Source organism: Lissotriton helveticus, chromosome 5_1, assembly GCF_964261635.1.
Source record: "Lissotriton helveticus chromosome 5_1, aLisHel1.1, whole genome shotgun sequence".
Classification (NCBI taxonomy): domain Eukaryota; kingdom Metazoa; phylum Chordata; class Amphibia; order Caudata; family Salamandridae; genus Lissotriton; species Lissotriton helveticus.
In genome coordinates, this window is record NC_136065.1 from 742694152 (window position 1) to 742766240 (window position 72089).

Consider the following 72089-nt stretch of genomic DNA (forward strand, 5'->3'; position numbering starts at 1 on the left):
CTGCATCTTTTGAGGCCAGTACTAAGCCTGAAAAGCATTTCCAACCCCACTTACAAGTGAAACTTGCTAAAATGTGCCTAGCTGCTCTTCACTGAAAAGCTTGTTTCTGCATACATTTTTGGCATACGTTTGCTCCTGCTGGGTCAGCTGAGCAGCAAATTTCTACTTAACCACCTGCTATCATGAGAGACATCAGGGCTGCATCTTTTGAGCCCAGTACTGAGCCTGAAAAGCGTTTCCAACCCCACTTACAAGTGAAACTTGCTAAAATGTGCCTGGCTACTATTCACTGAAAAGCTTGGTTCTGCACACATTTTTAGCATACGTTTGCTCCTGCTGGGTCAGCCGAGCAGCAAATTAATACTTAACCACCTGCTATCATGAGAGACATCAGGGCTGTATCTTTTGAGCCCAGTACTGAGCCTGAAAAGCGTTTCCAACCCCACTTACAAGTGAAACTTGCTAAAATGTGCCTGGCTGCTCTTCACTGAAAAGCTGGTTTCTGCATACATTTTTGGCATACGTTTGCTCCTGCTGGGTCAGCCGAGCAGCACATTTCTACTTAACCACCTGCTATCATGAGACATCAGGGCTGCATCTTTTGAGCCCAGTACTGAGCCTGAAAAGCGTTTCCAACCCCACTTACAAGTGAAACTTGCTAAAATGTGCCTGGCTGCTCTTCACTGAAAAGCTTGGTTCTGCATACATTTTTAGCATATGTTTGCTCCTGCTGGGCCAGCCGAGCAGCGAATTTCTACTTAACCACCTGCTATCATGAGAGACATCAGGGCTGCATCTTTTGAGCCCAGTACTGAGCCTGAAAAGCGTTTCCAACCCCACTTACAAGTGAAACTTGCTAAAATGTGCCTCTCTGCTCTTCACTGAAAAGCTGATTCTGCATACATTTTTGGCATAGGTTTGCTCCTGCTGGGTCAGCCGAGCAGCAAATTTCTACTTAACCACCTGCTATCATGAGAGACATCAGGGCTGCATCTTTTGAGGCCAGTACTGAGCCTGAAAAGCATTTCCAACCCCACTTACAAGTGAAACTTGCTAAAATGTGCCTAGCTGCTCTTCACTGAAAAGCTTGTTTCTGCATACATTTTTGGCATACGTTTGCTCCTGCTGGGTCAGCCGAGCAGCGAATTTCTACTTAACCACCTGCTATCATGAGAGACATCAGGGCTGCATCTTTTGAGCCCAGTACTGAGCCTGAAAAGCGTTTCCAACCCCACTTACAAGTGAAACTTGCTAAAATGTGCCTGGCTGCTCTTCACTGAAAAGCTTGGTTCTGCATACATTTTTAGCATACGTTCTCCTGTTGGGTCAGCCGAGCAGCACATTTCTACTTAACCACCTGCTATCATGAGAGACATCAGGGCTGCATCTTTTGAGCCCAGTACTGAGCCTGAAAAGCATTTCTAACCCCACTTACAAGTGAAACTTGCTAAAATGTGCCTGGCTGCTCTTCACTGAAAAGCTTGGTTCTGCATACATTTTTAGCATACGTTTGCTCCTGCTGGGTCAGCCGAGCAGCGAATTTCTACTTAACCACCTGCTATCATGAGAGACATCAGGGCTGCATCTTTTGAGCCCAGTACTGAGCCTGAAAAGCATTTCCAACCCCACTTACAAGTGAAACTTGCTAAAATATGCCTGGCTGCTCTTCACTGAAAAGCTTGGTTCTGCATACATTTTTAGCATACGTTTGCTCCTGCTGGGTCAGCCGAGCAGCGAATTTCTACTTAACCACCTGCTATCATGAGAGACATCAGGGCTGCATCTTTTGAGCCCAGTACTGAGCCTGAAAAGCGTTTCCAACCCCACTTACAAGTGAAACTTGCTAAAATGTGCCTAGCTGCTCTTCACTGAAAAGCTTGTTTCTGCATACATTTTTGGCATACGTTTGCTCCTGCTGGGTCAGCCGAGCAGCGAATTTCTACTTAACCACCTGCATCATAAGAGACATCAGGGCTGCATCTTTTGAGCCCAGTACTGAGCCTGAAAAGCATTTCCAACCCCACTTACAAGTGAAACTTGCTAAAATGTGCCTGGCTGCTCTTCACTGAAAAGCTTGGTTCTGCATACATTTTTAGCATACGTTTGCTCCTGCTGGGTCAGCCGAGCAGCACATTTCTACTTAACCACCTGCTATCATGAGAGACATCAGGGCTGCATCTTTTGAGCCCAGTACTGAGCCCGAAAAGCATTTCCAACCCCACTTACAAGTGAAACTTGATAAAATGTGCCTCTCTGCTCTTCACTGAAAAGCTTGGTTCTGCATACATTTTTAGCATACGTTTGCTCCTGCTGGGTCAGCCGAGCAGCAAATTTCTACTTATTCACCTGCTATCATGAGAGACATCAGGGCTGCATCTTTTGAGCCCAGTACTGAGCCCGAAAAGCATTTCCAACCCCACTTAAAAGTGAAACTTGCTAAAATATGCCTGGCTGCTCTTCACTGAAAAGCTTGGTTCTGCATACATTTTTAGCATACGTTTGCTCCTGCTGGGTCAGCCGAGCAGCACATTTCTACTTAACCACCTGCTATCATGAGAGACATCAGGGCTGCATCTTTTGAGGCCAGTACTAAGCCTGAAAAGCATTTCCAACCCCACTTACAAGTGAAACTTGCTAAAATGTGCCTAGCTGCTCTTCACTGAAAAGCTTGTTTCTGCATACATTTTTGGCATACGTTTGCTCCTGCTGGGTCAGCTGAGCAGCAAATTTCTACTTAACCACCTGCTATCATGAGAGACATCAGGGCTGCATCTTTTGAGCCCAGTACTGAGCCTGAAAAGCGTTTCCAACCCCACTTACAAGTGAAACTTGCTAAAATGTGCCTGGCTACTATTCACTGAAAAGCTTGGTTCTGCACACATTTTTAGCATACGTTTGCTCCTGCTGGGTCAGCCGAGCAGCAAATTAATACTTAACCACCTGCTATCATGAGAGACATCAGGGCTGTATCTTTTGAGCCCAGTACTGAGCCTGAAAAGCGTTTCCAACCCCACTTACAAGTGAAACTTGCTAAAATGTGCCTGGCTGCTCTTCACTGAAAAGCTGGTTTCTGCATACATTTTTGGCATACGTTTGCTCCTGCTGGGTCAGCCGAGCAGCACATTTCTACTTAACCACCTGCTATCATGAGACATCAGGGCTGCATCTTTTGAGCCCAGTACTGAGCCTGAAAAGCGTTTCCAACCCCACTTACAAGTGAAACTTGCTAAAATGTGCCTGGCTGCTCTTCACTGAAAAGCTTGGTTCTGCATACATTTTTAGCATATGTTTGCTCCTGCTGGGCCAGCCGAGCAGCGAATTTCTACTTAACCACCTGCTATCATGAGAGACATCAGGGCTGCATCTTTTGAGCCCAGTACTGAGCCTGAAAAGCGTTTCCAACCCCACTTACAAGTGAAACTTGCTAAAATGTGCCTCTCTGCTCTTCACTGAAAAGCTGATTCTGCGTACATTTTTGGCATAGGTTTGCTCCTGCTGGGTCAGCCGAGCAGCAAATTTCTACTTAACCACCTGCTATCATGAGAGACATCAGGGCTGCATCTTTTGAGGCCAGTACTGAGCCTGAAAAGCATTTCCAACCCCACTTACAAGTGAAACTTGCTAAAATGTGCCTAGCTGCTCTTCACTGAAAAGCTTGTTTCTGCATACATTTTTGGCATACGTTTGCTCCTGCTGGGTCAGCCGAGCAGCGAATTTCTACTTAACCACCTGCTATCATGAGAGACATCAGGGCTGCATCTTTTGAGCCCAGTACTGAGCCTGAAAAGCGTTTCCAACCCCACTTACAAGTGAAACTTGCTAAAATGTGCCTGGCTGCTCTTCACTGAAAAGGTTGGTTCTGCATACATTTTTAGCATACGTTCTCCTGCTGGGTCAGCCGAGCAGCACATTTCTACTTAACCACCTGCTATCATGAGAGACATCAGGGCTGCATCTTTTGAGCCCAGTACTGAGCCTGAAAAGCATTTCTAACCCCACTTACAAGTGAAACTTGCTAAAATGTGCCTGGCTGCTCTTCACTGAAAAGCTTGGTTCTGCATACATTTTTAGCATACGTTTGCTCCTGCTGGGTCAGCCGAGCAGCGAATTTCTACTTAACCACCTGCTATCATGAGAGACATCAGGGCTGCATCTTTTGAGCCCAGTACTGAGCCTGAAAAGCATTTCCAACCCCACTTACAAGTGAAACTTGCTAAAATATGCCTGGCTGCTCTTCACTGAAAAGCTTGGTTCTGCATACATTTTTAGCATACGTTTGCTCCTGCTGGGTCTGCCGAGCAGCACATTTCTACTTAACCACCTGCTATCATGAGAGACATCAGGGCTGCATCTTTGGAGCCCAGTACTGCGCCTGAAAAGCGTTTCCAACCCCACTTACAGTGAAACTTGCTAAAATGTGCCTGGCTGCTCTTCACTGAAAAGCTTGGTTCTGCATACATTTTTAGCATACGTTTGCTCCTGCTGGGTCAGCCGAGCAGCGAATTTCTACTTAACCACCTGCTATCATGAGAGACATCAGGGCTGCATCTTTTGAGCCCAGTACTGAGCCTGAAAAGCGTTTCCAACCCCACTTACAAGTGAAACTTGCTAAAATGTGCCTAGCTGCTCTTCACTGAAAAGCTTGTTTCTGCATACATTTTTGGCATACGTTTGCTCCTGCTGGGTCAGCCGAGCAGCGAATTTCTACTTAACCACCTGCATCATAAGAGATATCAGGGCTGCATCTTTTGAGCCCAGTACTGAGCCTGAAAAGCATTTCCAACCCCACTTACAAGTGAAACTTGCTAAAATGTGCCTGGCTGCTCTTCACTGAAAAGCTTGGTTCTGCATACATTTTTAGCATACGTTTGCTCCTGCTGGGTCAGCCGAGCAGCACATTTCTACTTAACCACCTGCTATCATGAGAGACATCAGGGCTGCGTCTTTTGAGCCCAGTACTGAGCCCGAAAAGCATTTCCAACCCCACTTAAAAGTGAAACTTGCTAAAATATGCCTGGCTGCTCTTCACTGAAAAGCTTGGTTCTGCATACATTTTTAGCATACGTTTGCTCCTGCTGGGTCAGCCGAGCAGCACATTTCTACTTAACCACCTGCTATCATGAGAGACATCAGGGCTGCATCTTTTGAGGCCAGTACTAAGCCTGAAAAGCATTTCCAACCCCACTTACAAGTGAAACTTGCTAAAATGTGCCTAGCTGCTCTTCACTGAAAAGCTTGTTTCTGCATACATTTTTGGCATACGTTTGCTCCTGCTGGGTCAGCTGAGCAGCAAATTTCTACTTAACCACCTGCTATCATGAGAGACATCAGGGCTGCATCTTTTGAGCCCAGTACTGAGCCTGAAAAGCGTTTCCAACCCCACTTACAAGTGAAACTTGCTAAAATGTGCCTGGCTACTATTTACTGAAAAGCTTGGTTCTGCACACATTTTTAGCATACGTTTGCTCCTGCTGGGTCAGCCGAGCAGCAAATTTCTACTTAACCACCTGCTATCATGAGAGACATCAGGGCTGCATCTTTTGAGCCCAGTACTGAGCCTGAAAAGCGTTTCCAACCCCACTTACAAGTGAAACTTGCTAAAATGTGCCTGGCTGCTCTTCACTGAAAAGCTGGTTTCTGCATACATTTTTGGCAAACGTTTGCTCCTGCTGGGTCAGCCGAGCAGCACATTTCTACTTAACCACCTGCTATCATGAGACATCAGGGCTGCATCTTTTGAGCCCAGTACTGAGCCTGAAAAGCGTTTCCAACCCCACTTACAAGTGAAACTTGCTAAAATGTGCCTGGCTGCTCTTCACTGAAAAGCTTGGTTCTGCATACATTTTTAGCATATGTTTGCTCCTGCTGGGCCAGCCGAGCAGCGAATTTCTACTTAACCACCTGCTATCATGAGAGACATCAGGGCTGCATATTTGAGCCCAGTACTGAGCCTGAAAAGCGTTTCCAACCCCACTTACAAGTGAAACTTGCTAAAATGTGCCTCTCTGCTCTTCACTGAAAAGCTGATTCTGCGTACATTTTTGGCATAGGTTTGCTCCTGCTGGGTCAGCCGAGCAGCAAATTTCTACTTAACCACCTGCTATCATGAGAGACATCAGGGCTGCATCTTTTGAGGCCAGTACTGAGCCTGAAAAGCATTTCCAACCCCACTTACAAGTGAAACTTGCTAAAATGTGCCTAGCTGCTCTTCACTGAAAAGCTTGTTTCTGCATACATTTTTGGCATACGTTTGCTCCTGCTGGGTCAGCCGAGCAGCGAATTTCTACTTAACCACCTGCTATCATGAGAGACATCAGGGCTGCATCTTTTGAGCCCAGTACTGAGCCTGAAAAGCGTTTCCAACCCCACTTACAAGTGAAACTTGCTAAAATGTGCCTGGCTGCTCTTCACTGAAAAGCTTGGTTCTGCATACATTTTTAGCATACGTTCTCCTGCTGGGTCAGCCGAGCAGCACATTTCTACTTAACCACCTGCTATCATGAGAGACATCAGGGCTGCATCTTTTGAGCCCAGTACTGAGCCTGAAAAGCATTTCTAACCCCACTTACAAGTGAAACTTGCTAAAATGTGCCTGGCTGCTCTTCACTGAAAAGCTTGGTTCTGCATACATTTTTAGCATACGTTTGCTCCTGCTGGGTCAGCCGAGCAGCGAATTTCTACTTAACCACCTGCTATCATGAGAGACATCATGGCTGCATCTTTTGAGCCCAGTACTGAGCCTGAAAAGCATTTCCAACCCCACTTACAAGTGAAACTTGCTAAAATATGCCTGGCTGCTCTTCACTGAAAAGCTTGGTTCTGCAAACATTTTTAGCATACGTTTGCTCCTGCTGGGTCTGCCGAGCAGCACATTTCTACTTAACCACCTGCTATCATGAGAGACATCAGGGCTGCATCTTTGGAGCCCAGTACTGCGCCTGAAAAGCGTTTCCAACCCCACTTACAGTGAAACTTGCTAAAATGTGCCTGGCTGCTCTTCACTGAAAAGCTTGGTTCTGCATACATTTTTAGCATACGTTTGCTCCTGCTGGGTCAGCCGAGCAGCGAATTTCTACTTAACCACCTGCTATCATGAGAGACATCAGGGCTGCATCTTTTGAGCCCAGTACTGAGCCTGAAAAGCATTTCCAACCCCACTTACAAGTGAAACTTGCTAAAATGTGCCTAGCTGCTCTTCACTGAAAAGCTTGTTTCTGCATACATTTTTGGCATACGTTTGCTCCTGCTGGGTCAGCCGAGCAGCAAATTTCTACTTATCCACCTGCTATCATGAGAGAGATCAGGGCTGCATCTTTTGAGCCCAGTACTGAGCCTTAAAAGCATTTCCAACCCCACTTACAAGTGAAACTTGCTAAAATGTGCCTGGCTGCTCTTCACTGAAAAGCTTGGTTCTGCACACATTTTTAGCATACGTTTGCTCCTGCTGGGTCAGCCGAGCAGCAAATTTCTACTTAACCACCTGCTATCATGAGAGACATCAGGCTGCATCTTTTGAGCCCAGTACTGAGCCTGAAAAGCGTTTCCAACCCCACTTACAAGTGAAACTTGCTAAAATGTGCCTAGCTGCTCTTCACTGAAAAGCTTGTTTCTGCATACATTTTTGGCCTACGTTTGCTCCTGCTGGGTCAGCCGAGCAGTGAATTTCTACTTAACCACCTGCTATCATGAGAGACATCAGGGCTGCATCTTTTGAGCCCAGTACTGAGCCTGAAAAGCGTTTCCAACCCCACTTACAAGTGAAACTTGCTAAAATGTGCCTGGCTGCTCTTCACTGAAAAGCTTGGTTCTGCATACATTTTTAGCATACGTTTGCTCCTGCTCGGTCTGCCGAGTAGCACATTTCTACTTAACCACCTGCTATCATGAGAGAGATCAGGGCTGCATCTTTTGAGCCCAGTACTGAGCCTGAAAAGCATTTCCAACCCCACTTACAAGTGAAACTTGCTAAAATGTGCCTGGCTGCTCTTCACTGAAAAGCTTGGTTCTGCACACATTTTTAGCATACGTTTGCTCCTGCTGGGTCAGCCGAGCAGCAAATTTCTACTTAACCACCTGCTATCATGAGAGACATCAGGCTGCATCTTTTGAGCCCAGTTCTGAGCCTGAAAAGCGTTTCCAACCCCACTTACAAGTGAAACTTGCTAAAATGTGCCTAGCTGCTCTTCACTGAAAAGCTTGTTTCTGCATACATTTTTGGCATACGTTTGCTCCTGCTGGGTCAGCCGAGCAGCGAATTTCTACTTAACCACCTGCATCATAAGAGACATCAGGGCTGCATCTTTTGAGCCCAGTACTGAGCCTGAAAAGCATTTCCAACCCCACTTACAAGTGAAACTTGCTAAAATGTGCCTAGCTGCTCTTCACTGAAAAGCTTGTTTCTGCATACATTTTTGGCATACGTTTGCTCCTGCTGGGTCAGCCGAGCAGCGAATTTCTACTTAACCACCTGCTATCATGAGAGACATCAGGGCTGCATCTTTTGAGCCCAGTACTGAGCCTGAAAAGCGTTTCCAACCCCACTTACAAGTGAAACTTGCTAAAATGTGCCTGGCTGCTCTTCACTGAAAAGCTTGGTTCTGCACAAATTTTTAGCATACGTTTGCTCCTGCTGGGTCAGCCGAGCAGCAAATTTCTACTTAACCACCTGCTATCATGAGAGACATCAGGCTGCATCTTTTGAGCCCAATACTGAGCCTGAAAAGCGTTTCTAACCCCACTTACAAGTGAAACTTGCTAAAATGTGCCTGGCTGCTCTTCACTGAAAAGCTTGGTTCTGCATACATTTTTAGCATACGTTTGCTCCTGCTGGGTCAGCCGAGCATCAAATTTCTACTTAACCACCTGCTATCATGAGAGACATCAGGGCTGCATCTTTTGAGCCCAGTACTGAGCCTGAAAAGCATTTCTAACCCACTTACAGGTGAAACTTGCTAAAATGTGCCTCTCTGCTCTTCACTGAAAAGCTTGGTTCTGCATACATTTTTAGCATACTTTTGCTCCTGCTGGGTCATCCGAGCAGCACATTTCTACTTACCCACCTGCTATCATGAGAGACATCAGGGCTGCATCTTTTGAGCCCAGTACTGAGCCTGAAAAGCGTTCCCAACCCCACTTACAAGTGAAACTTGCTAAAATGTGCCTCTCTGCTTTTCACTGAAAAGCTGATTCTGCGTACATTTTTGGCATAGGTTTGCTCCTGCTGGGTCAGCTGAGCAGCAAATTTCTACTTAACCGCCTGCTATCATGAGAGACATCAGGGCTGCATCTTTTGAGGCCAGTACTGAGCCTGAAAAGCATTTCCTACCCCACTTACAAGTGAAACTTGCTAAAATGTGCCTAGCTGCTCTTCACTGAAAAGCTTGTTTCTGCATACATTTTTGGCATACGTTTGCTGGTGCTGGGTCAGCCGAGCAGCGAATTTCTACTTAACCGCCTGCTATTGAGGTACTGGGTTTTTAAGAACCGGCACAGAACCGGTAACCCAGCGGTGCCAGGGAATCAACACCCAGAGACCTCGGGTTCTCCTGATCCAGACCTACAGAAACTCGGAGTCTTCTAGGTGAAGTCAAAGATTAGTTTATTGGCTGCAACCAAGGTAACAGGTGTCCTAGAAGTACAATACGGGTATGTTCTCAGGAGACTGCACACTTTCATGAAGTCAGGCTTCTCTTCTTATACACAGTTTTGGGCCTTGGGCAAAACATTCTTGGTTGTAAAGTAAATAGTTAACATATTTTGGTTCAAAGAAAAAGCAGAGTCATGATGGCATGTCCATATTTCACTTCGTGCTGCCGACAACAAATCATTTGGCAAGGCCCAACATTTCATCAGATAACACTGGACCCCTAATAAAAACGGGCACCTCGCCCCCATAAAGTAAGTGAAGCAAAGGAGTGGAAAAAGATGTAAGCGAGATATGGCAGGTGTGCGCGCTGAAATGGTTTTATGGCTGGTTGAGCCTAGATGCTATCTTGCTCGGCCACTGGGAGGGAACTGACCTAACGAGCTTTGCCTGGGGCAAAGGTTCCAACTTGTAGTGAGGTCAGGGAAAAGGTCGATTAAGGAGTACGTGTTCTTGTGGAATCAAATTCAACTGGATTAAGGCCTATGTAAAGGGCAACATATCAATGGGAGCTAAGGGTTCAGAATGTAAATGACGATTTCGAGGTGAAATCGTCACTCGAACACGCCGAAAATACATGTACATGATGTACTCGTCATTCTTGGTCTTTTGATACCAAATTCGTCATATTTCGACGAAGTTTTATTCCTCGAGTCCCAAACTATTATATGAATCCAGATTTTCAGAACCACAAACCCTCCTTTTGCCCTTACATAGGCAATTAATCTATCCTCATGTTAGTCTGAGTCCAGATCTATATTCCTAAAGTCATTGAGATGTTGCTGTAACATCATTCTAGTACTTAGTTCATCTCTGGACACAGGCTTCCTTACACATGATGTGACGCAGAGGCCACATATTGCAGGAGCACACTGTATGCACAGACAGAACAGGAAAAGAATGGCTAAGACCATCCCAATGACCATCAGAATTTTCCATCCCCAGGCAGATATCAGTTCCCAGAACCATCCCATTAACGACCAATCTCCTTTATCCACATGAATGGATTCAGAAATTTTATGTAGTTTGGAGATGGCCCTGTACACGGTTGGAGCATTATCTGGGATGAAAATGCAACAACTAGACTGGATCAATTTGCATACTCCACCTCGGTCCGCAAGTATTACATCCAAAGCGACCCGGTTCTGAAGGGTCATGAGTCGATCCGACTGGAGCTCAGCAGTCAGGTTACTAAGGGCACCAGCAGTTTCAATCACGGTGGATTCAACTACCCTTGTTAATTGCCTTATGTTTCTACTGTTAGCCATGGATCCCCAGAATGGCAGAAAACCCTTTGCACAGTCCCCAAATTCTTGACCTGCAGTGTCTTCTTTACTCAAAACACCTCTAACTACCCTTGTCCGATGGTAATCCGCCATTGCTGTGTAGGTGGGAGGTAATAGGAATGAAACAAAACATGAGCCCGAGAAGTCGGGGGGCAACCATGTATAGGCTCTATCACGGCAGATGAAATAAGTACCCTTAGCAGCTAAAAACGCAGGGGAAGTCTGAGATCCAAAAACATACGTTTCTGTAGAGACACTCTTCCCTAGCTGAGCTCTGGGATTCTTGCCAATACCTTGCAGACACAGGTGACCTTGATGGGGTACGATCCAGATAGGGGACGATCTTTTGGCTTGCTGTTTCTCACTTAGCGTAGTGCCATATCCGGTCACGTTCCAACCTACATATGCAAGTATCTCATCATCCGGAGTATTTTCATAGGAAGTTACTTCCTTGATCATGTCAATTATACCTTTGACTAGGGCGCTAGTCTTGAGGTTGTCTTTTACAGAACGTAGGGGTTGGATTTCTCGTGCGTATATGAACATTGTCCTATATGCCCATACTGAACCATTGTGACTAAATGGCAGGACCAAATAGGGGATTCCTTTATCCGTTGTGTGAGGCATGAGACCACACACCCAACAGTTAGTTGTGTTCATTACAAGTTGGTGTTGGTGTAATAACTGAACGAAGGAGTTATTAATGAATTCTAACCTTCTATTGGATTCGTGGTCAGGCAGAGGGTGGAAAGAATGAGAGGAAACAGTAGGAGGAGGTATGGGGGATGCAGTAGGCGCAAATGTTACATGGAAAGAGAATAAAACATAACTTATCAAAAAGATCATTACGCTTGATAGCATAAAAATACACAATATTATAAAACTTTTCTTTGTCATCGTGTTACATAGTCTCTGCTTAAAGTTCATTTGTTTGGCAGGTCTCTCCACATCAGGAAACTCCATCCTCTCTAAAGTGCTGCCTGCGACGAGGAGGTTGTTTCTGCTAAGGAGTGCTTCTGTCAGTCTAGGGCAACTCCCTTGGACCAACCAGAACCACCGACCTAACGTCGTTGGCTGCACTTTCCGAAGACTTGAACCAATCGCGGCCCTAGCAGCGGAACCCGGATGGCGGTTCGAAAAACAAAAATAAGCAAGTTTCCTAAATGGGAGAGCTGCACAAAAGTATTTGGGAGAAAAAAATAATTTACTAGTCCATAGGTCTTGGTCTCAAAATCATAAAAAGGAATCACTTTTATTAGTCTGTTTTTCTCAGTCGCAAATTGTAGCGTCTTTTTCCTGGTACTGTCTGGTCCTGAAACAGGAGTTCAGGCTCCAAAGAGTTCAATTGTTCTGGTGGTGGCACAGTTTCTTGAAAAATGTTCTCGCTTTCACAATCAGGGTTAGTTTCTTTTACACGGTCATCAGTTGAGAGCTCTGAGTCAGTGACACCCTTCTGGATCCATTGGTCATAGGGCAGAGTGAAGGGTACTTTTTTACAATGGATCCCGTGGACCCAGTTGGCCTTCCCCTCCACCCGGACGGCTGACCTCGTGGACAGAAGGACGAGGTGAGGCCCCGTCCACCTGGGCTGGTCGTTTCTTGTTCTTTGAAAGTTGCGGACGAGGACCCACGAACCGGGGTCAATGGCGTGACCCGGAGTCTCAGAGACCGGAGGCAGGGTGTTGTGGACCTGTTGATGCAAAACAAGCAATTTAGCCGTCAATTCATACAAGTAATCAAGCAAAATAGGGTGTTGCAGCTCGCTGAACTTCGTGGGCCTAGGCACTCCCCATATGTTGGCTGGCCGGCCAAAGACGATTTCGTAGGGGCTGAGTTTCACTCGCGAATGCACAGTCATTCTGGTGGATAGGAGTGCTAAGGGTAGAGCGTCAGGCCATTTAAGACCTGTGCTCGCTTGGATTTTGGCCAATTTAAGTTTTAACGTGCCATTGTAACATTCTACTAATCCAGCTGATTGGGGGTGATTTGCAGCGTGGAACTTCTGCCTAATGCCTAGCCCTTCACACACTCTTTTCATCACACGACCCACAAATTCACTTCCGTTGTCAGACCAGACCATTCTAGGCATTCCGAACCTGGGGAAGTACTCTTTTAAAAGGGCTTTGGCTGTGGACAAGGCAGTATTGTCTTTTAGGGGATAGGCTTCTACCCATCTTGAGAAGGCACAAACAACCACGAGCACGTATTTTAAGTTGTTGCACCTCTCCATGTGTATGAAATCTAGCTGCAAAACCTCGAACGGATACGTAGGAGGTGCAAAATGACCAGCTGGAGTTGGGGTTCCCCTACCGGGATTTTGCTTCAGACATACAATGCAATTCTTGACAACATTCTCTGCACACTTGGGAATCCCTGAATTCTTCCACACTGGGGCCAACAACTCGCAAATCCCTTTCACGCTGATATGAGCCATTCCATGAGCCATTGTAACCACTGCAAGTACATATGCATCGGGTAACAACCATCTCTGATGCTCTGTCAATTCAACCCAACAACCATTTGCATCCATTCTTCCTATACTCTCTCTCCACGTGCTCAACTCTTTCTCTGTGGCCTCAGCTTGGATGGACTTCACACTCTCTAGCGTGTCCTCACATACTCCAACCTCACCAGTCCATCTTTCAGGGCCTGCAACATACATTCGGCTCATCACATTCTTTGCAGTTTCCTTAGCGGTCTCATCAGCAAATGCATTTCCACGACCAACATCATCAGTCACCTTCTTGTGAGCACTACATTTCACAATCGCCATTTGCAGGGGCAAGGTCAGTGATTCAAGAAGCTCATTCACCAACTGACCATGCTGAATCTTAGTTCCATGCGAAGTCAGGAACCCACGTTCTCTCCACAATCGTCCAAAACTGTGAGCCACTCCAAACGCATACTGACTATCAGTGTAGACAGTCACTCTCATTCCTTTAGACAACACACATGCTCTCATAAGTGCGACTAGTTCTGCGGCTTGAGCTGAACCATGTGGTATTCGCGCAGTTTCAATGACTGTGTGTAAAGTTGTGACAGCATATGCTGCAGTCACATTCCCATTTGGGAGCTTAAAGCATGAACCATCTACCCATAATGTACCATCACATTCAGCAAGAGGAGTGTCAAATAAATCCACTCTATCTTTTGTCTCTTCCTCTGTTGTGAGGAAACAATTGTGCTGTTCTAAAGAATCTGATTCCTCTGCAATTGGTAACAGCGTAGCTAGATTCAAGGTACCGCACCTTTTTATATGCACATGGCTCGCTAGCAGCGTCAATTCGTAACTGGACAGTCGAGCACTAGTTAAGTGCTGTGTCTTGGTCCTATTTAACAATGTGTCTACTGCATGCGGGACCATCACGATTAGTGTATTATTCATTACTAGACCAGCAGACTGTCGAATTGAAACAGCTGCTGCTGCTGTGGCCCTTAAACAACTCGGCAATGCTCGTGCTACCGGATCCAAAGCGGATGAAAAATAGGCGCATGGCCGCTGTCTATCTCCGAATAACTGAGTCAGCACAGACAATGCACAGCCCTCCTTCTCGTGGACATACAATGTGAAAGGCTTACTGTATTTGGGAGTACCTAACACAGGGGCCGAACATAATGCTGTGCGTAATTCGAGAAAACTTTTCTGACAGTCTTCAGACCAAGGAATGGGATTGGGTGTATTCTTACACGTTAATGCCACCAAAGGTTTGGCCAATAATGAAAAATTACAGTATGATGTAATGCCCAAGAAAGCACGCACTTCTCTCTGTGTTCTTGGCACACTCAATTTCGCTATTGCCTGAATTCTTTCTGGGGTCAGTTTCCTTCCCTCCTTCGATAAGAGGTGACCTAAGTAGGTCACTTCTTGTCGGCAATATTGAAGCTTGGAAAGTGACACCTTGTGATGCAGATCACACAGATGACGCAATAATGTCAATGTGGCCTTTTTACAAATTTTCTCAGTGTCTGCAGCTATGAGCAAATCGTCCACATACTGTACAAGAGTAGCACCTTCAGGCAAGACAATCGTGTCAAGCTGTGTTTTCAGAGCCTGACTGTATATTGAGGGGCTTTCACAGTAGCCTTGAGGAGCGCGTTTAAAGCGGAAGCTTCGACCTCCTAAACTAAAGGAAAAAATGTCCCTGCTCTCCTCAGCAATTGGGATGCTGAAGAAAGCATTCTTTAGGTCAATTACTGAAAACCACGAAGCAGAAGCTGGAATCATAGTCAATAATGTGGTAATGTCGGGGACAACTGGGAATTGTGGCACAACTATCTTATTTACTTCTCGAAGATCAATCACAAATCTGTACACAGGTGGCTGAGAAGGGTCAGTTCGTTTTAAAACAGGCAGAACAGGACTATTGCAAACATTGCCTCGTGTTTCTTCAATCACATCCTTTTCAATAAATTCGTAAACAATCGCTAGCAAAGCTTTTTTACCCTCATTAGATATTCTGTATTGGGGAATTCGTGGCATTTTGACATTTGACTTCAATGTTACAACATATGGTGGAAATTCTAAAAGACCTACATCATTAGGACCAGTAGCCCAAAGAATACCTGGGAGAAGTGCTAATTCTGCTGGAAGTGTATCTCTCGACAAATACATGGGAGAAACCACTTTCTTACCTAAAGTGAGTTGTACTCCTGAAGGAGAACAATACAAAGTCGCATACAATCTTTTTAGCAAATCTAATCCTAGCAAATTTTCACCACAACCTGTTGTCAGTATGAGGGGTGCTTCGAATTCGCAGGGACCAACAGAAAGAGACAAAGGGTCAGAAATTGGATTCCTAACTGGGGCGCCAGAAAAACCTACAGAAACGTTCATTTCGCCAGACAAAGGTGCGCCAGGGAGTTTGAAGTGCATAATAGAACTCTTTGTAGCACCAGTATCCAACAGAAAAGGTTCTGACACACCTGATGTAATCACCTCAACGTAAGGTCCACTCTGATCTACTGGAACTGAAACAACTCCCTCTCTTTGTCTATGGCTGTCCTAGCAATCATCATTCTCCCACTGCTCATTTTCTGTGTAATATTCATCAACATAGTATTGAGCGGTCCTGTCAGATACGTTATTTTGCTGATCAAACCTGTTCATAGAGTTTTGTGGTGGAAGGGGACGTGTGTCCTGTGGGGCATTTCCACGCCCTCTACCTCTAGGTGCTTGCTGACTGCCACGACCTCTAACACCAGAAACTCCATTTGCACGTTGTGACAGGGCAGGACAATTATACTTGTAATGACCCTCTTGTTTGCAATATAAACACTGGTTGGGACCTACACGGGGTTGAGTGTAATCAAATCTTTGCGAGTTTCTCTGATACTGTTGAGGCTGCTGAAAAGTATTCTGGTAGTGATTCTGGCCATTATTATGTTGATTTCCACCACCATGTGGCGGATAGGCTTGCTGTAGCAAAACCTTAGTTTTCAGTTCTCTAGTTTTCTTTTCTACTTTATCTTTCTCATCTTTGTCTCTATTTTCGTAATATTGGGCGGTAGCCAATATCTGGGTTGAGGATGAGACTCCCAAGAACTTTCTGAATCTTTTAATTTCTTACACAATTCTGGAAGCAGATTGTGCACGAATTTATCAACAAACAATCTCTGACCACCTTCTGTGGTCATATCTTGACCGCTGTGGTCAACAAATGTTTCTTCAAATCTGGTGAAGAAATCTGAAACAGCTTCTTCTTTCTTTTGCTTGCATGCAGACAACTTATCCCAATTTACGCGTATTGCAGGCATTATCGTTTTCATGTAATCTACTATTCTACCAGGGAGTTCTGCTATCAAAGGCTCAGGCTTGGCACCACCAACTTGGCGGGCATCTGTAGCAGTAATATTAGCCCACGTGTCACCTAATTCCTGGTCGTGATCTACATGACGAATTTTACCCCATAAAGGCTGTGGAACAACGTTCCCAAATAACATGTCGATATCGGCTAAATTCATTATACATGACCCAGCAGTTTGTGACAATTCTTTATAGTACCCTGCAGGATTTTTACGCGGATCTGGTAATGTTTGTTTGAGTGCTAAAACTTCAGCTCGCTTCCATGGGACATGTACCCATACACGCTGGAAATGTGGCAGAATAGGTGGGTTAGCGTTTGTGTCACCCTCTCTCCACTGTGGGGGAACTTCTCTCATAGGGTATTGTCGCGCCTTTTTCCTACTGGATGTATTAGATTTAGATGGCGACCCAGAACTGTTTCCCTTACTCCGATATGATAACAACATTTCAACTGCTTTTTCCACATCGGGACCGACAATCATACCCTCTCCAAACTTAAACCGTACACGACACATCTCTTGTGGGATGCATTCTTGATCATTATCTTCTAAATCCTCGCCAAGAAAAACACACATTTGTTCGAAAACATATCTCTGTGTCGCTGCTTCCCATTGATGGAAGACTTCCATGACAGACTGTAAATCATATTTTGCAGTGTCCATGACCCATTTCCGAGCTAAACTATTCATTGAATCTCTCTCTTGATAATCAGGCAGTTGACTTCGCAACTGTCTTCTTCCTATGTTAGGGGTCGTAGCAGGCGACCCGAAAAGAGGTAAAAGAAGATTAGTAACAGTGCTGGCCATTTTCTGCCGAATGGAAGGTGAAACTGAAGGACAAACAGATGAAAAAACGGGGTGAGATAAGGCGGGGGTAGGGATAGCAGAAGAGGTATCAGAGGGGATAGAGGGGGCACTAGGCAAAATTGTAGAGGGAGCATTAGGAGACATAAAAAGTACAGTAGGCAAAACCGTAGAAAACACAGGTGAAACAGAAGTGGTCGGTGGGCCTGGAGGAGGCTGCACCGAAGAAGTAGGAGCCAGCTGAAGAACAGCTGGTGGGTGCTGTTGAAGAGCAGGAGGTGCAGCTTGTGCAACTAAAGGTTGCGGGGGTGCTGTGGCATTCTGCGCATAGGGGGTGGTGAATTTAGCAAATGTGACATTAATGGGTCTTTTTCACGCTGTTTTGCTGCCTCTTGCCGAAGAGACGACAAAACAGGATCAAACTTATCTATTGCCATTTTACGTTGCCTGTGCAACTGCTCATTTATCTGCTCTTCTTCATTATCTTTAAACTGCACAGCAGCTTGCATTACTGAAAGTCCCCCTTCTCTCTTATTTTTCTTAGCTAATTTAATTTCTTTTTGTTTGGCTTCTTTGCGCCATAAGCGGAAAGAGACAAACATCGCCAGCCGGGATTTCTTTTTGAAGAGTTTAACTTCAAGGTTGTCTAAGATTTCAGAATCAAAGCTACCATATTGGGGCCATTTTAAAACACCATCTTTCCTGGTGTATTTAATCCATACTTCGTTGTAGGTGATGGGGCCTACCCCATGTTTTACATACAGTTCGTAAGTCGGAGTTCCAACTGGAGGAACCGGACATGAGTCCTCCAATCGGGAGTCCCTATTATTACCAAGACAAAACAAATTCCCAAGTCTAAGACTAGGCATCCTCGCTCTCTAGTCTAGTTCCAAACTTCAAAGGATTTATCGATTACGATATTTCTCGTGAATACACAAGTCCTTCGGTTATGGTGCTTGCAAGTACCAATACAAAACCTTTTGTATCCCAAAGATACCACAAAGTAAGTCCAACTAAGGACTGGGAGACGCTCCACTTATACTTAACTGAAATATATCGATGACATCACCAGAAGACTCGTCTCAGTGTTTCGCTCTACCAAAAACTTCAAGGGTCCAAATCAGGGCGATAGCCAGGGCAGCAGTCCTTGTAGCCGCCGGGAAGTGGGGAACCTCGCAGCAAAGACCTTCGGACCACGTCGACATGCAGGGGTCGATGAGGTGGTTGGCCGTCCTCCGGAATTTCCACACGAAGCTCCTCACGATCTTCAGGCTGACTGGTACCACTGGAATCGCCCCAAACGTTGGGCGCCAACTGAGGTACTGGGTTTTTAAGAACCGGCACAGAACCGGTAACCAAGCGGTGCCAGGGAATCAACACCCAGAGACCTCGGGTTCTCCTGATCCAGACCTACAGAAACTCGGAGTCTTCTAGGTGAAGTCAAAGATTAGTTTATTGGCTGCAACCAAGGTAACAGGTCTCCTAGAAGTACAATACGGGTATGTTCTCAGGAGACTGCACACTTTCATGAAGTCAGGCTTCTCTTCTTATACACAGTTTTGGGCCTTGGGCAAAACATTCTTGGTTGTAAAGTAAATAGTTAACATATTTTGGTTCAAAGAAAAAGTAGAGTCATGATGGCAAGTCCATATTTCACTTTGTGCTGCCGACAACAAATCATTTGGCAAGGCCCAACATTTCATCAGATAACACTGGACCCCTAATAAAAACGGGCACCTCCCCACCATAAAGTAAGTGAAGCAAAGGAGTGGAAAAAGATGTAAGCGAGATATGGCAGGTGTGCGCGCTGAAATGGTTTTATGGCTGGTTGAGCCTAGATGCTATCTTGCTCGGCCACTGGGAGGGAACTGACCTAACGAGCTTGGCCTGGGGCAATGGTTCCAACTTGTACTGAGGTCAGGGAAAAGTCGATTAAGGAGTACGTGTCCTTGTGGAATCAAATTCAACTGGATTAAGGCCTATGTAAAGGGCAACATATCAATGGGAGCTAAGGGTTCAGAATGTAAATGACGATTTCGAGGTGAAATCGTCACTCGAACACGCCGAAAATACATGCACATGATGTACTCGTCATTCTCGGTCTTTTGATACCAAATTCGTCATATTTCGACGAAAATTTATTTCTTGAGTCCCAAACTATTATATGAATCCAGATTTTCAGAACCACACTATCATGAGAGACATCAGGGCTGCATCTTTTGAGCCCAGTACTGAGCCTGAAAAGCATTTCCAACCCCACTTACAAGTGAAACTTGCTAAAATGTGCCTGGCTGCTCTTCACTGAAAAGCTTGGTTCTGCACACATTTTTAGCATACGTTTGCTCCTGCTGGGTCAGCCGAGTAGCAAATTTCTACTTAACCACCTGCTATCATGAGAGACATCAGGGCTGCATCTTTTGAGCCCAGTACTGAGCCTGAAAAGCGTTTCCAACCCCACTTACAAGTGAAACTTGCTAAAATGTGCCTGGCTGCTCTTCACTGAAAAGCTTGTTTCTGCACACATTTTTAGCATACGTTTGCTCCTGCTGGGTCAGCCGAGCAGCGAATTTCTACTTAACCACCTGCTATCATGAGAGACATCAGGGCTGCATCTTTTGAGCCCAGTAATGAGCCTGAAAAGCATTTCCAACCCCACTTACAAGTGAAACTTGCTAAAATGTGCCTCTCTGCTCTTCACTGAAAAGCTTGGTTCTGCATACATTTTTAGCATAAGTTTGCTCCTGCTGGGTCAGCTGAGCAGCAAATTTCTACTTAACCACCTGCTATCATGAGAGACATCAGGGCTGCATCTTTTGAGCCCAGTACTGAGCCTGAAAAGCATTTCCAACCCCACTTAGAAGTGAAACTTGCTAAAATATGCCTGGCTGCTCTTCACTGAAAAGCTTGGTTCTGCATACATTTTTTGCATACGTTTGCTCCTGCTGGGTCAGCCGAGCAGCACATTTCTACTTAACCACCTGCTATCATGAGAGACATCAGGGCTGCATCTTTTGAGCCCATTACTGAACCTGAAAAGCATTTCCAACCCCACTTACAAGTGAAACTTGCTAAAATGTGCCTCTCTGCTCTTCACTGAAAAGCTGATTCTGCGTCCATTTTTGGCATAGGTTTGCTCCTGCTGGGTCAGCCGAGCAGCACATTTCTACTTAACCACCTGCTATCATGAGAGACATCAGGGCTGCATCTTTTGAGGCCAGTACTAAGCCTGAAAAGCATTTCCAACCCCACTTACAAGTGAAACTTGCTAAAAATGTGCCTAGCTGCTCTTCACTGAAAAGCCTATTTTCTGCATACATTTTTGGCATACGTCTGCTCCTGCTGGGTCAGCCGAGCAGCGAATTTCTACTTAACCACCTGCTATCATGAGAGACATCAGGGCTGCATCTTTTGAGCCCTGTACTGAGCCTGAAAAGCGTTTCCAACCCCACTCACAAGTGAAACTTGCTAAAATGTGCCTGGCTGCTATTCACTGAAAAGCTTGGTTCTGCACACATTTTTAGCATACGTTTGCTCCTGCTGGGTCAGCCGAGCAGCATATTTCTACTTAACCACCTGCTATCATGAGAGACATCAGGGCTGCATCTTTTGAGCCCAGTACTGAGCCTGAAAAGCGTTTCAAACCCCACTTACAAGTAAAACGTGCTAAAATGTGCCTGGCTGCTCTTCACTGAAAAGCTTGGTTCTGCATACATTTTTAGCATATGTTTGCTCCTGCTGGGCCAGCCGAGCAGCAAATTTCTACTTACCACCTGCTATCATGAGAGACATCAGGGCTGCATCTTTTGAGCCCAGTACTGAGCCTGAAAAGCGTTTCCAACCCCACTTACAAGTGAAACTTGCTAAAATGTGCCTCTCTGCTCTTCACTGAAAAGCTGATTCTGCGTACGGCATAGGTTTGCTCCTGCTGGGTCAGTCGAGCAGCAAATTTCTACTTAACCACCTGCTATCATGAGAGACATCAGGGCTGCATCTTTTGAGGCCAGTACTGAGCCTGAAAAGCATTTCCAACCCCACTTACAAGTGAAACTTGCTAAAATGTGCCTAGCTGCTCTTCACTGAAAAGCTTGTTTCTGCATACATTTTTGGCATACGTTTGCTCCTGCTGGGTCAGCCGAGCAGCGAATTTCTACTTAACCACCTGCATCATGAGAGACATTAGGGCTGCATCTTTTGAGCCCAGTACTGAGCCTGAAAAGCATTTCCAACCCCACTTACAAGTGAAACTTGCTAAAATGTGCCTCTCTGCTCTTCACTGAAAAGCTTGGTTCTGCATACATTTTTAGCATACGTTTGCTCCTGCTGGGTCAGCCGAGCAGCAAATTTCTACTTAACCACCTGCTATCATGAGAGACATCAGGGCTGCATCTTTTGAGCCCAGTACTGAGCCTGAAAAGCATTTCCAACCCCACTTACAAGTGAAACTTGCTAAAATATGCCTGGCTGCTCTTCACTGAAAAGCTTGGTTCTGCATACATTTTTAGCATACGTTTGCTCCTGCTCAGTCTGCCGAGCAGCACATTTCTACTTAACCACCTGCTATCATGAGAGACATCAGGGCTGCTTCTTTGGAGCCCAGTACTGCGCCTGAAAAGCGTTTCCAACCCCACTTACAGTGAAACTTGCTAAAATGTGCCTGGCTGCTCTTCACTGAAAAGCTTGGTTCTGCATACATTTTTAGCATATGTTTGCTCCTGCTGGGCCAGCCGAGCAGCGAATTTCTACTTAACCACCTGCTATCATGAGAGACATCAGGGCTGCATCTTTTGAGCCCAGTACTGAGCCTGAAAAGCGTTTCCAACCCCACTTACAAGTGAAACTTGCTAAAATGTGCCTCTCTGCTCTTCACTGAAAAGCTGATTCTGCGTACATTTTTGGCATAGGTTTGCTCCTGCTGAGTCAGCCGAGCAGCAAATTTCTACTTAACCACCTGCTATCATGAGATACATCAGGGCTGCATCTTTTGAGCCCAGTACTGAGCCTGAAAAGCATTTCCAACCCCACTTACAAGTGAAACTTGCTAAAATGTGCCTAGCTGCTCTTCACTGAAAAGCTTGTTTCTGCATACATTTTTGGCATACGTTTGCTCCTGCTGGGTCAGCCGAGCAGCGAATTTCTACTTAACCACCTGCTATCATGAGAGACATCAGGGCTGCATCTTTTGAGCCCAGTACTGAGCCTGAAAAGCGTTTCCAACCCCACTTACAAGTGAAACTTGCTAAAATGTGCCTGGCTGCTCTTCACTGAAAAGCTTGGTTCTGCATACATTTTTAGCATACGTTTGCTCCTGCTGGGTCAGCCGAGCAGCAAATTTCTACTTAACCACCTGCTATCATGAGAGAGATCAGGGCTGCATCTTTTGAGCCCAGTACTGAGCCTGAAAAGCATTTCCAACCCCACTTACAAGTGAAACTTGCTAAAATGTGCCTGGCTGCTCTTCACTGAAAAGCTTGGTTCTGCACACATTTTTAGCATACGTTTGCTCCTGCTGGGTCAGCCGAGCAGCAAATTTCTACTTAACCACCTGCTATCATGAGAGACATCAGGCTGCATCTTTTGAGCCCAGTACTGAGCCTGAAAAGCGTTTCCAACCCCACGTACAAGTGAAACTTGCTAAAATGTGCCTGGCTGCTATTCACTGAAAAGCTTGGTTCTGCACACATTTTTAGCATACGTTTGCTCCTGCTGGGTCAGCCGAGCAGCACATTTCTACTTAACCACCTGCTATCATGAGAGACATCAGGGCTGCATCTTTTGAGCCCAGTACTGAGCCTGAAAAGCGTTTCCAACCCCACTTACAAGTGAAACTTGCTAAAATGTGCCTGGCTGTTCTTCACTGAAAAGCTTGGTTCTGCATACATTTTTAGCATACGTTTGCTCCTGCTGGGTCAGCCGAGCAGCGAATTTCTACTTAACCACCTGCATCATGAGAGACATCAGGGCTGCATCTTTTGAGCCCAGTACTGAGCCTGAAAAGCATTTCCAACCCCACTTACAAGTGAAACTTGCTAAAATGTGCCTGGCTGCTCTTCACTGAAAAGCTTGTTTCTGCATACATTTTTGGCATACGTTTGCTCCTGCTGCGTCAGCAGAGCAGCGAATTTCTACTTAACCACCTGCTATCATGAGAGACATCAGGGCTGCATCTTTTGAGCCCAGTACTGAGCCTGAAAAGCATTTCTAACCCCACTTACAAGTGAAACTTTCTAAAATGTGCCTGGCTGCTCTTCACTGAAAAGCTTGGTTCTGCACACATTTTTAGCATACGTTTGCTCCTGCTGGGTCAGCCGAGCAGCAAATTTCTACTTAACCACCTGCTATCATGAGAGACATCAGGGCTGCATCTTTTGAGCCCAGTACTGAGCCTGAAAAGCATTTCCAACCCCACTTACAAGTGAAACTTGCTAAAATATGCCTGGCTGCTCTTCACTGAAAAGCGTGGTTCTGCATACATTTTTAGCATACGTTTGCTCCTGCTGGGTCTGCCGAGCAGCACATTTCTACTTAACCACCTGCTATCATGAGAGACATCAGGGCTGCATCTTTGGAGCCCAGTACTGCGCCTGAAAAGCGGTTCCAACCCCACTTACAGTGAAACTTGCTAAAATATTCCTGGCTGCTCTTCACTGAAAAGCTTGGTTCTGCATACATTTTTAGCATATGTTTGCTCCTGCTGGGCCAGCCGAGCAGCGAATTTCTACTTAACCACCTGCTATCATGAGAGACATCAGGGCTGCATCTTTTGAGCCCAGTACTGAGCCTGAAAAGCGTTTCCAACCCCACTTACAAATGAAACTTGCTAAAATGTGCCTCTCTGCTCTTCACTGAAAAGCTGATTCTGCGTACATTTTTGGCATAGTTTTGCTTTCTGAGTCAGCCGAGCAGCAAATTTCTACTTAACCACCTGCTATCATGAGATACATCAGGGCTGCATCTTTTGAGCCCAGTACTGAGCCTGAAAAGCATTTCCAACCCCACTTACAAGTGAAACTTGCTAAAATGTGCCTAGCTGCTCTTCACTGAAAAGCTTGTTTCTGCATACATTTTTGGCATACGTTTGCTCCTGCTGGGTCAGCCGAGCAGCGAATTTCGACTTAACCACCTGCTATCATGAGAGACATCAGGGCTGCATCTTTTGAGCCCAGTACTGAGCCTGAAAAGCGTTTCCAACCCCACTTACAAGTGAAACTTGCTAAAATGTGCCTGGCTGCTCTTCACTGAAAAGCTTGGTTCTGCATACATTTTTAGCATACGTTTGCTCCTGCTGGGTCAGCCGAGCAGCAAATTTCTACTTAACCACTTGCTATCATGGGAGAGATCAGGGCTGCATCTTTTGAGCCCAGTACTGAGCCTGAAAAGCATTTCCAACCCCACTTACAAGTGAAACTTGCTAAAATGTGCCTGGCTGCTCTTCACTGAAAAGCTTGGTTCTGCACACATTTTTAGCATACGTTTGCTCCTGCTGGGTCAGCCGAGCAGCAAATTTCTACTTAACCACCTGCTATCATGAGAGACATCAGGCTGCATCTTTTGAGCCCAGTACTGAGCCTGAAAAGCATTTCCAACCCCACTTACAAGTGAAACTTGCTAAAATGTGCCTGGCTGCTATTCACTGAAAAGCTTGGTTCTGCACACATTTTTAGCATACGTTTGCTCCTGCTGGGTCAGCCGAGCAGCACATTTCTACTTAACCACCTGCTATCATGAGAGACATCAGGGCTGCATCTTTTGAGCCCAGTACTGAGCCTGAAAAGCGTTTCCAACCCCACTTACAAGTGAAACTTGCTAAAATGTGCCTGGCTGCTCTTCACTGAAAAGCTTGGTTCTGCATACATTTTTAGCATACGTTTGCTCCTGCTGGGCCAGCCGAGCAGCGAATTTCTACTTAACCACCTGCTATCATGAGAGACAGCAGGGCTGCATCTTTTGAGCCCAGTACTGAGCCTGAAAAGCGTTTCCAACCCCACTTACAAGTGAAACTTGCTAAAATGTGCCTGGCTGTTCTTCACTGAAAAGCTTGGTTCTGCATACATTTTTAGCATACGTTTGCTCCTGCTGGGTCAGCCGAGCAGCTAATTTCTACTTAACCACCTGCATCATGAGAGACATCAGGGCTGCATCTTTTGAGCCCAGTACTGAGCCTGAAAAGCATTTCCAACCCCACTTACAAGTGAAACTTGCTAAAATGTGCCTGGCTGCTCTTCACTGAAAAGCTTGTTTCTGCATACATTTTTAGCATATGTTTGCTCCTGCTGCGTCAGCAGAGCAGCGAATTTCTACTTAACCACCTGCTATCATGAGAGACATCAGGGCTGCATCTTTTGAGCCCAGAGCCTGAAAAGCGTTTCCAACCCCACTTACAAGTGAAACTTGCCAAAATGTGCCTCTCTGCTCTTCACTGAAAAGCTGATTCTGCGTACATTTTTGGCATAGGTTTGCTCCTGCTGGGTCAGCCGAGCAGCAAATTTCGACTTAACCACCTGCTATCATGAGATACAGCAGGGCTGCATCTTTTGAGGCCAGTACTGAGCCTGAAAAGCGTTTCTAACCCCACTTACAAGTGAAACTTGCTAAAATGTGCCTGGCTGCTCTTCACTGAAAAGCTTGGTTCTGCATACATTTTTAGCATACGTTTGCTCCTGCTGGGTCAGCCGAGCAGCGAATTTCTACTTAACCACCTGCTATCATGAGAGACATCAGGGCTGCATCTTTTGAGCCCAGTACTGAGCCTGAAAAGCGTTTCCAACGCCACTTACAAGTGAAACTTGCTAAAATGTGCCTGGCTGCTCTTCACTGAAAAGCTTGGTTCTGCATACATTTTTAGCATATGTTTGCTCCTGCTGGGCCAGCCGAGCAGCGAATTTCTACTTAACCACCTGCTATCATGAGAGACAGCAGGGCTGCATCTTTTGAGCCCAGTACTGAGCCTGAAAAGCGTTTCCAACCCCACTTACAAGTGAAACTTGCTAAAATGTGCCTGGCTGCTATTCACTGAAAAGCTTGGTTCTGCACACATTTTTAGCATACGTTTGCTCCTGCTGGGTCAGCCGAGCAGCACATTTCTACTTAACCACCTGCTATCATGAGAGACATCAGGGCTGCATCTTTTGAGCCCAGTACTGAGCCTGAAAAGCGTTTCCAACCCCACTTACAAGTGAAACTTGATAAAATGTGCCTGGCTGCTCTTCACTGAAAAGCTTGGTTCTGCATACATTTTTAGCATACGTTTGCTCCTGCTGGGTCAGCCGAGCAGCGAATTTCTACTTAACCACCTGCATCATGAGAGACATCAGGGCTGCATCTTTTGAGCCCAGTACTGAGCCTGAAAAGCATTTCCAACCCCACTTACAAGTGAAACTTGCTAAAATGTGCCTGGCTGCTCTTCACTGAAAAGCTTGTTTCTGCATACATTTTTGGCATACGTTTGCTCCTGCTGCGTCAGCCGAGCAGCAAATTTCGACTTAACCACCTGCTATCATGAGATACAGCAGGGCTGCATCTTTTGAGGCCAGTACTGAGCCTGAAAAGCATTTCCAACCCCACTTACAAGTGAAACTTGCTAAAATGTGCCTCTCTGCTCTTCACTGAAAAGCTTGGTTCTGCATACATTTTTGGCATACGTTTGCTCCTGCTGGGTCAGCCGAGCAGCGAATTTCTACTTAACCACCTGCTATCATGAGAGACATCAGGGCTGCATCTTTTGAGCCCAGTACTGAGCCTGAAAAGCGTTTCCAACCCCACTTACAAGTGAAACTTGCTAAAATGTGCCTGGCTGCTCTTCACTGAAAAGCTTGTTTCTGCATACATTTTTGGCATACGTTTGGTCCTGCTGCGTCAGCAGAGCAGCGAATTTCTACTTAACCACCTGCTATCATGAGAGACATCAGGGCTGCATCTTTTGAGCCCAGTACTGAGCCTGAAAAGCGTTTCCAACCCCACTTACAAGTGAAAATTGCCAAAATGTGCCTCTCTGCTCTTCACTGAAAAGCTGATTCTGCGTACATTTTTGGCATAGGTTTGCTCCTGCTGGGTCAGCCGAGCAGCAAATTTCGACTTAACCACCTGCTATCATGAGATACAGCAGGGCTGCATCTTTTGAGGCCAGTACTGAGCCTGAAAAGCGTTTCCAACCCCACTTACAAGTGAAACTTGCTAAAATGTGCCTGGCTGCTCTTCACTGAAAAGCTTGGTTCTGCACACATTTTTAGCATACGTTTGCTCCTGCTGGGTCAGCCGAGCAGCGAATTTCTACTTAACCACCTGCTATCATGAGAGACATCAGGGCTGCATCTTTTGAGCCCAGTACTGAGCCTGAAAAGCGTTTCCAACCCCACTTACAAGTGAAACTTGCTAAAATGTGCCTGGCTGCTCTTCACTGAAACGCTTGGTTCTGCATACATTTTTAGCATACGTTTGCTCCTGCTGGGTCAGCCGAGCAGCGAATTTCTACTTAACCACCTGCTATCATGAGAGACATCAGGGCTGCATCTTTTGAGCCCAGTACTGAGCCTGAAAAGCATTTCCAACCCCACTTACAAGTGAAACTTGCTAAAATATGCCTGGCTGCTCTTCACTGAAAAGCTTGGTTCTGCATACATTTTTAGCATACGTTTGCTCCTGCTGGGTATGCCGAGCAGCACATTTCTACTTAACCACCTGCTATCATGAGAGACATCAGGGCTGCATCTTTGGAGCCCAGTACTGCGCCTGAAAAGCGTTTCCAACCCCACTTACAGTGAAACTTGCTAAAATGTGCCTGGCTGCTCTTCACTGAAAAGCTTGGTTCTGGATACATTTTTAGCATATGTTTGCTCCTGCTGGGCCAGCCGAGCAGCGAATTTCTACTTAACCACCTGCTATCATGAGAGACATCAGGGCTGCATCTTTTGAGCCCAGTACTGAGCCTGAAAAGCGTTTCCAACCCCACTTACAAGTGAAACTTGCTAAAATGTGCCTCTCTGCTCTTCACTGAAAAGCTGATTCTGCGTACATTTTTGGCATAGGTTTGCTCCTGCTGAGTCAGCCGAGCAGCAAATTTCTACTTAACCACCTGCTATCATGAGATACATCAGGGCTGCATCTTTTGAGCCCAGTACTGAGCCTGAAAAGCATTTCCAACCCCACTTACAAGTGAAACTTGCTAAAATGTGCCTAGCTGCTCTTCACTGAAAAGCTTGTTTCTGCATACATTTTTGGCATACGTTTGCTCCTGCTGGGTCAACCGAGCAGCGAATTTCTACTTAACCACCTGCAATCATGAGAGACATCAGGGCTGCATCCTTTGAGCCCAGTACTGAGACTGAAAAGCGTTTCCAACCCCACTTACAAGTGAAACTTGCTAAAATGTGCCTGGCTGCTCTTCACTGAAAAGCTTGGTTCTGCATACATTTTTAGCATACGTTTGCTCCTGCTGGGTCAGCCGAGCAGCAAATTTCTACTTAACCACCTGCTATCATGGGAGAGATCAGGGCTGCATCTTTTGAGCCCAGTACTGAGCCTGAAAAGCATTTCCAACCCCACTTACAAGTGAAACTTGCTAAAATGTGCCTGGCTGCTCTTCACTGAAAAGCTTGGTTCTGCACACATTTTTAGCATACGTTTGCTCCTGCTGGGTCAGCCGAGCAGCAAATTTCTACTTAACCACCTGCTATCATGAGAGACATCAGGCTGCATCTTTTGAGCCCAGTACTGAGCCTGATAAGCGTTTCCAACCCCACTTACAAGTGAAACTTGCTAAAATGTGCCTGGCTGCTATTCACTGAAAAGCTTGGTTCTGCACACATTTTTAGCATACGTTTGCTCCTGCTGGGTCAGCCGAGCAGCACATTTCTACTTAACCACCTGCTATCATGAGAGACATCAGGGCTGCATCTTTTGAGCCCAGTACTGAGCCTGAAAAGCGTTTCCAACCCCACTTACAAGTGAAACTTGCTAAAATGTGCCTGGCTGCTCTTCACTGAAAAGCTTGGTTCTGCATACATTTTTAGCATACGTTTGCTCCTGCTGGGCCAGCCGAGCAGCGAATTTTTACTTAACCACCTGCTATCATGAGAGACAGCAGGGCTGCATCTTTTGAGCCCAGTACTGAGCCTGAAAAGCGTTTCCAACCCCACTTACAAGTGAAACTTGCTAAAATGTGCCTGGCTGTTCTTCACTGAAAAGCTTGGTTCTGCATACATTTTTAGCATACGTTTGCTCCTGCTGGGTCAGCCGAGCAGCGAATTTCTACTTAACCACCTGCATCATGAGAGACATCAGGGCTGCATCTTTTGAGCCCAGTACTGAGCCTGAAAAGCATTTCCAACCTCACTTACAAGTGAAACTTGCTAAAATGTGCCTGGCTGCTCTTCACTGAAAAACTTGTTTCTGCCTACATTTTTGGCATACGTTTGCTCCTGCTGCGTCAGCAGAGCAGCGAATTTCTACTTAACCACCTGCTATCATGAGAGACATCAGGGCTGCATCTTTTGAGCCCAGAGCCTGAAAAGCGTTTCCAACCCCACTTACAAGTGAAACTTGCCAAAATGTGCCTCTCTGCTCTTCACTGAAAAGCTGATTCTGCGTACATTTTTGGCATAGGTTTGCTCCTGCTGGGTCAGCCGAGCAGCAAATTTCGACTTAACCACCTGCTATCATGAGATACAGCAGGGCTGCATCTTTTGAGGCCAGTACTGAGCCTGAAAAGCGTTTCCAACCCCACTTACAAGTGAAACTTGCTAAAATGTGCCTGGCTGCTCTTCACTGAAAAGCTTGGTTCTGCACACATTTTTAGCATACGTTTGCTCCTGCTGCGTCAGCCGAGCAGCGAATTTCTACTTAACCACCTGCTATCATGAGAGACATCAGAGCTGCATCTTTTGAGCCCAGTACTGATCCTGAAAAGCGTTTCCAACCCCACTTACAAGTGAAACTTGCTAAAATGTGCCTAGCTGCTCTTCACTGAAAAGCTTGGTTCTGCATACATTTTTAGCATACGTTTGCTCCTGCTGGGTCAGCCGAGCAGCACATTTCTACTTAACCACCTGCTATCATGAGAGACATCAGGGCTGCATCTTTTGAGCCTAGTAGTGAGCCTGAAAAGCATTTCCAACCCCACTTACAAGTGAAACTTGCTAAAATGTGCCTGGCTGCTCTTCACTGAAAAGCTTGGTTCTGCACACATTTTTAGCATACGTTTGCTCCTGCTGGGTCAGCCGAGCAGCAAATTTCTACTTAACCACCTGCTATCATGAGAGACATCAGGCTGCATCTTTTGAGCCCAGTACTGAGCCTGAAAAGCGTTTCCAACCCCACTTACAAGTGAAACTTGCTAAAATGTGCCTGGCTGCTATTCACTGAAAAGCTTGGTTCTGCACACATTTTTAGCATACGTTTGCTCCTGCTGGGTCAGCCGAGCAGCACATTTCTACTTAACCACCTGCTATCATGAGAGACATCAGGGCTGCATCTTTTGAGCCCAGTACTGAGCCTGAAAAGCGTTTCCAACCCCACTTACAAGTGAAACTTGCTAAAATGTGCCTGGCTGTTCTTCACTGAAAAGCTTGGTTCTGCATACATTTTTAGCATACGTTTGCTCCTGCTGGGTCAGCCGAGCAGCGAATTTCTACTTAACCACCTGCATCATGAGAGACATCAGGGCTGCATCTTTTGAGCCCAGTACTGAGCCTGAAAAGCATTTCCAACCCCACTTACAAGTGAAACTTGCTAAAATGTGCCTGGCTGCTCTTCACTGAAAAGCTTGTTTCTGCATACATTTTTGGCATACGTTTGCTCCTGCTGCGTCAGCAGAGCAGCGAATTTCTACTTAACCACCTGCTATCATGAGAGACATCAGGGCTGCATCTTTTTAGCCCAGAGCCTGAAAAGCGTTTCCAACCCCACTTACAAGTGAAACTTGCCAAATGTGCCTCTCTGCTCTTCACTGAAAAGCTGATTCTGCGTACATTTTTGGCATAGGTTTGCTCCTGCTGGGTCAGCCGAGCAGCAAATTTCGACTTAACCACCTGCTATCATGAGATACAGCAGGGCTGCATCTTTTGAGGCCAGTACTGAGCCTGAAAAGCGTTTCCAACCCCACTTACAAGTGAAACTTGCTAAAATGTGCCTGGCTGCTCTTCACTGAAAAGCTTGGTTCTGCACACATTTTTAGCATACGTTTGCTCCTGCTGGGTCAGCCGAGCAGCGAATTTCTACTTAACCACCTGCTATCATGAGAGACATCAGGGCTGCATCTTTTGAGCCCAGTACTGAGCCTGAAAAGCGTTTCCAACCCCACTTACAAGTGAAACTTGCTAAAATGTGCCTGGCTGCTCTTCACTGAAAAGCTTGTTTCTGCATACATTTTTGGCATACGTTTGCTCCTGCTGCGTCAGCAGAGCAGCGAATTTCTACTTAACCACCTGCTATCATGAGAGACATCAGGGCTGCATCTTTTGAGCCCAGTACTGAGCCTGAAAAGCGTTTCCAACCCCACTTACAAGTGAAACTTGCCAAAATGTGCCTCTCTGCTCTTCACTGAAAAGCTGATTCTGCGTACATTTTTGGCATAGGTTTGCTCCTGCTGGGTCAGCCGAGCAGCAAATTTCGACTTAAGCACCTGCTATCATGAGATACAGCAGGGCTGCATCTTTTGAGGCCAGTACTGAGCCTGAAAAGCGTTTCCAACCCCACTTACAAGTGAAACTTGCTAAAATGTGCCTGGCTGCTCTTCACTGAAAAGCTTGGTTCTGCATAAATTTTTAGCATACGTTTGCTCCTGCTGGGTCAGCCGAGCAGCGAATTTCTACTTAACCACCTGCTATCATGAGAGACATCAGGGCTGCATCTTTTGAGCCCAGTACTGAGCCTGAAAAGCGTTATCAACCCCACTTACAAGTGAAACTTGCTAAACTGTGCCTCTCTGCTCTTCACTGAAAAGCTTGGTTCTGCATAAATTTTTAGCATACGTTTGCTCCTGCTGGGTCAGCCGAGCAGCGAATTTCTACTTAACCACCTGCTATCATGAGAGACATCAGGGCTGCATCTTTTGAGCCCAGTACTGAGCCTGAAAAGCGTTTCCAACCCCACTTACAAGTGAAACTTGCTAAAATGTGCCTGGCTGCTCTTCACTGAAAAGCTTGGTTCTGCATAAATTTTTAGCATACGTTTGCTCCTGCTGGGTCAGCCGAGCAGCGAATTTCTACTTAACCACCTGCTATCATGAGAGACATCAGGGCTGCATCTTTTGAGCCCAGTACTGAGCCTGAAAAGCGTTATCAACCCCACTTACAAGTGAAACTTGCTAAACTGTGCCTCTCTGCTCTTCACTGAAAAGCTTGGTTCTGCATACATTTTTAGCATACGTTTGCTCCTGCTGGGTTAGCCGAGCAGCACATTTCTACTTAACCACCTGCTATCATGAGAGACATCAGGGCTGCATCTTTTGAGCCTAGTAGTGAGCCTGAAAAGCATTTCCAACCCCACTTACAAGTGAAACTTGCTAAAATGTGCCTGGCTGCTCTTCACTGAAGAGCTTGTTTCTGCATAAATTTTTAGCATACGTTTGCTCCTGCTGGGTCAGCCGAGCAGCAAATTTCTACTTAACCACCTGCTATCATGAGAGATATCAGGGCTGCATCTTTTGAGCCCAGTACTGAGCCTGAAAAGCGTTTCCAACCCCACTTACAAGTGAAACTTGCTAAAATGTGCCTCTCTGCTCTTCACTGAAAAGCTCATTCTGCGTACATTTTTGGCATGGGTTTGCTCCTGCTGGGTCAGCCGAGCAGCAAATTTCTACTTAACCACCTGCTATCATGAGAGACATCAGGGCTGCATGTTTTGAGCCCAGTACTGAGCCTGAAAAGCATTTCTAACCCCACTTACAAATGAAACTTGCTAAAATGTGCCTGGCTGCTCTTCACTGAAAAGCTTGTTTCTGCATACATTTTTGGCATACGTTTGCTCCTGCTGCGTCAGCAGAGCAGCAAATTTCTACTTAACCACCTGCTATCATGAGACATCAGGGCTGCATCTTTTGAGCCCAGTACTGATCCTGAAAAGCGTTTCCAACCCCACTTACAAGTGAAACTTGCTAAAATGTGCCTGGCTGCTCTTCACTGAAAAGCTTGGTTCTGCGCAAATTTTTAGCATACGTTTGCTCCTGCTGGGTCAGCCGAGCAGCGAATTTCTACTTAACCACCTGCTATCATGAGAGACATCAGGGCTGCATCTTTTGAGCCCAGTACTGAGCCTGAAAAGCGTTTCCAACCCCACTCACAAGTGAAACTTGCTAAAATGTGCCTGGCTGCTATTCACTGAAAAGCTTGGTTCTGCACACATTTTTAGCATACGTTTGCTCCTGCTGGGTCAGCCGAGCAGCACATTTCTACTTAACCACCTGCTATCATGAGAGACATCAGGGCTGCATCTTTTGAGCCCAGTACTGAGCCTGAAAAGCGTTTCCAACCCCACTTACAAGTGAAACTTGCTAAAAATGTGCCTCTCTGCTCTTCACTGAAAAGCTTGGTTCTGCATACATTTTTCGCATAGGTTTGCTCCTGCTGGGTTAGCCGAGCAGCGAATTTCTACTTAACCACCTGCTATCATGAGAGACATCAGGGCTGCATCTTTTGAGGCCAGTACTAAGCCTGAAAAGCATTTCCAACCCCACTTACAAGTGAAACTTGCTAAAAATGTGCCTAGCTGCTCTTCACTGAAAAGCTTGTTTCTGCATACATTTTTGGCATACGTTTCCTCCTGCTGGGTCAGCCGAGCAGCGAATTTCTACTTAACCACCTGCTATCATGAGAGACATCAGGGCTGCATCTTTTGAGCCCAGTACTGAGCCTGAAAAGCGTTTCCAACCCCACTCACAAGTGAAACTTGCTAAAATGTGCCTGGCTGCTATTCACTGAAAAGCTTGGTTCTGCATACATTTTTAGCATATGTTTGCTCCTGCTGGGCCAGCCGAGCAGCGAATTTCTACTTAACCACCTGCTATCATGAGAGACAGCAGGGCTGCATCTTTGTAGCCCAGTACTGAGCCTGGAAAGCGTTTCCAACCCCACTTACAAGTGAAACTTGCTAAAATGTGCCTGGCTGCTCTTCACTGAAAAGCTTGTTTCTGCATACATTTTTGGCATACGTTTGCTCCTGCTGCGTCAGCAGAGCAGCGAATTTCTACTTAACCACCTGCTATCATGAGAGACATCAGGGCTGCATCTTTTGAGCCCAGTACTGAGCCTGAAAAGCGTTTCCAACCCCACTTACAAGTGAAACTTGCTAAAATGTGCCTGGCTGCTCTTCACTGAAAAGCTTGTTTCTGCATAAATTTTTAGCATACGTTTGCTCCTGCTGGGTCAGCCGAGCAGCAAATTTCTACTTAACCACCTGCTATCATGAGAGATATCAGGGCTGCATCTTTTGAGCCCAGTACTGAGCATGAAAAGCGTTTCCAACCCCACTTACAAGTGAAACTTGCTAAAATGTGCCTCTCTGCTCTTCACTGAAAAGCTCATTCTGCGTACATTTTTGGCATGGGTTTGCTCCTGCTGGGTCAGCCGAGCAGCAAATTTCTACTTAACCACCTGCTATCATGAGAGACATCAGGGCTGCATGTTTTGAGCCCAGTACTGAGCCTGAAAAGCATTTCTAACCCCACTTACAAATGAAACTTGCTAAAATGTGCCTGGCTGCTCTTCACTGAAAAGCTTGTTTCTGCATACATTTTTGGCATACGTTTGCTCCTGCTGCGTCAGCAGAGCAGCAAATTTCTACTTAACCACCTGCTATCATGAGACATCAGGGCTGCATCTTTTGAGCCCAGTACTGATCCTGAAAAGCGTTTCCAACCCCACTTACAAGTGAAACTTGCTAAAATGTGCCTGGCTGCTCTTCACTGAAAAGCTTGGTTCTGCGCACATTTTTAGCATACGTTTGCTCCTGCTGGGTCAGCCGAGCAGCGAATTTCTACTTAACCACCTGCTATCATGAGAGACATCAGGGCTGCATCTTTTGAGCCCAGTACTGAGCCTGAAAAGCGTTTCCAACCCCACTCACAAGTGAAACTTGCTAAAATGTGCCTGGCTGCTATTCACTGAAAAGCTTGGTTCTGCACACATTTTTAGCATACGTTTGCTCCTGCTGGGTCAGCCGAGCAGCACATTTCTACTTAACCACCTGCTATCATGAGAGACATCAGGGCTGCATCTTTTGAGCCCAGTACTGAGCCTGAAAAGCGTTTCCAACCCCACTTACAAGTGAAACTTGCTAAAAATGTGCCTCTCTGCTCTTCACTGAAAAGCTTGGTTCTGCATACATTTTTCGCATACGTTTGCTCCTGCTGGGTTAGCCGAGCAGCGAATTTCTACTTAACCACCTGCTATCATGAGAGACATCAGGGCTGCATCTTTTGAGGCCAGTACTGAGCCTGAAAAGCGTTTCCAACCCCACTTACAAGTGAAACTTGCTAAAATGTGCCTGGCTGCTCTTCACTGAAAAGCTTGGTTCTGCACACATTTTTAGCATACGTTTGCTCCTGCTGCGTCAGCCGAGCAGCGAATTTCTACTTAACCACCTGCTATCATGAGAGACATCAGAGCTGCATCTTTTGAGCCCAGTACTGAGCCTGAAAAGCGTTTCCAACCCCACTTACAAGTGAAACTTGCTAAAATGTGCCTGGCTGCTCTTCACTGAAAAGCTTGGTTCTGCATACATTTTTAGCATACGTTTGCTCCTGCTGGGTCAGCCGAGCAGCACATTTCTACTTAACCACCTGCTATCATGAGAGACATCAGGGCTGCATCTTTTGAGCCTAGTAGTGAGCCTGAAAAGCATTTCCAACCCCACTTACAAGTGAAACTTGCTAAAATGTGCCTGGCTGCTCTTCACTGAAAAGCTTGGTTCTGCACACATTTTTAGCATACGTTTGCTCCTGCTGGGTCAGCCGAGCAGCAAATTTCTACTTAACCACCTGCTATCATGAGAGACATCAGGCTGCATCTTTTGAGCCCAGTACTGAGCCTGAAAAGCGTTTCCAACCCCACTTACAAGTGAAACTTGCTAAAATGTGCCTGGCTGCTATTCACTGAAAAGCTTGGTTCTGCACACATTTTTAGCATACGTTTGCTCCTGCTGGGTCAGCCGAGCAGCACATTTCTACTTAACCACCTGCTATCATGAGAGACATCAGGGCTGCATCTTTTGAGCCCAGTACTGAGCCTGAAAAGCGTTTCCAACCCCACTTACAAGTGAAACTTGCTAAAATGTGCCTGGCTGTTCTTCACTGAAAAGCTTGGTTCTGCATACATTTTTAGCATACGTTTGCTCCTGCTGGGTCAGCCGAGCAGCGAATTTCTACTTAACCACCTGCATCATGAGAGACATCAGGGCTGCATCTTTTGAGCCCAGTACTGAGCCTGAAAAGCATTTCCAACCCCACTTACAAGTGAAACTTGCTAAAATGTGCCTGGCTGCTCTTCACTGAAAAGCTTGTTTCTGCATACATTTTTGGCATACGTTTGCTCCTGCTGCGTCAGCAGAGCAGCGAATTTCTACTTAACCACCTGCTATCATGAGAGACATCAGGGCTGCATCTTTTTAGCCCAGAGCCTGAAAAGCGTTTCCAACCCCACTTACAAGTGAAACTTGCCAAAATGTGCCTCTCTGCTCTTCACTGAAAAGCTGATTCTGCGTACATTTTTGGCATAGGTTTGCTCCTGCTGGGTCAGCCGAGCAGCAAATTTCGACTTAACCACCTGCTATCATGAGATACAGCAGGGCTGCATCTTTTGAGGCCAGTACTGAGCCTGAAAAGCGTTTCCAACCCCACTTACAAGTGAAACTTGCTAAAATGTGCCTGGCTGCTCTTCACTGAAAAGCTTGGTTCTGCACACATTTTTAGCATACGTTTGCTCCTGCTGGGTCAGCCGAGCAGCGAATTTCTACTTAACCACCTGCTATCATGAGAGACATCAGGGCTGCATCTTTTGAGCCCAGTACTGAGCCTGAAAAGCGTTTCCTACCCCACTTACAAGTGAAACTTGCTAAAATGTGCCTGGCTGCTCTTCACTGAAAAGTTTGTTTCTGCATACATTTTTGGCATACGTTTGCTCCTGCTGCGTCAGCAGAGCAGCGAATTTCTACTTAACTACCTGCTATCATGAGAGACATCAGGGCTGCATCTTTTGAGCCCAGTACTGAGCCTGAAAAGCGTTTCCAACCCCACTTACAAGTGAAACTTGCCAAAATGTGCCTCTCTGCTCTTCACTGAAAAGCTGATTCTGCGTACATTTTTGGCATAGGTTTGCTCCTGCTGGGTCAGCCGAGCAGCAAATTTCGACTTAAGCACCTGCTATCATGAGATACAGCAGGGCTGCATCTTTTGAGGCCAGTACTGAGCCTGAAAAGCGTTTCCAACCCCACTTACAAGTGAAACTTGCTAAAATGTGCCTGGCTGCTCTTCACTGAAAAGCTTGGTTCTGCATACATTTTTAGCATACGTTTGCTCCTGCTGGGTCAGCCGAGCAGCGAATTTCTACTTAACCACCTGCTATCATGAGAGACATCAGGGCTGCATCTTTTGAGCCCAGTACTGAGCCTGAAAAGCGTTATCAACCCCACTTACAAGTGAAACTTGCTAAACTGTGCCTCTCTGCTCTTCACTGAAAAGCTTGGTTCTGCATAAATTTTTAGCATACGTTTGCTCCTGCTGGGTCAGCCGAGCAGCGAATTTCTACTTAACCACCTGCTATCATGAGAGACATCAGGGCTGCATCTTTTGAGCCCAGTACTGAGCCTGAAAAGCGTTTCCAACCCCACTTACAAGTGAAACTTCCTAAAATGTGCCTGGCTGCTCTTCACTGAAAAGCTTGGTTCTGCATAAATTTTTAGCATACGTTTGCTCCTGCTGGGTCAGCCGAGCAGCGAATTTCTACTTAACCACCTGCTATCATGAGAGACATCAGGGCTGCATCTTTTGAGCCCAGTACTGAGCCTGAAAAGCGTTATCAACCCCACTTACAAGTGAAACTTGCTAAACTGTGCCTCTCTGCTCTTCACTGAAAAGCTTGGTTCTGCATACATTTTTAGCATACGTTTGCTCCTGCTGGGTTAGCCGAGCAGCACATTTCTACTTAACCACCTGCTATCATGAGAGACATCAGGGCTGCATCTTTTGAGCCTAGTAGTGAGCCTGAAAAGCATTTCCAACCCCACTTACAAGTGAAACTTGCTAAAATGTGCCTGGCTGCTCTTCACTGAAAAGCTTGTTTCTGCATAAATTTTTAGCATACGTTTGCTCCTGCTGGGTCAGCCGAGCAGCAAATTTCTACTTATCCACCTGCTATCATGAGAGATATCAGGGCTGCATCTTTTGAGCCCAGTACTGAGCCTGAAAAGCGTTTCCAACCCCACTTACAAGTGAAACTTGCTAAAATGTGCCTCTCTGCTCTTCACTGAAAAGCTCATTCTGCGTACATTTTTGGCATGGGTTTGCTCCTGCTGGGTCAGCCGAGCAGCAAATTTCTACTTAACCACCTGCTATCATGAGAGACATCAGGGCTGCATGTTTTGAGCCCAGTACTGATCCTGAAAAGCGTTTCCAACCCCACTTACAAGTGAAACTTGCTAAAATGTGCCTGGCTGCTCTTCACTGAAAAGCTTGGTTCTGCGCAAATTTTTAGCATACGTTTGCTCCTGCTGGGTCAGCCGAGCAGCGAATTTCTACTTAACCACCTGCTATCATGAGAGACATCAGGGCTGCATCTTTTGAGCCCAGTACTGAGCCTGAAAAGCGTTTCCAACCCCACTCACAAGTGAAACTTGCTAAAATGTGCCTGGCTGCTCTTCACTGAAAAGCTTGGTTCTGCGCAAATTTTTAGCATACGTTTGCTCCTGCTGGGTCAGCCGAGCAGCGAATTTCTACTTAACCACCTGCTATCATGAGACATCAGGGCTGCATCTTTTGAGCCCAGTACTGATCCTGAAAAGCGTTTCCAACCCCACTTACAAGTGAAACTTGCTAAAATGTGCCTGGCTGCTCTTCACTGAAAAGCTTGGTTCTGCGCAAATTTTTAGCATACGTTTGCTCCTGCTGGGTCAGCCGAGCAGCGAATTTCTACTTAACCACCTGCTATCATGAGAGACATCAGGGCTGCATCTTTTGAGCCCAGTACTGAGCCTGAAAAGCGTTTCCAACCCCACTCACAAGTGAAACTTGCTAAAATGTGCCTGGCTGCTATTCACTGAAAAGCTTGGTTCTGCACACATTTTTAGCATACGTTTGCTCCTGCTGGGTCAGCCGAGCAGCACATTTCTACTTAACCACCTGCTATCATGAGAGACATCAGGGCTGCATCTTTTGAGCCCAGTACTGAGCCTGAAAAGCGTTTCCAACCCCACTTACAAGTGAAACTTGCTAAAAATGTGCCTCTCTGCTCTTCACTGAAAAGCTTGGTTCTGCATACATTTTTCGCATACGTTTGCTCCTGCTGGGTTAGCCGAGCAGCGAATTTCTACTTAACCACCTGCTATCATGAGAGACATCAGGGCTGCATCTTTTGAGGCCAGTACTAAGCCTGAAAAGCATTTCCAACCCCACTTACAAGTGAAACTTGCTAAAAATGTGCCTAGCTGCTCTTCACTGAAAAGCTTGTTTCTGCATACATTTTTGGCATACGTTTCCTCCTGCTGGGTCAGCCGAGCAGCGAATTTCTACTTAACCACCTGCTATCATGAGAGACATCAGGGCTGCATCTTTTGAGCCCAGTACTGAGCCTGAAAAGCGTTTCCAACCCCACTCACAAGTGAAACTTGCTAAAATGTGCCTGGCTGCTATTCACTGAAAAGCTTGGTTCTGCATACATTTTTAGCATATGTTTGCTCCTGCTGGGCCAGCCGAGCAGCGAATTTCTACTTAACCACCTGCTATCATGAGAGACAGCAGGGCTGCATCTTTGTAGCCCAGTACTGAGCCTGGAAAGCGTTTCCAACCCCACTTACAAGTGAAACTTGCTAAAATGTGCCTGGCTGCTCTTCACTGAAAAGCTTGTTTCTGCATACATTTTTGGCATACGTTTGCTCCTGCTGCGTCAGCAGAGCAGCGAATTTCTACTTAACCACCTGCTATCATGAGAGACATCAGGGCTGCATCTTTTGAGCCCAGTACTGAGCCTGAAAAGCGTTTCCAACCCCACTTACAAGTGAAACTTGCTAAAATGTGCCTGGCTGCTCTTGACTGAAAAGCTTGTTTCTGCATAAATTTTTAGCATACGTTTGCTCCTGCTGGGTCAGCCGAGCAGCAAATTTCTACTTAACCACCTGCTATCATGAGAGATATCAGGGCTGCATCTTTTGAGCCCAGTACTGAGCCTGAAAAGCGTTTCCAACCCCACTTACAAGTGAAACTTGCTCAAATGTGCCTCTCTGCTCTTCACTGAAAAGCTCATTCTGCGTACATTTTTGGCATGGGTTTGCTCCTGCTGGGTCAGCCGAGCAGCAAATTTCTACTTAACCACCTGCTATCATGAGAGACATCAGGGCTGCATGTTTTGAGCCCAGTACTGAGCCTGAAAAGCATTTCTAACCCCACTTACAAATGAAACTTGCTAAAATGTGCCTGGCTGCTCTTCACTGAAAAGCTTGTTTCTGCATACATTTTTGGCATACGTTTGCTCCTGCTGCGTCAGCAGAGCAGCAAATTTCTACTTAACCACCTGCTATCATGAGACATCAGGGCTGCATCTTTTGAGCCCAGTACTGATCCTGAAAAGCGATTCCAACCCCACTTACAAGTGAAACTTGCTAAAATGTGCCTGGCTGCTCTTCACTGAAAAGCTTGGTTCTGCGCACATTTTTAGCATACGTTTGCTCCTGCTGGGTCAGCCGAGCAGCGAATTTCTACTTAACCACCTGCTATCATGAGAGACATCAGGGCTGCATCTTTTGAGCCCAGTACTGAGCCTGAAAAGCGTTTCCAACCCCACTCACAAGTGAAACTTGCTAAAATGTGCCTGGCTGCTATTCACTGAAAAGCTTGGTTCTGCACACATTTTTAGCATACGTTTGCTCCTGCTGGGTCAGCCGAGCAGCACATTTCTACTTAACCACCTGCTATCATGAGAGACATCAGGGCTGCATCTTTTGAGCCCAGTACTGAGCCTGAAAAGCGTTTCCAACCCCACTTACAAGTGAAACTTGCTAAAAATGTGCCTCTCTGCTCTTCACTGAAAAGCTTGGTTCTGCATACATTTTTCGCATACGTTTGCTCCTGCTGGGTTAGCCGAGCAGCGAATTTCTACTTAACCACCTGCTATCATGAGAGACATCAGGGCTGCATCTTTTGAGGCCAGTACTAAGCCTGAAAAGCATTTCCAACCCCACTTACAAGTGAAACTTGCTAAAAATGTGCCTAGCTGCTCTTCACTGAAAAGCTTGTTTCTGCATACATTTTTGGCATACGTTTCCTCCTGCTGGGTCAGCCGAGCAGCGAATTTCTACTTAACCACCTGCTATCATGAGAGACATCAGGGCTGCATCTTTTGAGCCCAGTACTGAGCCTGAAAAGCGTTTCCAACCCCACTCACAAGTGAAACTTGCTAAAATGTGCCTGGCTGCTATTCACTGAAAAGCTTGGTTCTGCATACATTTTTAGCATATGTTTGCTCCTGCTGGGCCAGCCGAGCAGCGAATTTCTACTTAACCACCTGCTATCATGAGAGACAGCAGGGCTGCATCTTTGTAGCCCAGTACTGAGCCTGGAAAGCGTTTCCAACCCCACTTACAAGTGAAACTTGCTAAAATGTGCCTGGCTGCTCTTCACTGAAAAGCTTGTTTCTGCATACATTTTTGGCATACGTTTGCTCCTGCTGCGTCAGCAGAGCAGCGAATTTCTACTTAACCACCTGCTATCATGAGAGACATCAGGGCTGCATCTTTTGAGCCCAGTACTGAGCCTGAAAAGCGTTTCCAACCCCACTCACAAGTGAAACTTGCTAAAATGTGCCTGGCTGTTCTTCACTGAAAAGCTTGGTTCTGCATACATTTTTAGCATACGTTTGCTCCTGCTGGGTCAGCCGAGCAGCGAATTTCTACTTAACCACCTGCATCATGAGAGACATCAGGGCTGCATCTTTTGAGCCCAGTACTGAGCCTGAAAAGCATTTCCAACCCCACTTACAAGTGAAACTTGCTAAAATGTGCCTGGCTGCTCTTCACTGAAAAGCTTGTTTCTGCATACATTTTTGGCATACGTTTGCTCCTGCTGCGTCAGCAGAGCAGCGAATTTCTACTTAACCACCTGCTATCATGAGAGACATCAGGGCTGCATCTTTTTAGCCCAGAGCCTGAAAAGCGTTTCCAACCCCACTTACAAGTGAAACTTGCCAAAATGTGCCTCTCTGCTCTTCAAGGAAAAGCTGATTCTGCGTACATTTTTGGCATAGGTTTGCTCCTGCTGGGTCAGCCGAGCAGCAAATTTTGACTTAACCACCTGCTATCATGAGATACAGCAGGGCTGCATCTTTTGAGGCCAGTACTGAGCCTGAAAAGCGTTTCCAACCCCACTTACAAGTGAAACTTGCTAAAATGTGCCTGGCTGCTCTTCACTGAAAAGCTTGGTTCTGCACACATTTTTAGCATACGTTTGCTCCTGCTGGGTCAGCTGAGCAGCGAATTTCTACTTAACCACCTGCTATCATGAGAGACATCAGGGCTGCATCTTTTGATCCCAGTACTGAGCCTGAAAAGCGTTTCCAACCCCACTTACAAGTGAAACTTGCTAAAATGTGCCTGGCTGCTCTTCACTGAAAAGCTTGTTTCTGCATACGTTTTTGGCATACGTTTGCTCCTGCTGCGTCAGCAGAGCAGCGAATTTCTACTTAACCACCTGCTATCATGAGAGACATCAGGGCTGCATCTTTTGAGCCCAGTACAGAGCTTGAAAAGCGTTTCCAACCCCACTTACAAGTGAAACTTGCCAAAATGTGCCTCTCTGCTCTTCACTGAAAAGCTGATTCTGCGTACATTTTTGGCATAGGTTTGCTCCTGCTGGATCAGCCGAGCAGCAAATTTCGACTTAACCACCTGCTATCATGAGATACAGCAGGGCTGCATCTTTTGAGGCCAGTACTGAGCCTGAAAAGCGTTTCCAACCCCACTTACAAGTGAAACTTGCTAAAATGTGCCTGGCTGCTCTTCACTGAAAAGCTTGTTTCTGCATAAATTTTTAGCATACGTTTGCTCCTGCTGGGTCAGCCGAGCAGCAAATTTCTACTTAACCACCTGCTATCATGAGAGACATCAGGGCTGCATCTTTTGAGCCCAGTACTGAGCCTGAAAAGCGTTTCCAACCCCACTTACAAGTGAAACTTGCTAAAATGTGCCTCTCTGCTCTTCACTGAAAAGCTCATTCTGCGTACATTTTTGGCATGGGTTTGCTCCTGCTGGGTCAGCCGAGCAGCAAATTTCTACTTAACCACCTGCTATCATGAGAGACATCAGGGCTGCATGTTTTGAGCCCAGTACTGAGCCTGAAAAGCATTTCCAACCCCACTTACAAATGAAACTTGCTAAAATGTGCCTGGCTGCTCTTCACTGAAAAGCTTGTTTCTGCATACATTTTTGGCATACGTTTGCTCCTGCTGCGTCAGCAGAGCAGCGAATTTCTACTTAACCACCTGCTATCATGAGACATCAGGGCTGCATCTTTTGAGCCCAGTACTGATCCTGAAAAGCGTTTCCAACCCCACTTACAAGTGAAACTTGCTAAAATGTGCCTGGCTGCTCTTCACTGAAAAGCTTGGTTCTGCACACATTTTTAGCATACGTTTGCTCCTGCTGGGTCAGCCGAGCAGATAATTTCTACTTAACCACCTGCTATCATGAGAGACATCAGGGCTGCATCTTTTGAGCCCAGTACTGAGCCTGAAAAGCGTTTCCAACCCCACTTACAAGTGAAACTTGCTAAAAATGTGCCTCTCTGCTCTTCACTGAAAAGCTTGGTTCTGCATACATTTTTCACATACGTGTGCTCCTGCTGGGTTAGCCGAGCAGCGAATTTCTACTTAACCACCTGCTATCATGAGAGACATCAGGGATGCATCTTTTGAGCCCAGTACTGAGCCTGAAAAGCGTTTCCAACCCCACTTACAAGTGAAACTTGCTAAAATGTGCCTCTCTGCTCTTCACTGAAAAGCTGATTCTGCGTACATTTTTGGCATAGGTTTGCTCCTGCTGGGTCAGCCGAGCAGCACATTTCTACTTAACCACCTGCTATCATGAGAGACATCAGGGCTGCATCTTTTGAGGCCAGTACTAAGCCTGAAAAGCATTTCCAACCCCACTTACAAGTGAAACTTGCTAAAAATGTGCCTAGCTGCTCTTCACTGAAAAGCTTGTTTCTGCATACATTTTTGGCATACGTTTGCTCCTGCTGGGTCAGCCGAGCAGCGAATTTCTACTTAACCACCTGCTATCATGAGAGACATCAGGGCTGCATCTTTTGAGCCCAGTACTGAGCCTGAAAAGCGTTTCCAACCCCACTCACAAGTGAAACTTGCTAAAATGTGCCTGGCTGCTATTCACTGAAAAGCTTGGTTCTGCACACATTTTTAGCATACGTTTGCTCCTGCTGGGTCAGCCGAGCAGCACATTTCTACTTAACCACCTGCTATCATGAGAGACATCATGGCTGCATCTTTTGAGCCCAGTACTGAGCCTGAAAAGCGTTTCCAACCCCACTTACAAGTGAAACTTGCTAAAATGTGCCTGGCTGCTCTTCACTGAAAAGCTTGGTTCTGCATACATTTTTAGCATATGTTTGCTCCTGCTGGGTCAGCCGAGCAGCGAATTTCTACTTAACCACCTGCATCATGAGAGACATCAGGGCTGCATCTTTTGAGCCCAGTACTGAGCCTGAAAAGCATTTCCAACCCCACTTACAAGTGAAACTTGCTAAAATGTGCCTGGCTGCTCTTCACTGAAAAGCTTGTTTCTGCATACATTTTTGGCATACGTTTGCTCCTGCTGCGTCAGCAGAGCAGCGAATTTCTACTTAACCACCTGCTATCATGAGAGACATCAGGGCTGCATCTTTTTAGCCCAGAGCCTGAAAAGCGTTTCCAACCCCACTTACAAGTGAAACTTGCCAAAATGTGCCTCTCTGCTCTTCACTGAAAAGCTGATTCTGCGTACATTTTTGGCATAGGTTTGCTCCTGCTGGGTCAGCCGAGCAGCAAATTTCGACTTAACCACCTGCTATCATGAGATACAGCAGGGCTGCATCTTTTGAGGCCAGTACTGAGCCTGAAAAGCGTTTCCAACCCCACTTACAAGTGAAACTTGCTAAAATGTGCCTGGCTGCTCTTCACTGAAAAGCTTGGTTCTGCACACATTTTTAGCATACGTTTGCTCCTGCTGGGTCAGCCGAGCAGCGAATTTCTACTTAACCACCTGCTATCATGAGAGACATCAGGGCTGCATCTTTTGAGCCCAGTACTGAGCCTGAAAAGCGTTTCCAACCCCACTTACAAGTGAAACTTGCTAAAATGTGCCTGGCTGCTCTTCACTGAAAAGCTTGTTTCTGCATACATTTTTGGCATACGTTTGCTCCTGCTGCGTCAGCAGAGCAGCGAATTTCTACTTAACCACCTGCTATCATGAGAGACATCAGGGCTGCATCTTTTGAGCCCAGTACTGAGCCTGAAAAGCGTTTCCAACCCCACTTACAAGTGAAACTTGCCAAAATGTGCCTCTCTGCTCTTCACTGAAAAGCTGATTCTGCGTACATTTTTGGCATAGGTTTGCTCCTGCTGGGTCAGCCGAGCAGCAAATTTCGACTTAACCACCTGCTATCATGAGATACAGCAGGGCTGCATCTTTTGAGGCCAGTACTGAGCCTGAAAAGCGTTTCCAACCCCACTTACAAGTGAAACTTGCTAAAATGTGCCTGGCTGCTCTTCACTGAAAAGCTTGGTTCTGCATAAATTTTTAGCATACGTTTGCTCCTGCTGGGTCAGCCGAGCAGCGAATTTCTACTTAACCACCTGCTATCATGAGAGACATCAGGGCTGCATCTTTTGAGCCCAGTACTGAGCCTGAAAAGCGTTATCAACCCCACTTACAAGTGAAACTTGCTAAACTGTGCCTCTCTGCTCTTCACTGAAAAGCTTGGTTCTGCATAAATTTTTAGCATACGTTTGCTCCTGCTGGGTCAGCCGAGCAGCGAATTTCTACTTAACCACCTGCTATCATGAGAGACATCAGGGCTGCATCTTTTGAGCCCAGTACTGAGCCTGAAAAGCGTTTCCAACCCCACTTACAAGTGAAACTTGCTAAAATTTGCCTGGCTGCTCTTCACTGAAAAGCTTGGTTCTGCATAAATTTTTAGCATACGTTTGCTCCTGCTGGGTCAGCCGAGCAGCGAATTTCTACTTAACCACCTGCTATCATGAGAGACATCAGGGCTGCATCTTTTGAGCCCAGTACTGAGCCTGAAAAGCGTTATCAACCCCACTTACAAGTGAAACTTGCTAAACTGTGCCTCTCTGCTCTTCACTGAAAAGCTTGGTTCTGCATACATTTTTAGCATACGTTTGCTCCTGCTGGGTTAGCCGAGCAGCACATTTCTACTTAACCACCTGCTATCATGAGAGACATCAGGGCTGCATCTTTTGAGCCTAGTAGTGAGCCTGAAAAGCATTTCCAACCCCACTTACAAGTGAAACTTGCTAAAATGTGCCTGGCTGCTCTTCACTGAAAAGCTTGTTTCTGCATACATTTTTAGCATACGTTTGCTCCTGCTGGGTCAGCCGAGCAGCAAATTTCTACTTAACCACCTGCCATCATGAGAGATATCAGGGCTGCATCTTTTGAGCCCAGTACTGAGCCTGAAAAGCGTTTCCAACCCCACTTACAAGTGAAACTTGCTAAAATGTGCCTCTCTGCTCTTCACTGAAAAGCTCATTCTGCGTACATTTTTGGCATGGGTTTGCTCCTGCTGGGTCAGCCGAGCAGCAAATTTCTACTTAACCACCTGCTATCATGAGAGACATCAGGGCTGCATGTTTTGAGCCCAGTACTGAGCCTGAAAAGCATTTCTAACCCCACTTACAAATGAAACTTGCTAAAATGTGCCTGGCTGCTCTTCACTGAAAAGCTTGTTTCTGCATACATTTTTGGCATACGTTTGCTCCTGCTGCGTCAGCAGAGCAGCAAATTTCTACTTAACCACCTGCTATCATGAGACATCAGGGCTGCATCTTTTGAGCCCAGTACTGATCCTGAAAAGCGTTTCCAACCCCACTTACAAGTGAAACTTGCTAAAATGTGCCTGGCTGCTCTTCACTGAAAAGCTTGGTTCTGCGCACATTTTTAGCATACGTTTGCTCCTGCTGGGTCAGCCGAGCAGCGAATTTCTACTTAACCACCTGCTATCATGAGAGACATCAGGGCTGCATCTTTTGAGCCCAGTACTGAGCCTGAAAAGCGTTTCCAACCCCACTCACAAGTGAAACTTGCTAAAATGTGCCTGGCTGCTATTCACTGAAAAGCTTGGTTCTGCACACATTTTTAGCATACGTTTGCTCCTGCTGGGTCAGCCGAGCAGCACATTTCTACTTAACCACCTGCTATCATGAGAGACATCAGGGCTGCATCTTTTGAGCCCAGTACTGAGCCTGAAAAGCGTTTCCAACCCCACTTACAAGTGAAACTTGCTAAAAATGTGCCTCTCTGCTCTTCACTGAAAAGCTTGGTTCTGCATACATTTTTCGCATACGTTTGCTCCTGCTGGGTTAGCCGAGCAGCGAATTTCTACTTAACCACCTGCTATCATGAGAGACATCAGGGCTGCATCTTTTGAGGCCAGTACTAAGCCTGAAAAGCATTTCCAACCCCACTTACAAGTGAAACTTGCTAAAAATGTGCCTAGCTGCTCTTCACTGAAAAGCTTGTTTCTGCATACATTTTTGGCATACGTTTCCTCCTGCTGGGTCAGCCGAGCAGCGAATTTCTACTTAACCACCTGCTATCATGAGAGACATCAGGGCTGCATCTTTTGAGCCCAGTTATGAGCCTGAAAAGCGTTTCCAACCCCACTCACAAGTGAAACTTGCTAAAATGTGCATGGCTGCTATTCACTGAAAAGCTTGGTTCTGCATACATTTTTAGCATATGTTTGCTCCTGCTGGGCCAGCCGAGCAGCGAATTTCTACTTAACCACCTGCTATCATGAGAGACAGCAGGGCTGCATCTTTGTAGCCCAGTACTGAGCCTGGAAAGCGTTTCCAACCCCACTTACAAGTGAAACTTGCTAAAATGTGCCTGGCTGCTCTTCACTGAAAAGCTTGTTTCTGCATAAATTTTTGGTATAAGTTTGCTCCTGCTGCGTCAGCAGAGCAGCGAATTTCTACTTAACCACCTGCTATCATGAGAGACATCAGGGCTGCATCTTTTGAGCCCAGTACTGAGCCTGAAAAGCGTTTCCAACCCCACTCACAAGTGAAACTTGCTAAAATGTGCCTGGCTGTTCTTCACTGAAAAGCTTGGTTCTGCATACATTTTTAGCATACGTTTGCTCCTGCTGGGTCAGCCGAGCAGCGAATTTCTACTTAACCACCTGCATCATGAGAGACATCAGGGCTGCATCTTTTGAGCCCAGTACTGAGCCTGAAAAGCATTTCCAACCCCACTTACAAGTGAAACTTGCTAAAATGTGCCTGGCTGCTCTTCACTGAAAAGCTTGTTTCTGCATACATTTTTGGCATACGTTTGCTCCTGCTGCGTCAGCAGAGCAGCGAATTTCTACTTAACCACCTGCTATCATGAGAGACATCAGGGCTGCATCTTTTTAGCCCAGAGCCTGAAAAGCGTTTCCAACCCCACTTACAAGTGAAACTTGCCAAAATGTGCCTCTCTGCTCTTCAAGGAAAAGCTGATTCTGCGTACATTTTTGGCATAGGTTTGCTCCTGCTGGGTCAGCCGAGCAGCAAATTTTGACTTAACCACCTGCTATCATGAGATACAGCAGGGCTGCATCTTTTGAGGCCAGTACTGAGCCTGAAAAGCGTTTCCAACCCCACTTACAAGTGAAACTTGCTAAAATGTGCCTGGCTGCTCTTCACTGAAAAGCTTGGTTCTGCACACATTTTTAGCATACGTTTGCTCCTGCTGGGTCAGCTGAGCACCGAATTTCTACTTAACCACCTGCTATCATGAGAGACATCAGGGATGCATCTTTTGATCCCAGTACTGAGCCTGAAAAGCGTTTCCAACCCCACTTACAAGTGAAACTTGCTAAAATGTGCCTGGCTGCTCTTCACTGAAAAGCTTGTTTCTGCATACGTTTTTGGCATACGTTTGCTCCTGCTGCGTCAGCAGAGCAGCGAATTTCTACTTAACCACCTGCTATCATGAGAGACATCAGGGCTGCATCTTTTGAGCCCAGTACAGAGCTTGAAAAGCGTTTCCAACCCCACTTACAAGTGAAACTTGCCAAAATGTGCCTCTCTGCTCTTCACTGAAAAGCTGATTCTGCGTACATTTTTGGCATAGGTTTGCTCCTGCTGGGTCAGCCGAGCAGCAAATTTCGACTTAACCACCTGCTATCATGAGATACAGCAGGGCTGCATCTTTTGAGGCCAGTACTGAGCCTGAAAAGCGTTTCCAACCCCACTTACAAGTGAAACTTGCTAAAATGTGCCTGGCTGCTCTTCACTGAAAAGCTTGTTTCTGCATAAATTTTTAGCATACGTTTGCTCCTGCTGGGTCAGCCGAGCAGCAAATTTCTACTTAACCACCTGCTATCATGAGAGACATCAGGGCTGCATCTTTTGAGCCCAGTACTGAGCCTGAAAAGCGTTTCCAACCCCACTTACAAGTGAAACTTGCTAAAATGTGCCTCTCTGCTCTTCACTGAAAAGCTCATTCTGCGTACATTTTTGGCATGGGTTTGCTCCTGCTGGGTCAGCCGAGCAGCAAATTTCTACTTAACCACCTGCTATCATGAGAGACATCAGGGCTGCATGTTTTGAGCCCAGTACTGAGCCTGAAAAGCATTTCCAACCCCACTTACAAATGAAACTTGCTAAAATGTGCCTGGCTGCTCTTCACTGAAAAGCTTGTTTCTGCATACATTTTTGGCATACGTTTGCTCCTGCTGCGTCAGCAGAGCAGCGAATTTCTACTTAACCACCTGCTATCATGAGACATCAGGGCTGCATCTTTTGAGCCCAGTACTGATCCTGAAAAGCGTTTCCAACCCCACTTACAAGTGAAACTTGCTAAAATGTGCCTGGCTGCTCTTCACTGAAAAGCTTGGTTCTGCACACATTTTTAGCATACGTTTGCTCCTGCTGGGTCAGCCGAGCAGATAATTTCTACTTAACCACCTGCTATCATGAGAGACATCAGGGCTGCATCTTTTGAGCCCAGTACTGAGCCTGAAAAGCGTTTCCAACCCCACTTACAAGTGAAACTTGCTAAAAATGTGCCTCTCTGCTCTTCACTGAAAAGCTTGGTTCTGCATACATTTTTCACATACGTTTGCTCCTGCTGGGTTAGCCGAGCAGCGAATTTCTACTTAACCACCTGCTATCATGAGAGACATCAGGGCTGCATCTTTTGAGCCCAGTACTGAGCCTGAAAAGCGTTTCCAACCCCACTTACAAGTGAAACTTGCTAAAATGTGCCTGGCTGCTCTTCACTGAAAAGCTTGGTTCTGCATAAATTTTTAGCATACGTTTGCTCCTGCTGGGTCAGCCGAGCAGCGAATTTCTACTTAACCACCTGCTATCATGAGAGACATCAGGGCTGCATCTTTTGAGCCCAGTACTGAGCCTGAAAAGCGTTATCAACCCCACTTACAAGTGAAACTTGCTAAACTGTGCCTCTCTGCTCTTCACTGAAAAGCTTGGTTCTGCATACATTTTTAGCATACGTTTGCTCCTGCTGGGTTAGCCGAGCAGCACATTTCTACTTAACCACCTGCTATCATGAGAGACATCAGGGCTGCATCTTTTGAGCCTAGTAGTGAGCCTGAAAAGCATTTCCAACCCCACTTACAAGTGAAACTTGCTAAAATGTGCCTGGCTGCTCTTCACTGAAAAGCTTGTTTCTGCATACATTTTTAGCATACGTTTGCTCCTGCTGGGTCAGCCGAGCAGCAAATTTCTACTTAACCACCTGCCATCATGAGAGATATCAGGGCTGCATCTTTTGAGCCCAGTACTGAGCCTGAAAAGCGTTTCCAACCCCACTTACAAGTGAAACTTGCTAAAATGTGCCTCTCTGCTCTTCACTGAAAAGCTCATTCTGCGTACATTTTTGGCATGGGTTTGCTCCTGCTGGGTCAGCCGAGCAGCAAATTTCTACTTAACCACCTGCTATCATGAGAGACATCAGGGCTGCATGTTTTGAGCCCAGTACTGAGCCTGAAAAGCATTTCTAACCCCACTTACAAATGAAACTTGCTAAAATGTGCCTGGCTGCTCTTCACTGAAAAGCTTGTTTCTGCATACATTTTTGGCATACGTTTGCTCCTGCTGCGTCAGCAGAGCAGCAAATTTCTACTTAACCACCTGCTATCATGAGACATCAGGGCTGCATATTTTGAGCCCAGTACTGATCCTGAAAAGCGTTTCCAACCCCACTTACAAGTGAAACTTGCTAAAATGTGCCTGGCTGCTCTTCACTGAAAAGCTTGGTTCTGCGCACATTTTTAGCATACGTTTGCTCCTGCTGGGTCAGCCGAGCAGCACATTTCTACTTAACCACCTGCTATCATGAGAGACATCAGGGCTGCATCTTTTGAGCCCAGTACTGAGCCTGAAAAGCGTTTCCAACCCCACTTACAAGTGAAACTTGCTAAAAATGTGCCTCTCTGCTCTTCACTGAAAAGCTTGGTTCTGCATACATTTTTCGCATACGTTTGCTCCTGCTGGGTTAGCCGAGCAGCGAATTTCTACTTAACCACCTGCTATCATGAGAGACATCAGGGCTGCATCTTTTGAGGCCAGTACTAAGCCTGAAAAGCATTTCCAACCCCACTTACAAGTGAAACTTGCTAAAAATGTGCCTAGCTGCTCTTCACTGAAAAGCTTGTTTCTGCATACATTTTTGGCATACGTTTCCTCCTGCTGGGTCAGCCGAGCAGCGAATTTCTACTTAACCACCTGCTATCATGAGAGACATCAGGGCTGCATCTTTTGAGCCCAGTACTGAGCCTGAAAAGCGTTTCCAACCCCACTCACAAGTGAAACTTGCTAAAATGTGCCTGGCTGCTATTCACTGAAAAGCTTGGTTCTGCATACATTTTTAGCATATGTTTGCTCCTGCTGGGCCAGCCGAGCAGCGAATTTCTACTTAACCACCTGCTATCATGAGAGACAGCAGGGCTGCATCTTTGTAGCCCAGTACTGAGCCTGGAAAGCGTTTCCAACCCCACTTACAAGTGAAACTTGCTAAAATGTGCCTGGCTGCTCTTCACTGAAAAGCTAGTTTCTGCATAAATTTTTGGTATACGTTTGCTCCTGCTGCGTCAGCAGAGCAGCGAATTTCTACTTAACCACCTGCTATCATGAGAGACATCAGGGCTGCATCTTTTGAGCCCAGTACTGAGCCTGAAAAGCGTTTCCAACCCCACTCACAAGTGAAACTTGCTAAAATGTGCCTGGCTGTTCTTCACTGAAAAGCTTGGTTCTGCATACATTTTTAGCATACGTTTGCTCCTGCTGGGTCAGCCGAGCAGCGAATTTCTACTTAACCACCTGCATCATGAGAGACATCAGGGCTGCATCTTTTGAGCCCAGTACTGAGCCTGAAAAGCATTTCCAACCCCACTTACAAGTGAAACTTGCTAAAATGTGCCTGGCTGCTCTTCACTGAAAAGCTTGTTTCTGCATACATTTTTGGCATACGTTTGCTCCTGCTGCGTCAGCAGAGCAGCGAATTTCTACTTAACCACCTGCTATCATGAGAGACATCAGGGCTGCATCTTTTTAGCCCAGAGCCTGAAAAGCGTTTCCAACCCCACTTACAAGTGAAACTTGCCAAAATGTGCCTCTCTGCTCTTCAAGGAAAAGCTGATTCTGCGTACATTTTTGGCATAGGTTTGCTCCTGCTGGGTCAGCCGAGCAGCAAATTTTGACTTAACCACCTGCTATCATGAGATACAGCAGGGCTGCATCTTTTGAGGCCAGTACTGAGCCTGAAAAGCGTTTCCAACCCCACTTACAAGTGAAACTTGCTAAAATGTGCCTGGCTGCTCTTCACTGAAAAGCTTGGTTCTGCACACATTTTTAGCATACGTTTGCTCCTGCTGGGTCAGCTGAGCAGCGAATTTCTACTTAACCACCTGCTATCATGAGAGACATCAGGGATGCATCTTTTGATCCCAGTACTGAGCCTGAAAAGCGTTTCCAACCCCACTTACAAGTGAAACTTGCTAAAATGTGCCTGGCTGCTCTTCACTGAAAAGCTTGTTTCTGCATACGTTTTTGGCATACGTTTGCTCCTGCTGCGTCAGCAGAGCAGCGAATTTCTACTTAACCACCTGCTATCATGAGAGACATCAGGGCTGCATCTTTTGAGCCCAGTACAGAGCTTGAAAAGCGTTTTCAACCCCACTTACAAGTGAAACTTGCCAAAATGTGCCTCTCTGCTCTTCACTGAAAAGCTGATTCTGCGTACATTTTTGGCATAGGTTTGCTCCTGCTGGGTCAGCCGAGCAGCAAATTTCGACTTAACCACCTGCTATCATGAGATACAGCAGGGCTGCATCTTTTGAGGCCAGTACTGAGCCTGAAAAGCGTTTCCAACCCCACTTACAAGTGAAACTTGCTAAAATGTGCCTGGCTGCTCTTCACTGAAAAGCTTGTTTCTGCATAAATTTTTAGCATACGTTTGCTCCTGCTGGGTCAGCCGAGCAGCAAATTTCTACTTAACCACCTGCTATCATGAGAGACATCAGGGCTGCATCTTTTGAGCCCAGTACTGAGCCTGAAAAGCGTTTCCAACCCCACTTACAAGTGAAACTTGCTAAAATGTGCCTCTCTGCTCTTCACTGAAAAGCTCATTCTGCGTACATTTTTGGCATGGGTTTGCTCCTGCTGGGTCAGCCGAGCAGCAAATTTCTACTTAACCACCTGCTATCATGAGAGACATCAGGGCTGCATGTTTTGAGCCCAGTACTGAGCCTGAAAAGCATTTCCAACCCCTCTTACAAATGAAACTTGCTAAAATGTGCCTGGCTGCTCTTCACTGAAAAGCTTGTTTCTGCATACATTTTTGGCATACGTTTGCTCCTGCTGCGTCAGCAGAGCAGCGAATTTCTACTTAACCACCTGCTATCATGAGACATCAGGGCTGCATCTTTTGAGCCCAGTACTGATCCTGAAAAGCGTTTCCAACCCCACTTACAAGTGAAACTTGCTAAAATGTGCCTGGCTGCTCTTCACTGAAAAGCTTGGTTCTGCACACATTTTTAGCATACGTTTGCTCCTGCTGGGTCAGCCGAGCAGATAATTTCTACTTAACCACCTGCTATCATGAGAGACATCAGGGCTGCATCTTTTGAGCCCAGTACTGAGCCTGAAAAGCGTTTCCAACCCCACTTACAAGTGAAACTTGCTAAAAATGTGCCTCTCTGCTCTTCACTGAAAAGCTTGGTTCTGCATACATTTTTCACATACGTTTGCTCCTGCTGGGTTAGCCGAGCAGCGAATTTCTACTTAACCACCTGCTATCATGAGAGACATCAGGGATGCATCTTTTGAGCCCAGTACTGAGCCTGAAAAGCGTTTCCAACCCCACTTACAAGTGCAACTTGCTAAAATGTGCCTCTCTGCTCTTCACTGAAAAGCTGATTCTGCGTACATTTTTGGCATAGGTTTGCTCCTGCTGGGTCAGCCGAGCAGCACATTTCTACTTAACCACCTGCTATCATGAGAGACATCAGGGCTGCATCTTTTGAGGCCAGTACTAAGCCTGAAAAGCATTTCCAACCCCACTTACAAGTGAAACTTGCTAAAAATGTGCCTAGCTGCTCTTCACTGAAAAGCTTGTTTCTGCATACATTTTTGGCATACGTTTGCTCCTGCTGGGTCAGCCGAGCAGCGAATTTCTACTTAACCACCTGCTATCATGAGAGACATCAGGGCTGCTTCTTTTGAGCCCAGTACTGAGCCTGAAAAGCGTTTCCAACCCCACTCACAAGTGAAACTTGCTAAAATGTGCCTGGCTGCTATTCACTGAAAAGCTTGGTTCTGCACACATTTTTAGCATACGTTTGCTCCTGCTGGGTCAGCCGAGCAGCACATTTCTACTTAACCACCTGCTATCATGAGAGACATCATGGCTGCATCTTTTGAGCCCAGTACTGAGCCTGAAAAGCGTTTCCAACCCCACTTACAAGTGAAACTTGCTAAAATGTGCCTGGCTGCTCTTCACTGAAAAGCTTGGTTCTGCATACATTTTTAGCATATGTTTGCTCCTGCTGGGCCAGCCGAGCAGCGAATTTCTACTTAACCACCTGCTATCATGAGAGACAGCAGGGCTGCATCTTTTGAGCCCAGTACTGAGCCTGAAAAGCGTTTCCAACCCCACTTACAATTGAAACTTGCTAAAATGTGCCTGGCTGTTCTTCACTGAAAAGCTTTGTTCTGCATACATTTTTAGCATACGTTTGCTCCTGCTGGGTTAGCCGAGCAGCACATTTCTACTTAACCACCTGCTATCATGAGAGACATCAGGGCTGCATCTTTTGAGCCTAGTAGTGAGCCTGAAAAGCATTTCCAACCCCACTTACAAGTGAAACTTGCTAAAATGTGCCTGGCTGCTCTTCACTGAAAAGCTTGTTTCTGCATACATTTTTAGCATACGTTTGCTCCTGCTGGGTCAGCCGAGCAGCAAATTTCTACTTAACCACCTGCCATCATGAGAGATATCAGGGCTGCATCTTTTGAGCCCAGTACTGAGCCTGAAAAGCGTTTCCAACCCCACTTACAAGTGAAACTTGCTAAAATGTGCCTCTCTGCTCTTCACTGAAAAGCTCATTCTGCGTACATTTTTGGCATGGGTTTGCTCCTGCTGGGTCAGCCGAGCAGCAAATTTCTACTTAACCACCTGCTATCATGAGAGACATCAGGGCTGCATGTTTTGAGCCCAGTACTGAGCCTGAAAAGCATTTCTAACCCCACTTACAAATGAAACTTGCTAAAATGTGCCTGGCTGCTCTTCACTGAAAAGCTTGTTTCTGCATACATTTTTGGCATACGTTTGCTCCTGCTGCGTCAGCAGAGCAGCAAATTTCTACTTAACCACCTGCTATCATGAGACATCAGGGCTGCATCTTTTGAGCCCAGTACTGATCCTGAAAAGCGTTTCCAACCCCACTTACAAGTGAAACTTGCTAAAATGTGCCTGGCTGCTCTTCACTGAAAAGCTTGGTTCTGCGCACATTTTTAGCATACGTTTGCTCCTGCTGGGTCAGCCGAGCAGCGAATTTCTACTTAACCACCTGCTATCATGAGAGACATCAGGGCTGCATCTTTTGAGCCCAGTACTGAGCCTGAAAAGCGTTTCCAACCCCACTCACAAGTGAAACTTGCTAAAATGTGCCTGGCTGCTATTCACTGAAAAGCTTGGTTCTGCACACATTTTTAGCATACGTTTGCTCCTGCTGGGTCAGCCGAGCAGCACATTTCTACTTAACCACCTGCTATCATGAGAGACATCAGGGCTGCATCTTTTGAGCCCAGTACTGAGCCTGAAAAGCGTTTCCAACCCCACTTACAAGTGAAACTTGCTAAAAATGTGCCTCTCTGCTCTTCACTGAAAAGCTTGGTTCTGCATACATTTTTCGCATACGTTTGCTCCTGCTGGGTTAGCCGAGCAGCGAATTTCTACTTAACCACCTGCTATCATGAGAGACATCAGGGCTGCATCTTTTGAGGCCAGTACTAAGCCTGAAAAGCATTTCCAACCCCACTTACAAGTGAAACTTGCTAAAAATGTGCCTAGCTGCTCTTCACTGAAAAGCTTGTTTCTGCATACATTTTTGGCATACGTTTCCTCCTGCTGGGTCAGCCGAGCAGCGAATTTCTACTTAACCACCTGCTATCATGAGAGACATCAGGGCTGCATCTTTTGAGCCCAGTACTGAGCCTGAAAAGCGTTTCCAACCCCACTCACAAGTGAAACTTGCTAAAATGTGCCTGGCTGCTATTTACTGAAAAGCTTGGTTCTGCATACATTTTTAGCATATGTTTGCTCCTGCTGGGCCAGCCGAGCAGCGAATTTCTACTTAACCACCTGCTATCATGAGAGACAGCAGGGCTGCATCTTTGTAGCCCAGTACTGAGCCTGGAAAGCGTTTCCAACCCCACTTACAAGTGAAACTTGCTAAAATGTGCCTGGCTGCTCTTCACTGAAAAGCTTGTTTCTGCATAAATTTTTGGTATACGTTTGCTCCTGCTGCGTCAGCAGAGCAGCGAATTTCTACTTAACCACCTGCTATCATGAGAGACATCAGGGCTGCATCTTTTGAGCCCAGTACTGAGCCTGAAAAGCGTTTCCAACCCCACTCACAAGTGAAACTTGCTAAAATGTGCCTGGCTGTTCTTCACTGAAAAGCTTGGTTCTGCATACATTTTTAGCATACGTTTGCTCCTGCTGGGTCAGCCGAGCAGCGAATTTCTACTTAACCACCTGCATCATGAGAGACATCAGGGCTGCATCTTTTGAGCCCAGTACTGAGCCTGAAAAGCATTTCCAACCCCACTTACAAGTGAAACTTGCTAAAATGTGCCTGGCTGCTCTTCACTGAAAAGCTTGTTTCTGCATACATTTTTGGCATACGTTTGCTCCTGCTGCGTCAGCAGAGCAGCGAATTTCTACTTAACCACCTGCTATCATGAGAGACATCAGGGCTGCATCTTTTTAGCCCAGAGCCTGAAAAGCGTTTCCAACCCCACTTACAAGTGAAACTTGCCAAAATGTGCCTCTCTGCTCTTCAAGGAAAAGCTGATTCTGCGTACATTTTTGGCATAGGTTTGCTCCTGCTGGGTCAGCCGAGCAGCAAATTTTGACTTAACCACCTGCTATCATGAGATACAGCAGGGCTGCATCTTTTGAGGCCAGTACTGAGCCTGAAAAGCGTTTCCAACCCCACTTACAAGTGAAACTTGCTAAAATGTGCCTGGCTGCTCTTCACTGAAAAGCTTGGTTCTGCACACATTTTTAGCATACGTTTGCTCCTGCTGGGTCAGCTGAGCAGCGAATTTCTACTTAACCACCTGCTATCATGAGAGACATCAGGGATGCATCTTTTGATCCCAGTACTGAGCCTGAAAAGCGTTTCCAACCCCACTTACAAGTGAAACTTGCTAAAATGTGCCTGGCTGCTCTTCACTGAAAAGCTTGTTTCTGCATACGTTTTTGGCATACGTTTGCTCCTGCTGCGTCAGCAGAGCAGCGAATTTCTACTTAACCACCTGCTATCATGAGAGACATCAGGGCTGCATCTTTTGAGCCCAGTACAGAGCTTGAAAAGCGTTTCCAACCCCACTTACAAGTGAAACTTGCCAAAATGTGCCTCTCTGCTCTTCACTGAAAAGCTGATTCTGCGTACATTTTTGGCATAGGTTTGCTCCTGCTGGGTCAGCCGAGCAGCAAATTTCGACTTAACCACCTGCTATCATGAGATACAGCAGGGCTGCATCTTTTGAGGCCAGTACTGAGCCTGAAAAGCGTTTCCAACCCCACTTACAAGTGAAACTTGCTAAAATGTGCCTGGCTGCTCTTCACTGAAAAGCTTGTTTCTGCATAAATTTTTAGCATACGTTTGCTCCTGCTGGGTCAGCCGAGCAGCAAATTTCTACTTAACCACCTGCTATCATGAGAGACATCAGGGCTGCATCTTTTGAGCCCAGTACTGAGCCTGAAAAGCGTTTCCAACCCCACTTACAAGTGAAACTTGCTAAAATGTGCCTCTCTGCTCTTCACTGAAAAGCTCATTCTGCGTACATTTTTGGCATGGGTTTGCTCCTGCTGGGTCAGCCGAGCAGCAAATTTCTACTTAACCACCTGCTATCATGAGAGACATCAGGGATGCATCTTTTGATCCCAGTACTGAGCCTGAAAAGCGTTTCCAACCCCACTTACAAGTGAAACTTGCTAAAATGTGCCTGGCTGCTCTTCACTGAAAAGCTTGTTTCTGCATACGTTTTTGGCATACGTTTGCTCCTGCTGCGTTAGCAGAGCAGCGAATTTCTACTTAACCACCTGCTATCATGAGAGACATCAGGGCTGCATCTTTTGAGCCCAGTACAGAGCTTGAAAAGCGTTTCCAACCCCACTTACAAGTGAAACTTGCCAAAATGTGCCTCTCTGCTCTTCACTGAAAAGCTGATTCTGCGTACATTTTTGGCATAGGTTTGCTCCTGCTGGGTCAGCCGAGCAGCAAATTTCGACTTAACCACCTGCTATCATGAGATACAGCAGGGCTGCATCTTTTGAGGCCAGTACTGAGCCTGAAAAGCGTTTCCAACCCCACTTACAAGTGAAACTTGCTAAAATGTGCCTGGCTGCTCTTCACTGAAAAGCTTGTTTCTGCATAAATTTTTAGCATACGTTTGCTCCTGCTGGGTCAGCCGAGCAGCAAATTTCTACTTAACCACCTGCTATCATGAGAGACATCAGGGCTGCATCTTTTGAGCCCAGTACTGAGCCTGAAAAGCGTTTCCAACCCCACTTACAAGTGAAACTTGCTAAAATGTGCCTCTCTGCTCTTCACTGAAAAGCTCATTCTGCGTACATTTTTGGCATGGGTTTGCTCCTGCTGGGTCAGCCGAGCAGCAAATTTCTACTTAACCACCTGCTATCATGAGAGACATCAGGGCTGCATGTTTTGAGCCCAGTACTGAGCCTGAAAAGCATTTCCAACCCCACTTACAAATGAAACTTGCTAAAATGTGCCTGGCTGCTCTTCACTGAAAAGCTTGTTTCTGCATACATTTTTGGCATACGTTTGCTCCTGCTGCGTCAGCAGAGCAGCGAATTTCTACTTAACCACCTGCTATCATGAGACATCAGGGCTGCATCTTTTGAGCCCAGTACTGATCCTGAAAAGCGTTTCCAACCCCACTTACAAGTGAAACTTGCTAAAATGTGCCTGGCTGCTCTTCACTGAAAAGCTTGGTTCTGCACACATTTTTAGCATACGTTTGCTCCTGCTGGGTCAGCCGAGCAGATAATTTCTACTTAACCACCTGCTATCATGAGAGACATCAGGGCTGCATCTTTTGAGCCCAGTACTGAGCCTGAAAAGCGTTTCCAACCCCACTTACAAGTGAAACTTGCTAAAAATGTGCCTCTCTGCTCTTCACTGAAAAGCTTGGTTCTGCATACATTTTTCACATACGTTTGCTCCTGCTGGGTTAGCCGAGCAGCGAATTTCTACTTAACCACCTGCTATCATGAGAGACATCAGGGCTGCATCTTTTGAGCCCAGTACTGAGCCTGAAAAGCGTTTCCAACCCCACTTACAAGTGAAACTTGCTAAAATGTGCCTGGCTGCTCTTCACTGAAAAGCTTGGTTCTGCATAAATTTTTAGCATACGTTTGCTCCTGCTGGGTCAGCCGAGCAGCGAATTTCTACTTAACCACCTGCTATCATGAGAGACATCAGGGCTGCATCTTTTGAGCCCAGTACTGAGCCTGAAAAGCGTTATCAACCCCACTTACAAGTGAAACTTGCTAAACTGTGCCTCTCTGCTCTTCACTGAAAAGCTTGGTTCTGCATACATTTTTAGCATACGTTTGCTCCTGCTGGGTTAGCCGAGCAGCACATTTCTACTTAACCACCTGCTATCATGAGAGACATCAGGGCTGCATCTTTTGAGCCTAGTAGTGAGCCTGAAAAGCATTTCCAACCCCACTTACAAGTGAAACTTGCTAAAATGTGCCTGGCTGCTCTTCACTGAAAAGCTTGTTTCTGCATACATTTTTAGCATACGTTTGCTCCTGCTGGGTCAGCCGAGCAGCAAATTTCTACTTAACCACCTGCCATCATGAGAGATATCAGGGCTGCATCTTTTGAGCCCAGTACTGAGCCTGAAAAGCGTTTCCAACCCCACTTACAAGTGAAACTTGCTAAAATGTGCCTCTCTGCTCTTCACTGAAAAGCTCATTCTGCGTACATTTTTGGCATGGGTTTGCTCCTGCTGGGTCAGCCGAGCAGCAAATTTCTACTTAACCACCTGCTATCATGAGAGACATCAGGGCTGCATGTTTTGAGCCCAGTACTGAGCCTGAAAAGCGTTTCCAACCCCACTCACAAGTGAAACTTGCTAAAATGTGCCTGGCTGCTATTCACTGAAAAGCTTGGTTCTGCACACATTTTTAGCATACGTTTGCTCCTGCTGGGTCAGCCGAGCAGCACATTTCTACTTAACCACCTGCTATCATGAGAGACATCAGGGCTGCATCTTTTGAGCCCAGTACTGAGCCTGAAAAGCGTTTCCAACCCCACTTACAAGTGAAACTTGCTAAAAATGTGCCTCTCTGCTCTTCACTGAAAAGCTTGGTTCTGCATACATTTTTCGCATACGTTTGCTCCTGCTGGGTTAGCCGAGCAGCGAATTTCTACTTAACCACCTGCTATCATGAGAGACATCAGGGCTGCATCTTTTGAGGCCAGTACTAAGCCTGAAAAGCATTTCCAACCCCACTTACAAGTGAAACTTGCTAAAAATGTGCCTAGCTGCTCTTCACTGAAAAGCTTGGTTCTGCACACATTTTTAGCATACGTTTGCTCCTGCTGGGTCAGCCGAGCAGCACATTTCTACTTAACCACCTGCTATCATGAGAGACATCAGGGCTGCATCTTTTGAGCCCAGTACTGAGCCTGAAAAGCGTTTCCAACCCCACTTACAAGTGAAACTTGCTAAAAATGTGCCTCTCTGCTCTTCACTGAAAAGCTTGGTTCTGCATACATTTTTCGCATACGTTTGCTCCTGCTGGGTTAGCCGAGCAGCGAATTTCTACTTAACCACCTGCTATCATGAGAGACATCAGGGCTGCATCTTTTGAGGCCAGTACTAAGCCTGAAAAGCATTTCCAACCCCACTTACAAGTGAAACTTGCTAAAAATGTGCCTAGCTGCTCTTCACTGAAAAGCTTGTTTCTGCATACATTTTTGGCATACGTTTCCTCCTGCTGGGTCAGCCGAGCAGCGAATTTCTACTTAACCACCTGCTATCATGAGAGACATCAGGGCTGCATCTTTTGAGCCCAGTACTGAGCCTGAAAAGCGTTTCCAACCCCACTCACAAGTGAAACTTGCTAAAATGTGCCTGGCTGCTATTTACTGAAAAGCTTGGTTCTGCATACATTTTTAGCATATGTTTGCTCCTGCTGGGCCAGCCGAGCAGCGAATTTCTACTTAACCACCTGCTATCATGAGAGACAGCAGGGCTGCATCTTTGTAGCCCAGTACTGAGCCTGGAAAGCGTTTCCAACCCCACTTACAAGTGAAACTTGCTAAAATGTGCCTGGCTGCTCTTCACTGAAAAGCTTGTTTCTGCATAAATTTTTGGTATACGTTTGCTCCTGCTGCGTCAGCAGAGCAGCGAATTTCTACTTAACCACCTGCTATCATGAGAGACATCAGGGCTGCATCTTTTGAGCCCAGTACTGAGCCTGAAAAGCGTTTCCAACCCCACTCACAAGTGAAACTTGCTAAAATGTGCCTGGCTGTTCTTCACTGAAAAGCTTGGTTCTGCATACATTTTTAGCATACGTTTGCTCCTGCTGGGTCAGCCGAGCAGCGAATTTCTACTTAACCACCTGCATCATGAGAGACATCAGGGCTGCATCTTTTGAGCCCAGTACTGAGCCTGAAAAGCATTTCCAACCCCACTTACAAGTGAAACTTGCTAAAATGTGCCTGGCTGCTCTTCACTGAAAAGCTTGTTTCTGCATACATTTTTGGCATACGTTTGCTCCTGCTGCGTCAGCAGAGCAGCGAATTTCTACTTAACCACCTGCTATCATGAGAGACATCAGGGCTGCATCTTTTTAGCCCAGAGCCTGAAAAGCGTTTCCAACCCCACTTACAAGTGAAACTTGCCAAAATGTGCCTCTCTGCTCTTCAAGGAAAAGCTGATTCTGCGTACATTTTTGGCATAGGTTTGCTCCTGCTGGGTCAGCCGAGCAGCAAATTTTGACTTAACCACCTGCTATCATGAGATACAGCAGGGCTGCATCTTTTGAGGCCAGTACTGAGCCTGAAAAGCGTTTCCAACCCCACTTACAAGTGAAACTTGCTAAAATGTGCCTGGCTGCTCTTCACTGAAAAGCTTGGTTCTGCACACATTTTTAGCATACGTTTGCTCCTGCTGGGTCAGCTGAGCAGCGAATTTCTACTTAACCACCTGCTATCATGAGAGACATCAGGGATGCATCTTTTGATCCCAGTACTGAGCCTGAAAAGCGTTTCCAACCCCACTTACAAGTGAAACTTGCTAAAATGTGCCTGGCTGCTCTTCACTGAAAAGCTTGTTTCTGCATACGTTTTTGGCATACGTTTGCTCCTGCTGCGTCAGCAGAGCAGCGAATTTCTACTTAACCACCTGCTATCATGAGAGACATCAGGGCTGCATCTTTTGAGCCCAGTACAGAGCTTGAAAAGCGTTTCCAACCCCACTTACAAGTGAAACTTGCCAAAATGTGCCTCTCTGCTCTTCACTGAAAAGCTGATTCTGCGTACATTTTTGGCATAGGTTTGCTCCTGCTGGGTCAGCCGAGCAGCAAATTTCGACTTAACCACCTGCTATCATGAGATACAGCAGGGCTGCATCTTTTGAGGCCAGTACTGAGCCTGAAAAGCGTTTCCAACCCCACTTACAAGTGAAACTTGCTAAAATGTGCCTGGCTGCTCTTCACTGAAAAGCTTGTTTCTGCATAAATTTTTAGCATACGTTTGCTCCTGCTGGGTCAGCCGAGCAGCAAATTTCTACTTAACCACCTGCTATCATGAGAGACATCAGGGCTGCATCTTTTGAGCCCAGTACTGAGCCTGAAAAGCGTTTCCAACCCCACTTACAAGTGAAACTTGCTAAAATGTGCCTCTCTGCTCTTCACTGAAAAGCTCATTCTGCGTACATTTTTGGCATGGGTTTGCTCCTGCTGGGTCAGCCGAGCAGCAAATTTCTACTTAACCACCTGCTATCATGAGAGACATCAGGGATGCATCTTTTGATCCCAGTACTGAGCCTGAAAAGCGTTTCCAACCCCACTTACAAGTGAAACTTGCTAAAATGTGCCTGGCTGCTCTTCACTGAAAAGCTTGTTTCTGCATACGTTTTTGGCATACGTTTGCTCCTGCTGCGTTAGCAGAGCAGCGAATTTCTACTTAACCACCTGCTATCATGAGAGACATCAGGGCTGCATCTTTTGAGCCCAGTACAGAGCTTGAAAAGCGTTTCCAACCCCACTTACAAGTGAAACTTGCCAAAATGTGCCTCTCTGCTCTTCACTGAAAAGCTGATTCTGCGTACATTTTTGGCATAGGTTTGCTCCTGCTGGGTCAGCCGAGCAGCAAATTTCGACTTAACCACCTGCTATCATGAGATACAGCAGGGCTGCATCTTTTGAGGCCAGTACTGAGCCTGAAAAGCGTTTCCAACCCCACTTACAAGTGAAACTTGCTAAAATGTGCCTGGCTGCTCTTCACTGAAAAGCTTGTTTCTGCATAAATTTTTAGCATACGTTTGCTCCTGCTGGGTCAGCCGAGCAGCAAATTTCTACTTAACCACCTGCTATCATGAGAGACATCAGGGCTGCATCTTTTGAGCCCAGTACTGAGCCTGAAAAGCGTTTCCAACCCCACTTACAAGTGAAACTTGCTAAAATGTGCCTCTCTGCTCTTCACTGAAAAGCTCATTCTGCGTACATTTTTGGCATGGGTTTGCTCCTGCTGGGTCAGCCGAGCAGCAAATTTCTACTTAACCACCTGCTATCATGAGAGACATCAGGGCTGCATGTTTTGAGCCCAGTACTGAGCCTGAAAAGCATTTCCAACCCCACTTACAAATGAAACTTGCTAAAATGTGCCTGGCTGCTCTTCACTGAAAAGCTTGTTTCTGCATACATTTTTGGCATACGTTTGCTCCTGCTGCGTCAGCAGAGCAGCGAATTTCTACTTAACCACCTGCTATCATGAGACATCAGGGCTGCATCTTTTGAGCCCAGTACTGATCCTGAAAAGCGTTTCCAACCCCACTTACAAGTGAAACTTGCTAAAATGTGCCTGGCTGCTCTTCACTGAAAAGCTTGGTTCTGCACACATTTTTAGCATACGTTTGCTCCTGCTGGGTCAGCCGAGCAGATAATTTCTACTTAACCACCTGCTATCATGAGAGACATCAGGGCTGCATCTTTTGAGCCCAGTACTGAGCCTGAAAAGCGTTTCCAACCCCACTTACAAGTGAAACTTGCTAAAAATGTGCCTCTCTGCTCTTCACTGAAAAGCTTGGTTCTGCATACATTTTTCACATACGTTTGCTCCTGCTGGGTTAGCCGAGCAGCGAATTTCTACTTAACCACCTGCTATCATGAGAGACATCAGGGCTGCATCTTTTGAGCCCAGTACTGAGCCTGAAAAGCGTTTCCAACCCCACTTACAAGTGAAACTTGCTAAAATGTGCCTGGCTGCTCTTCACTGAAAAGCTTGGTTCTGCATAAATTTTTAGCATACGTTTGCTCCTGCTGGGTCAGCCGAGCAGCGAATTTCTACTTAACCACCTGCTATCATGAGAGACATCAGGGCTGCATCTTTTGAGCCCAGTACTGAGCCTGAAAAGCGTTATCAACCCCACTTACAAGTGAAACTTGCTAAACTGTGCCTCTCTGCTCTTCACTGAAAAGCTTGGTTCTGCATACATTTTTAGCATACGTTTGCTCCTGCTGGGTTAGCCGAGCAGCACATTTCTACTTAACCACCTGCTATCATGAGAGACATCAGGGCTGCATCTTTTGAGCCTAGTAGTGAGCCTGAAAAGCATTTCCAACCCCACTTACAAGTGAAACTTGCTAAAATGTGCCTGGCTGCTCTTCACTGAAAAGCTTGTTTCTGCATACATTTTTAGCATACGTTTGCTCCTGCTGGGTCAGCCGAGCAGCAAATTTCTACTTAACCACCTGCCATCATGAGAGATATCAGGGCTGCATCTTTTGAGCCCAGTACTGAGCCTGAAAAGCGTTTCCAACCCCACTTACAAGTGAAACTTGCTAAAATGTGCCTCTCTGCTCTTCACTGAAAAGCTCATTCTGCGTACATTTTTGGCATGGGTTTGCTCCTGCTGGGTCAGCCGAGCAGCAAATTTCTACTTAACCACCTGCTATCATGAGAGACATCAGGGCTGCATGTTTTGAGCCCAGTACTGAGCCTGAAAAGCGTTTCCAACCCCACTCACAAGTGAAACTTGCTAAAATGTGCCTGGCTGCTATTCACTGAAAAGCTTGGTTCTGCACACATTTTTAGCATACGTTTGCTCCTGCTGGGTCAGCCGAGCAGCACATTTCTACTTAACCACCTGCTATCATGAGAGACATCAGGGCTGCATCTTTTGAGCCCAGTACTGAGCCTGAAAAGCGTTTCCAACCCCACTTACAAGTGAAACTTGCTAAAAATGTGCCTCTCTGCTCTTCACTGAAAAGCTTGGTTCTGCATACATTTTTCGCATACGTTTGCTCCTGCTGGGTTAGCCGAGCAGCGAATTTCTACTTAACCACCTGCTATCATGAGAGACATCAGGGCTGCATCTTTTGAGGCCAGTACTAAGCCTGAAAAGCATTTCCAACCCCACTTACAAGTGAAACTTGCTAAAAATGTGCCTAGCTGCTCTTCACTGAAAAGCTTGTTTCTGCATACATTTTTGGCATACGTTTCCTCCTGCTGGGTCAGCCGAGCAGCGAATTTCTACTTAACCACCTGCTATCATGAGAGAAATCAGGGCTGCATCTTTTGAGCCCAGTACTGAGCCTGAAAAGCGTTTCCAACCCCACTCACAAGTGAAACTTGCTAAAATGTGCCTGGCTGCTATTCACTGAAAAGCTTGGTTCTGCATACATTTTTAGCATATGTTTGCTCCTGCTGGGCCAGCCGAGCAGCGAATTTCTACTTAAACACCTGCTATCATGAGAGACAGCAGGGCTGCATCTTTGTAGCCCAGTACTGAGCCTGGAAAGCGTTTCCAACCCCACTTACAAGTGAAACTTGCTAAAATGTGCCTGGCTGCTCTTCACTGAAAAGCTTGTTTCTGCATAAATTTTTGGTATACGTTTGCTCCTGCTGCGTCAGCAGAGCAGCGAATTTCTACTTAACCACCTGCTATCATGAGAGACATCAGGGCTGCATCTTTTGAGCCCAGTACTGAGCCTGAAAAGCGTTTCCAACCCCACTCACAAGTGAAACTTGCTAAAATGTGCCTGGCTGTTCTTCACTGAAAAGCTTGGTTCTGCATACATTTTTAGCATACGTTTGCTCCTGCTGGGTCAGCCGAGCAGCGAATTTCTACTTAACCACCTGCATCATGAGAGACATCAGGGCTGCATCTTTTGAGCCCAGTACTGAGCCTGAAAAGCATTTCCAACCCCACTTACAAGTGAAACTTGCTAAAATGTGCCTGGCTGCTCTTCACTGAAAAGCTTGTTTCTGCATACATTTTTGGCATACGTTTGCTCCTGCTGCGTCAGCAGAGCAGCGAATTTCTACTTAACCACCTGCTATCATGAGAGACATCAGGGCTGCATCTTTTTAGCCCAGAGCCTGAAAAGCGTTTCCAACCCCACTTACAAGTGAAACTTGCCAAAATGTGCCTCTCTGCTCTTCAAGGAAAAGCTGATTCTGCGTACATTTTTGGCATAGGTTTGCTCCTGCTGGGTCAGCCGAGCAGCAAATTTTGACTTAACCACCTGCTATCATGAGATACAGCAGGGCTGCATCTTTTGAGGCCAGTACTGAGCCTGAAAAGCGTTTCCAACCCCACTTACAAGTGAAACTTGCTAAAATGTGCCTGGCTGCTCTTCACTGAAAAGCTTGGTTCTGCACACATTTTTAGCATACGTTTGCTCCTGCTGGGTCAGCTGAGCAGCGAATTTCTACTTAACCACCTGCTATCATGAGAGACATCAGGGATGCATCTTTTGATCCCAGTACTGAGCCTGAAAAGCGTTTCCAACCCCACTTACAAGTGAAACTTGCTAAAATGTGCCTGGCTGCTCTTCACTGAAAAGCTTGTTTCTGCATACGTTTTTGGCATACGTTTGCTCCTGCTGCGTCAGCAGAGCAGCGAATTTCTACTTAACCACCTGCTATCATGAGAGACATCAGGGCTGCATCTTTTGAGCCCAGTACAGAGCTTGAAAAGCGTTTCCAACCCCACTTACAAGTGAAACTTGCCAAAATGTGCCTCTCTGCTCTTCACTGAAAAGCTGATTCTGCGTACATTTTTGGCATAGGTTTGCTCCTGCTGGGTCAGCCGAGCAGCAAATTTCGACTTAACCACCTGCTATCATGAGATACAGCAGGGCTGCATCTTTTGAGGCCAGTACTGAGCCTGAAAAGCGTTTCCAACCCCACTTACAAGTGAAACTTGCTAAAATGTGCCTGGCTGCTCTTCACTGAAAAGCTTGTTTCTGCATAAATTTTTAGCATACGTTTGCTCCTGCTGGGTCAGCCGAGCAGCAAATTTCTACTTAACCACCTGCTATCATGAGAGACATCAGGGCTGCATCTTTTGAGCCCAGTACTGAGCCTGAAAAGCGTTTCCAACCCCACTTACAAGTGAAACTTGCTAAAATGTGCCTCTCTGCTCTTCACTGAAAAGCTCATTCTGCGTACATTTTTGGCATGGGTTTGCTCCTGCTGGGTCAGCCGAGCAGCAAATTTCTACTTAACCACCTGCTATCATGAGAGACATCAGGGCTGCATGTTTTGAGCCCAGTACTGAGCCTGAAAAGCATTTCCAACCCCACTTACAAATGAAACTTGCTAAAATGTGCCTGGCTGCTCTTCACTGAAAAGCTTGTTTCTGCATACATTTTTGGCATACGTTTGCTCCTGCTGCGTCAGCAGAGCAGCGAATTTCTACTTAACCACCTGCTATCATGAGACATCAGGGCTGCATCTTTTGAGCCCAGTACTGATCCTGAAAAGCGTTTCCAACCCCACTTACAAGTGAAACTTGCTAAAATGTGCCTGGCTGCTCTTCACTGAAAAGCTTGGTTCTGCACACATTTTTAGCATACGTTTGCTCCTGCTGGGTCAGCCGAGCAGATAATTTCTACTTAACCACCTGCTATCATGAGAGACATCAGGGCTGCATCTTTTGAGCCCAGTACTGAGCCTGAAAAGCGTTTCCAACCCCACTTACAAGTGAAACTTGCTAAAAATGTGCCTCTCTGCTCTTCACTGAAAAGCTTGGTTCTGCATACATTTTTCACATACGTTTGCTCCTGCTGGGTTAGCCGAGCAGCGAATTTCTACTTAACCACCTGCTATCATGAGAGACATCAGGGCTGCATCTTTTGAGCCCAGTACTGAGCCTGAAAAGCGTTTCCAACCCCACTTACAAGTGAAACTTGCTAAAATGTGCCTGGCTGCTCTTCACTGAAAAGCTTGGTTCTGCATAAATTTTTAGCATACGTTTGCTCCTGCTGGGTCAGCCGAGCAGCGAATTTCTACTTAACCACCTGCTATCATGAGAGACATCAGGGCTGCATCTTTTGAGCCCAGTACTGAGCCTGAAAAGCGTTATCAACCCCACTTACAAGTGAAACTTGCTAAACTGTGCCTCTCTGCTCTTCACTGAAAAGCTTGGTTCTGCATACATTTTTAGCATACGTTTGCTCCTGCTGGGTTAGCCGAGCAGCACATTTCTACTTAACCACCTGCTATCATGAGAGACATCAGGGCTGCATCTTTTGAGCCTAGTAGTGAGCCTGAAAAGCATTTCCAACCCCACTTACAAGTGAAACTTGCTAAAATGTGCCTGGCTGCTCTTCACTGAAAAGCTTGTTTCTGCATACATTTTTAGCATACGTTTGCTCCTGCTGGGTCAGCCGAGCAGCAAATTTCTACTTAACCACCTGCCATCATGAGAGATATCAGGGCTGCATCTTTTGAGCCCAGTACTGAGCCTGAAAAGCGTTTCCAACCCCACTTACAAGTGAAACTTGCTAAAATGTGCCTCTCTGCTCTTCACTGAAAAGCTCATTCTGCGTACATTTTTGGCATGGGTTTGCTCCTGCTGGGTCAGCCGAGCAGCAAATTTCTACTTAACCACCTGCTATCATGAGAGACATTAGGGCTGCATGTTTTGAGCCCAGTACTGAGCCTGAAAAGCATTTCTAACCCCACTTACAAATGAAACTTGCTAAAATGTGCCTGGCTGCTCTTCACTGAAAAGCTTGTTTCTGCATACATTTTTGGCATACGTTTGCTCCTGCTGCGTCAGCAGAGCAGCAAATTTCTACTTAACCACCTGCTATCATGAGACATCAGGGCTGCATCTTTTGAGCCCAGTACTGATCCTGAAAAGCGTTTCCAACCCCACTTACAAGTGAAACTTGCTAAAATGTGCCTGGCTGCTCTTCACTGAAAAGCTTGGTTCTGCGCACATTTTTAGCATACGTTTGCTCCTGCTGGGTCAGCCGAGCAGCACATTTCTACTTAACCACCTGCTATCATGAGAGACATCAGGGCTGCATCTTTTGAGCCCAGTACTGAGCCTGAAAAGCGTTTCCAACCCCACTTACAAGTGAAACTTGCTAAAAATGTGCCTCTCTGCTCTTCACTGAAAAGCTTGGTTCTGCATACATTTTTCGCATACGTTTGCTCCTGCTGGGTTAGCCGAGCAGCGAATTTCTACTTAACCACCTGCTATCATGAGAGACATCAGGGCTGCATCTTTTGAGGCCAGTACTAAGCCTGAAAAGCATTTCCAACCCCACTTACAAGTGAAACTTGCTAAAAATGTGCCTAGCTGCTCTTCACTGAAAAGCTTGTTTCTGCATACATTTTTGGCATACGTTTCCTCCTGCTGGGTCAGCCGAGCAGCGAATTTCTACTTAACCACCTGCTATCATGAGAGACATCAGGGCTGCATCTTTTGAGCCCAGTACTGAGCCTGAAAAGCGTTTCCAACCCCACTCACAAGTGAAACTTGCTAAAATGTGCCTGGCTGCTATTCACTGAAAAGCTTGGTTCTGCATACATTTTTAGCATATGTTTGCTCCTGCTGGGCCAGCCGAGCAGCGAATTTCTACTTAACCACCTGCTATCATGAGAGACAGCAGGGCTGCATCTTTGTAGCCCAGTACTGAGCCTGGAAAGCATTTCCAACCCCACTTACAAGTGAAACTTGCTAAAATGTGCCTGGCTGCTCTTCACTGAAAAGCTTGTTTCTGCATAAATTTTTGGTATACGTTTGCTCCTGCTGCGTCAGCAGAGCAGCGAATTTCTACTTAACCACCTGCTATCATGAGAGACATCAGGGCTGCAT